Source organism: Heteronotia binoei, chromosome 2 (genome assembly GCF_032191835.1).
Source record: "Heteronotia binoei isolate CCM8104 ecotype False Entrance Well chromosome 2, APGP_CSIRO_Hbin_v1, whole genome shotgun sequence".
Taxonomy (NCBI): domain Eukaryota; kingdom Metazoa; phylum Chordata; class Lepidosauria; order Squamata; family Gekkonidae; genus Heteronotia; species Heteronotia binoei.
Window position 1 is genome coordinate 50,640,300 of NC_083224.1, and position 60,948 is coordinate 50,701,247.

Consider the following 60,948-nt stretch of genomic DNA (forward strand, 5'->3'; position numbering starts at 1 on the left):
GTTCAGGTAGCTGGCTCCAGGTTGACTTAGCCTTCCATCCTTCCGAGGTCGATAAAATGAGTACCCAGCTTGCTGGGAGAAAAGTGTAGATGACTTGGGAAGGCAATGGCAAACCACCCCGTAAAAAGTCTGCTCTGAAAACGTTGTGAAAGCAACGTCACCCCAGAGTCGAAAACGACTGGTGCTTGCACAGGGGACTACCTTTACCTTTTAATGTAGACCAATTAGATCTACTCTTGCCCTCTGGACACCAGAGCATTTATCTCATTGCTGAAAAGCATTCACAGCAAGAGGCAGCTTCTACAGCAAAACAGGCTTTACAGATTACCAGAGAAAGAGAGTGCCCAATGTCCCCAAATTCCTGCAGCACTGTAACAGTTTCCCACCCAATAGTGACCCAAGTGTACACATCCTAAGGCTGAATAAAAACACAAGACAGCATAGACTATAGAGAGACTTACTCCTTGTTTTCTCTTCTGCTTCTCTGGCTTCGCGTCATCTTCTATGATCAGCTCAATGCCAGCCTCACTCCGCAGTACCTCTTTCAAATCCTCTTCCAGGCTAGGTGTAGGCGGCTGGGATTAGGAAAGCAAAAGAGGAGAAACCAAAGGACATAAGGCAGTCAGTGGCACAGCAGCATCTAATTCAATTTTTGAAGTATATCAGCTTGGTGTAGTGGTTAAGAGTGGCAGACTCTAATCTGGAGAATTGGGCTTGATTCCCCATTCCTGCTGGGTGACCTCAGGCCAGTCAGAGCTCTCTCAGCCCCCCCACCCCCCATCTCACAGGGGAGAGGAACCACTTTGAGACTTCCCTTAATGTAGAGAAAGGAGAGATATAAAAGCCTACTTTTTCTATAAAGCAGCACACTTCCCACAAAGCACTAATCTCCATCTGTACAAATGCATCAGATTTATTCTGTTAAATTTCAGGCAGTATATTGTTTAGAGTGTGTTTTTCTTAAGCTTGCAATTCAGTTTCATTGCATCCTTTGTTATTTGTATAATTTTGCCTTTATTTGCATTGTATTTTGGTATCCCCCTTGAGTCTTTTGTATCTTGATATCACCACTGAGAAACAGCCCATAAAGGAAAAAAAATAATTATTTCATGCTTCCCCACTGCTAGCTGCTCTGTAGACAGTATCTTTCCTTCATCTGCTTCAGCAAGAAAATGGGGGTGGAAAGAGAAAAACCTCTCAGAGATGTTGGGGATCTTGAAGGTAGAAAGTGAAGGCCAATTTAGGCAAAACGTCTTTCATGGGGATCCTACCCCATGTACCAAAAAAGAATGGTGCTCAAACAGCAGTTGCGATGGCTCATGAGCAGTGTTCCCTCTAAGTTGAGTTAGCATGACCTAGCTCACAGATTTTTAACCTCCAACTCATACTTTTTGTCTTCGCTCAGGAAGGATGACCCCAGAGCACACTAATTTATGCACTAGCTCACAACTTTTATGCCAGTAGCTCATAAAGTAGAATTTTTGCTCAAAAGACTCCGCAGCTTAGAGGGAACATTGCTCATGAGCACTCCATGGAGGGGCCGTGGCTCAGTGCTAGAGCATCTGCTTTGCATGCAAAAGGTCCCAGGTTCAATCCCCAGCATCCCCAGTTGAAAGGACCAGGTAGTAGGCCATGTGAAAGACCTTTCCCTGAGACCCTGGAGAGCTGCTGCCAGTCTGATTAGATAATACTGAGCTTGATGGACCAATGGTCTAATTCAATATAAGGCAATTTCATGTGTTCATATAAATCTGTGTAAAGGGCAAGCTAATCACAGAGCTGTGTGGATAACCACAACAGGTAAGGCATCTTAAATGATGCTGCACACAGCCTGTTTAAACCAGCCCCTAGCAAGCTGAATTTGGGGTAAAAGATTCGCTGAGCCCCCAGTTACTACATGTTTCTCCAAACAGCTCAGATAATTGGGGAGGGCGAGGGTGGGGAAAGAGCTACCTCATGACCTCGATGAAAGTGTTACTTTAAAAAAAAACCAAGCAAACAAAAATGGTGCTGTGGGAGTATTAACCACCTCAGAATAGTTACTGTATCAAAGGCAAAAAGGCAGAAAAATAAAGTCTACATAAATTTGTTTCATTGGCTAACAGTGTCAGCAGACTTCAGGGGAAAATATGTCTGAACTGAGAAACCAGATTATTTCTTAGCATGGGGAAAAGCAAATAAAATGTCTGGGTCTGGTTTTAGTTACTTTGTTTGTTGAGAGGGTCACAAAGGAACTAAAAAGCAAGGTAACTGAGCCATCCATTTTGTTATTAGATAAAACTGTTTAGACAGCCAGAGTACCATTAGACCGAACAAATGTAAACCAGTATTAGTAGCCCAGTAGACAGCCCAGTATACCAGCCTACTCTAAAGCCTTCTGTTTTTTTTCCTACCAAGCTTAATTCTGCTGAATGTGAAAATATTTCTACATACTGTATTTTTGAGCCATTCCTTGAGGAATTTCTAGTGTGATCACAACATGAAAAGTAGAACATAACATTCTGTAGGAAGGATTCACAAGACAGCCACATGCATACCAAAGGCCTCAGTGGACCATATTTCTCCAGAGCATTCTTGAAAGGCGTAGGCGTATGAGGTGTGTTGTCTGCTACATATTTCTGATCAGGTGTCACAAACCTGAAAATGCAAAAGGAAGGGGGGGGGGTTAGAATTCTGAATTTTCAGTCCATGAGAGGACTCAAATGGAGGTAACAAGTGAAGATGTGAAGCTGCCACTGGATGATTTGACTTTGCATGGGGATTGTCAGCATGAGACTAATCAAGAGGTGTCACAAAAGGCAATCTCTTTCTGGAATGCCTCCAAAACATAGGACAAGACAGAAAGTAGTTTTAACTGTGGATCCCACCCAAGATGGCTCTTGAGAGTGTCAGCGTGAACAGTTTTCATGCCAGAAACATGAACAAAACCACACTGTGGAGGTTTTGCTATCTCAGTGTACTGGCTCCACAGCAATTCAGTGGATTTTCCTCATCCTTTCTCCAGTTTCTAACAAATGAAATAACAAAACTTCACAAATCACTTCAGGACCTTCAGAGGACATATACACACTCTGAATCCCCACAGTTGTTTGCCTGGCATCAAACTTTAGAGAATTATAGCGCTGCCCTGGGATGGATAGTGAAAGCCAACATTGTGGGATGGGGTGGAGCTGTTGGTTGATGTTAATTGATGTTAGCCGCCCTGAGTCCATCAGGGAAGGGTGGGACATAAACGTAATAAAATAAAATACCACAGTATTGTATCAGCTGCTGATAACACAGCACTGTTGATAGCACAGTACTGCAGCTCAGTGTGGCTTGTGTGGGGTGCACAGTGATGTCCATCTAGAACCATACCAGCTGAGCTTAATTACTCCTGGAGAAACAGTGGGCCTAGTGATAACACAGTTGGTCAAACTAAGACATGCCTGCACGCAGGACGTAAATTAGGGAGAGAATGATAAGACAATGACTTACGCAGAATTTTTTTGGAGTAATGGTGTCTTGTCTCTGTGTAATGGAGTGGTCACTATTACTTTCTGGCTGCACACAGGTGTGGAGGTTAACGAGGGGTTCTCGAGATCCAGAGTGTCTTGTTTGGTCCAGAAATTTAAGAACTGCCAAATAAACATTCACCACAAATAAGCTGGAAAAGTTTACAGCAAGGGAGCCTAATGTGAAGGGGGGGGGAATTAAACCATAAGCATTTTTGAGACAATGTGACAATACAGGAAGACTACAGTGACTTTCCAAATTGACACCATTCAACAAAAGCGCAATCATAATTTTCTTTAATGTCAAACAGTCCCATATTCATAGAACCGTATCTTACAGAACTCTCTACCTTTCCTTGTAGTTACTAACAAGCTGCCTTCCACACCACCCTCAGCTACACTCTACACCTTCCCATCTTCTTTGTCAAAACATTCTGAATGCCAAGTACTTTGCAGTTACAAAATATGCTTGCAAAATCCCTTACAAGCAACAAAGATGACATTTCTATGTCAAATTAAATTGCATTTTAAGGGACAAAAAGCATATCCAGTCCTAATCTGACATTATGAAGTATACAACGGTCAACAACAGGCAGTTTGAAATAAGGCATTAACTTCAAGCTTCCGTGTAAATTTGTCCAGGGTGCATGCCCAAATCTTCTGAGATAATGTCTCACTGACATGCACATTCTGCTATCTCCAGCAAGCGTATCATGGCCTTCCAGAGAGCTAGGAGTGCAGTTTTACAGCAGAAAGCATCCAGGAAAAATCTAATACCTTTTTTGAAGAAGTGTGCATGCACCTGAAAAATCATACCTTGAATAAAATTTTGTTGGTCTTAAAGGTGCCACTGGACTCTTATCCTATTGCTTCAGACCAACACAGCTACCCATTGGATCTACTTTTTCCCAGCATTTGCATAAACATGATACCTGGTTTCATTTTACCTTTGAATTACAACTCATACTAGCGCCAAAGACAACTCAAACCTATACCACGTAGATCAGTAGCTCCCATTTCACAGGAAGCATAGAAAAACAAAGCCAAGAATATGCCTGGCAGGTGTGTATTAGAATGAGAGGAAAAATCTCAAAATTATCTTGATCTACCAATACTCGCAGTCTTTGTTAGAGACTATACAGACTCCACATTCTAGAAATCTTCAGCAGTAAATTACTACCAATTAAAGCAAAAAACATATGAACATATGAAGCTGCCTTATACTGAATCAGACCCTCGATCCATCAAAGTCAGTATTATCTACTCAGACTGGCAGCAGCTCTCCAGGGTCTCAAGCTGAGGTTTCCACGCCTATTTGCCTGGACCCTTTTTAGTTGGAGATGCCAGGGATTGAACCTATGAACTTCTGCTTACCAAGCAGATGCTCTACCACTGAGCCACCATCCCTCCCCCAAAACAGATCAAGTTAAAATAAAAAAAGAAAGAACTGCCTAAGGCCAGTAGACCGTTTAATGAAATAATGCAACAAAGGGCAACTTCACATGTTACATTTAAGACCCAGAAAGACTCCTATGTCCAGAAACCTAAAATGGTAAACCCTTATGTTAGCGGTCAGACCTGTCCCACAGATGGGTAGGTTGGTTTCCAGAGGGAAAAGAAGCCTAACCACCAATCACATATTACTCCAAATATCGTAAGTACAACAAACTGCCTGGGCTAGAAATGACCCCAAAAGAGGATGCCAGTCAGAAGACCAGCCTGGGAAACTATTTAGAAGTGGATTTCTCAGGAAAACAGTGCCTCAGCTTGGATTGAATTAACCTCTTTCATCTCCATCCTGCCTTTGGCACATTTTCCCTTGTTAGCATATCAATAACACCTGGAAGCATCTCCTATCCTGCACTTCCAGTCCAAATCTGACATTATGAATTCACAGGTCATCAGTTAATATTAATATCCACATCCTATCCCCAGGAGAGCCATCAGACTCCATTCAATTACAACTTTCTCCATAGACCTTTGATCTCCTAGACTGGTAAATATCCTTGAAACTCCTTCCCTTTTTCCCACTCACCCATTTTCCTCTTAGCTAGCTTGTGTGTGTTTCCCTATGTGCTTTGTGTGTATGTTTTATACTTTTATCATTTCTCAATTTAAAAAAAACTTACGAGTTGAACACCTGACTGGTTTATCCTGAGAGTTCTCTGAGGGAATACACAGGTGGGGATCCCCGATCCCCTCTAGTTTTGTCTCTTTTAAGCTAACTTCCGTAATTAAATAGGAGCCTACCAATCTGGGTAACATTTATTTCACTGGCATTCATAAAGTTCAAAGCCTAATCTGTGTCATGCAAATCAGCCTGAAACAAGCAATGCTGAGGACTCTTAAAGAGAACGGACTCCTCAGGTGCAGAGGAGCCTCATGTAGTCAGCCCCAGCTGAGGAATTACAGACTAATCAAGGCTCACAGCCAGCAGGTGACCCAGAGCCACCGCACCTAGCCCTGATGAAGCAGGTGAGACCCAGTTAAGTAAGATCCGTCCACTAGGCCTCCTCCATCTTTTGAGCACAGGAGACAGAAGCTTAGAAGGGAGCTACAAGCAAGGAGACAGTGCACATCTCCTGGCCCATCGTCTGCTGTTTGCTGATGACAGCCTAGAATAGCCACAGCAGTACTCCCAAGCAGCTGGCTGTTAACAAGGGTTTGTTAGGAAGTGCTTATAAAAGTCTGTAATTCCTCAGCTGGGGCTGACTACATGAAGCTCTTCTACACCTGAGGAATCTGTTCTCTTTAAGAGTCCTCAGGGAAAGGAGGAAGAAAGAGGGAGGTGCCAGTGATGATGACAGGCAGCCAGCAGCCATACCAATGCTGAGGTTCCTCTAATGGGACAGTGATGCTGGTGTGTTGCTGAGCTGAGAGAGAAGGAATGGTTGCCTTCCTCTCACACAATCTGAGGCCCTCCCAGTGATCTTCCTCATTTGGGGTGCAATTCTGGCTCGCCTCCTTGTGGTGCACCCTGGGTAACGCAAAAGAGCCTGGACCAGCCAACCATCCATCACTTAAGGTAAATCAAAATGCTTCTTGCTTTGTGTCAGATACAGAATGATGTGGAGCTAGGTGTGGTGGTCCACCACTTCTCTTGTTTGAGAGTTGTGTTGTTTGGGGCAGGGCTAGAGAGCTGGCATCTGTAGATTGTGTGTTCTGTGGCAGGGAAGCTGGCACCTGGGTGAGAGACCCAGAGCCAGCATGCTTGTTGTACTTGGCCAGCTCTCCCCGTGTTGTTTGGGGCAGGGCTGGAGAGCTGGCATCTGCAGATTGTGTATTCTGTGGCAGGGAAGCTGGCACCTGGGCGAGAGACCCAGAGCCAGCATGCTTGTTGTGCTTGGCCAGCTCTCCCTGTATTGTTTGGGGCTGGAGAGCTGGCATCTGGGTTTGCTGCAGTCAGGTCTGTAGAGCAGACCTTGAGCAGATTGTGTTTTGTGTGGCAGCAATGTTGGCAACTGGGTTTATATTGGTTCCAGGCCTGCAGGGTTCAGAGTAGATAGAGGGATGTAGTACATTTGGGTCCTATAGAGATTCTCTGGTGAAGTTAGGTTTGGCTTTAGAGTCACTTTTCCCACGACAATTACAGTGAGGAAGTGGCTCTAATTGTTTTTTTCTCATCATTGGGAGCAGTGTTCCTTTTGGGGTGCCCACTGATGGGTGCAGTCTATTTGGGCCAGGGAGGTTTCATGCTAAGGAGTCCCCTGAAGCTGCCCTGCAGTTTTGGGGCCTCTCCCTCAAACTCCCCTCTGGCCAGAGCCACTTTTCCCACAGCAATTATAGTGGAGGAAGCGGCTAATTGGGCTTTCCCCATCATTGTTGGCAATGGGCCTTTTGGGGAGCCCAAAGACAGGGACCCCCTGGCCCAATCTTTTTGGGACTTGGGGGTTTTGTAGGAGAGAGTCCCCTGCAGTTTTTGGGGCTCTCCCTCAAACCCCCTGCACCCCAGTAGCCTCTAATTATGCCCTATGTTGCCATTAATTTCAATGGCCCATAGGGTATAATGGTGGAATAGGGGCACCCTCTTTGGATGCCCCTGGAATGGGACCCCCTGGCCCAAACTTTTTGGGGCTTGGGGGGTTTGTAGGAGAGTCGCCTGCAAATTTGGGGGCTCTCCCTCAAACCCCCTCCCCTCCAGGCGGCTTCAAATATACCCTATTTGCCATTGATTTCAATGGCCCATAGGGTATAATAGGGCCGTATATTCGAAAATAGCCGCGCATCTACCGTATATGCGGCTATTCCAACTACAGCATTCAGAAATATACGGGATTCCGTATATTTTCCCCCCGTATACTTCTGAATCTGCGTACTTCTGAATTTTTTTTTTTGCACATCCCTAGTTTCAGTCACAATAGCAGCCATTTTGCAACAGCACCCATTCCCTGCCCTCAGAATTCCAGAAGTCCCCACAAAATTTGGCATTTCTGTTCTAAGTATTTGGTCGCTGCATCCAAATCCAACCATGTCTAGAATATAAACAGCAGTTTGGCAGCAGCTGCTGAATCATCCCTGGTGCCTGCACACCAGTTATTTTACACCTACACACCTGAGAAGGGGAAAATGGCAGTGTCTTGACAGGGGTGCTCTTGACAGGCGTGCTTTTGGGAGTCATGCTGTTGCAGGAGTCCAGGAAGGAGAGGCTAGTAGCAGTCCCACCCTCTGTGACTGGTGAGAGGGTGACTCTTCTCTTCTTCTGCCGCTTAAGTACAGAGGGTGGCGTGCCGAAAGTCATGTCGGTGCGTGGGGAGATAGGGATGAGCTCACCCTTGCTGCCTTTGCTCAGATCTGAAATGGTGTGGCCATCCAAACGGTATGCAGTCACATTTGGCAAGGAAGAGTAAGGCCTGACAGAGGTTTGGTTATCTGGGCTGTTGCTTGCAGAGGGATCCTCTGGCAGGTCAAACTGAGTAAGATCACACCAGCCATCTGGGTCCTGAGCCAAGAAAAGAAGAGCTTTCAGAACAAAAAAGGGTAATATGGCAGAAAATTTCCATGAACGGTCCACCTTTAATGGCTCCCTCATGCTGATCCTAGAGGTCCCCTACCCTGAAGAAGCTGGTTGCAAGAGGAGATGAAAGGTAAGGAAGTCCCACTTGGCTTATGGCAATCCGGCCTGGCTAGATAATCAAGACAAGATTCTCTGATGTGAACTTATTTTTCTTTTTTCCTTTACTTTATAGTATAAAATTTGTTTTTATAGAATTTTCAAATTTAGTAAAATTTAACAAAAAGAATATATTATAAAATGTAAAATGGAATTGGTGCAGTTGTGATAAAATAGAGGATAAGCTATGATAAAAAGTTAATGTAGAATTATAAGTTTAGAAAGAATTTCTAGTTAAAATAATGGAATGTATGGTGTCTTTTATCTCTAAAATCCCAATCCCCTACCCCTATCTTGTCTTTCTTTCTGAAACTAATAAAACTTTTTGAAAATGGAAATCCTTTCAATTGGTAGAGATATCCCCCAGGATCACATGAAGCTGCCTTATACTGAATCAGACCCTTAATCCATCAAGGTGAGCACCGTCTACTCAGACTGGCAGCAGCTCTCCAGGGTTTCAGGTGGAGGTCTTTCACATCACTACCATTTTCACCCTTTTAGCTGGAGATGGCAGGGACTGGAACTGGGACCTTCTACATGCCAACCACAAGCTCTACCAGTGAGCCCCACCCCTCCCAACCGAAAGACTTATGCAACAAAAAGGAAGAGGAAGGGGTAGAAAAGACCACTGTCATTAGCATTGAATTGCCTTGTTATATACTGAGTGTCCATACTTAGATATGGAATCTTCACATATCTATAGCCCCAGTAATATTGTTAGACCTCACTCTCCAGTAACTCTTCTCTGCCCAGAGCACAGCATTCAGTACAAGGTTTCATTTGCCCATCATGTATATACACAATAGTTTCCTTAGGACTAAATATCACAATGAATATGCATCATGAAATTTTAAAAATCTGCAACTAATTATATCTACATCAACACACGCTCTGCATGAAGTTTACTGGCTCCAACAACCATACAGAAACTTTCATGGATATGTTGCAGTGAGCAGACTCTTTAATGCACAAGTCACAACACAATCCTAAGTGAGTTACACCCTTCTAAATCCACTAAAGTCAACGGGCTTAGAAGGGTGTAACTCTGCTTAGGACTGTGCTTCAACTTACAGTCTACTGCTTGGAGCACATCCTGCAGCAGTGAAGTGTTTTTGGCCTAGTTTAGATTCCTTTCCATGTATACTGGCAATACTCAAATTATGTAAACTAAAACCTCAGGTTTGGAGGGTTGAGGAAAATAATTCCAAAAGTTATGATCAACTGCAAAAAAAAGTTTACAGAAAGTTCAGCATAACCCCAAATGTAAGTCCCACAAGTGCAGTGTCTTATGGCAATAAACAATATTCCACTTCTTACAGATTCAATCATATCCAGAGCTTCTGTAATAGATGGAACAGCAGGACACAGATAGCTGCCAGCTTCTACCACCCACGTGTATGGAGAATCTTCCCCCAAAGCATCATGGGGTGCTGTGTTTTCTGTAACTTCCTTGGCATCGTCCTGCTCCAAGCCCACAGCTGGTTGCTCAGAAGGCAGCTGATGGAAGCCAATTGGTTCTTCAGTATTGGCTTCCTCCTCTTTGATTTCCAAGGCATTCACTGGCCAGTTGGCTAAAAATGCTGGCTGTGGGAAACCAAAAGAGAATTCTGTTGTTGCATGTAATAATGTAAGTAATCAGCTGCAGTAAAAGAACATCAAGGTTGCCAAGTCAAGTAGTAAAATCATGAGGCAATGGCCAAAACTGTACTGGACAGAGCCAGATGAAGCTTCATTGGTACTTCACACAGAAGATGCATCAAAACGACACAATGCTTTTGAAGCCAGCCATACGTGAACCAGATTCTCAGTTCAACACTATTCCTTTTGGCTAGACTTTTGTGTGCCTTACACTGGTTATAATTACATTTAAATGGATACTTTATTCCACATTCTAAATCATTGTTTAGAATTATAATACCTATAATTAATTATAATACCTAGGTCTCTTGTTTGGGTTGCTGGGTTTATTTTGGTTTGAGTGATTTTGCCAAAGTAACAAAAAAAAAACCCAGACACACATAGCTTTGCTTCTATTTTTGTTTCCATCAATTAAGTCTTACAACTCTCAAACCTCTCCCCCGCCCCTTTCTCAGCTACAGGAGTTAGATGCTATTAAATTACTAGACACATGAAGCTGCCTTATTATACTGCTTCAGATCATTTGGTCCATTAAGGTCTGTATTGCCTACTCAGACTGGCAATGACTCTCCAGTGTCTTGGGCAGAGATTTTTCACATCACCTGCTGTCTGGTCCTTTTAACTGGAGATGTTGGGGACTGAACCTGGAACCTTCTGCTTGCAAATCACAGGCTCTGCCACTGATCCACAGCCTCTCTCCAAAGACAAAGTCAAGCCTCAAACTAAAAATTAGCTGAGCTATTACACTCTGACTTATTTCCAACCATTATCAGATTTGCCTATGGAACTAAGTATGGTCTTGCAAAATACTGCACAAACAAAACTGATATTTGCAACCTTATCCATACCTCAACAAAGGGAAATGACTGCACTGAATATTGAGACAATTCACACACTCAAAGTCTGCCACACTAAGGTAATGCAAAGAGGGGAAAGAGACAAAAGTCTGCAACACCTGGCTTGAAGCTTCCTGCGCATTTTGACTTTCTGTGCCTTCTGCCTCCACCAGGAGATAGAGGGGCTTAGATTCTTTAGTTTCATTAAGAAAACCTCCTGTGTCCACTTTCCTTTTGATAGTGGAATTCCAGTGGTTCTTCACAGCATTGTCAGTCCTGTAAAAAGAGACTTCACAGGTAGTAAGTGGAATCATTGTAAGGAGAAACAGCCTAGCATTTTCCTGGTCAGTTCAATCACCCCTTTCCAGATCAGAATGACCCAAAGTCCTTCAGATTCAGTACCTACCTCCCTGGAAGTAGCTTAGCAATCTCAGCCCATCGGTTTCCCAGAACCTTGTGAGCCTCACAGATTATGCGGTCTTCTTCCTCTGTCCAGGATGACTTCTTCACTTCGGGGTTCAGGTGGTTGTGCCATCGTTCTCGACACTGTTTTCCTAGCCTGCCTTTCAAGTGTTTGGCTATGAGTGTCCACTGCTTTGTGCCATATTTTTTCACCAACTCTATCACCTTATTCAGGGAAAACAAAAGGAACAGTTATATGGTGTGAGCTTGCCTATAGGCTGTTGTTCTTTGCAAACCAGCAGCTCTAACAAGGAACCACAGATAAGCAAAACAAATGTGCTTCCCTAAGCAATCTGGACAGGTGCTGAGGAGATTTTGTGCAAGTATTTGTCTTTTCCTTTCTCATCAACCCCCCTCTTCATCTTCTCTTTTCTCCCCCACCCTCACTCCAGTGGAAAAATTAGGACAGTATGAGGCTCTGCGCATTTCTAAAGGTGTTACAGTCTTTCTTTAACTTCTACCCCATAACAATGGAAGAACACACAGAGATTCTGCTGCCACTCCAATCTACAAAGGCATTTTACCTGCAAAGATAAGTGAACATTAAAACAAAGACTAATATTTTGGCTTTGGGCTATGAAAGTCAACACTAAGAAAGAAGTTACCTTCTGGTCTTCCTGTTTGGTCCATGGACCTTTAACCAAGACTGGATTTAACACCCTTAGCCAGCGGTACTGACACTGCTGTTCAGTGCGGTTCTGAAAAAAGCCAATTCCAAGAGGTACAAGTTAGAGGAAAGATTGTTGGGGAAGCAAAAAGAGAAGTCAAAATTATCAGAGAGAATTCTCCGATAGTCAAGTAGAACTTTGTTTCTGGTAACTGTGCTCTCTTCTTCACCTCTGAAAAGAGCTCTTTGCAAAATACCACAAAGAACACTTGTTGCTTTGCTGAAGAACTCCACTTACAGGAAAATGACTTGCTAGGAACTTCCAGTCATGTCCATACTTTGTCACCAGAGAATTCAATAGCTCGTCCTGTAAAGAATTAAGTGGTCAGCCATTCATATACATGCCTACCAAAACATTTTGGTTTTATTTATTTAAACGTGTTACCGTCATGTGTTATGGAAGCCCACCAACATAAGTGTGCCCTACCCACACAAAATGGTGACTATCAGCAGGAACTGATTTGCATATTAGGCCACACCTTGATACCAAGCCAGCTGGAACTGTGTTGCTGCTCAAAAAATGCCCTGATTATAAATATCAGGAACTTCTCAGGTAGCACACATTTCCATCAGTGGGTTCCAATATTGTAATGTAATGTCTGAAAAGGGTTATTCTTATATTCAAAAGGAAAATTTCAGGGCAATATGTCGGCAGACTGGAGGTTTGGAGACAGGTGGCAGCATAGGTCACAGCATGCCAAAGCAGGACTTTGTACTACTAACAACATGTGTTTTGTTAGTAGCAAAATCTTGACTCCTCTGCCTCATCTGTCAGGGACAGGATGCCCATTTAGGTGTTACTCTTCTGCTCAAGCTGCAATCAAGTTGACAACATAAGCTCAGACATGAGCCACAGATTACAATGTTTTTACCTCAGAAAGATTAATTCACAAGTGCACTGGTTTCTTTTATTATAATTTGACAAAGTCTGGGCAACAAAGGCTATTTCTATGTACTTCAAGTGTCTGGAATGTCACGCCTTAAGTGAAGAATCTTGCATGCTGATAATATCAAGGCTTGTTTGCATTTAAAAGCCAAGTTCCTAGCCCTCATAACAGTGGAGAATAATGCTTAAGGAGGTTTTTAAAAGGCAAAGCTATTCCTGCCATTCCTCTAAGGAAGGAGTGGCAGACAGAGGGGATTTATGAGCACAAGCTCATGTTCCAAGGAGCCTTCCCATACCTGACTTCCAGCCAAGCCTACTCCTGCTTTAGCAACCCCTGCCCATTCTCCATACCTCTTCACGTGTCCACTTCACTTTGCACCGGTTATCCCGCCGTTCTGGTACATCCGAGTCCTGGTAAAGCAATTCATCTTGCTCTTCACTTCTACAAACAAGACAGTGCATGTGTGTGTGTGAGAGAGAAAGTATTACTCTGGATTTTCAAATCTCTCCATCACTTTATTCACAGGCAGATCACAGTCCCACTTCACGCCATTTTATTTAGGGAAAACAATTTGGGTCAGATTTTCATCATCCGCCCCATTTTGCAACCACCAGTACAGATTAGCGCAATCATCATTAAAACGTATACTTAGAAAGGGTGAAGATAAACAATACTTCAAGCAACTTGAATATGAGACCAGAAGTATCATGAAGATACTTCCAGGATATTTGCTCTTGAATACACATGGTCCAGTGTGATGTTATGTATGTTTATTCATATCTAAACAGGACTTATTCCCTCATGTGTGTTAGGATAACACCCTTTGCTGGAAAGTCAACATTAGAAACAAAATATTCAAATGGGGAGACAGAAAAGGGGAACACTACATGTTGTCACAGAACTACTAATTCTAGTCACCACATCAGACCTCAGTGGAATGGAGGTCACAGTGGCTGCCCCTGAGCTTTGAAATGCTCTTCCCTTGGAAGCTCACTGAAGCCCAAGCATGCTGTAATCCTAAATGAGCTCAAACAGGCCCATTTCAAGCATTCAAGCAGCTATATGCTCATGGATATTCATTTACGTTAACCTGGATGGATGCAAGTTCACAGAAGCCGTTAAACAACCATTAAAAAAACCCCTTCCCTCCCCCATACTACACCCGAAGCCTGCCCCAATAGATTTTTATTGGGACAGCGTTACACATTGCACTCTTTCCCAGTATTTCTGTATTTATACATCCTGCAGTTCACTGACACCAAGAAGCCTCAAACAAGATGGGGTGAGAAGCAGCTACATGAAGTTCACCATATTTCGACAGTGGGCCACGTTTCCGTGGTGAAGCTTCCCTCCCTTATCAAAGCGTCATCTAGCTAATGAAAACAAATTGAGCGCGGGGGGAAGGGAGCAAAATTGCAGCTGTTTGCCTCTCCCCACCACCCGCCCTTCTGTTCCACGCAGGCCATTTTAATCACCTTAAAGAGAGTCCCAGCCCAGCCTGCTGAAGATGACTGATAGCTGCTTCCACTCCCCACCGAGCAATGAAAAGCCTGCGCCAGTCATTGTTTTTATTATAATACTTTTCGAACTCGCCTTGTCTTGAAATACTGAACTGATTACATATCTTATTTCCCATGCATGATCCACTATAATGGGAGACTGGTAAAAAAAAATTATTATCGCAGAAAATGTTACTCCAGTGGGATTGGAGAAGCTGCCAAAAAGGAGCGGGGAAGGTCCCCTTCCCAAATACTCTAAAGACATGTTCCCTCCAGATCAGGCGCCTTGCCCCCAAATGCATGAGATTCAACTCACCCGCGAGACATCTTGCCCTTTACCGCCTTCAAACCGATCAAATAAACTTTCCAAAGAACCGCGAAGCTGCTGGATCTTGCAAACACCTCTTGTTAGGGAGAGCCCCCCATGAATAGCGCGCGCAGCTGAACCGGCGGAGCTGCAAGCTTCCCCGCGCCCGCCGGAGACCAAAAAGCACTTTCCTATCTCCCGCCAACTCCGCCCCAACCAGCTACCTTTTCCGGCGACTTGACGCTGAGCGTGCGCGCGGGAGACGACAAACACAGTATTAGGAAGGAAAAGGAGGAGGAAGGAAGGAAGAAGAAAAAGAGGCGCGCGCGGGCTAGTTGCGACTAAAGAGCTGTATAATTAGCTATACGTGTAATTCTAAGTGAATAGAGTATACGTAAAACAGCTGCGAAGATTTTGGGTAGCTTAGTTCTTCCTGATCTAATTACTGGTAAGCCTTCTAAAGATCGCTTGGTATTGCCGAAATGGAAAAGGGTAAAAGTCGGATCTACACGGATCTTCATGAATTCATATGATTTTTACATTGAAATGAAATCAAACCACCGGATTCAACTGTTATTTTTATTCAAAAGGGAGTGGAGGAAATTTAAAGGATATATGGAGGAAGAGTGGAAAGTAAAAAGATATTGGACAATTTTTTAGTAGTAAGAATATATATATTGAATTTTGATCAGTTAGTAGTACCTTTAGTATTGAACTTGAATTTATAACCTACCTCGGGGAAGTCATCATTGGAGGGAGGGGGGATAGAAATGTCACATGGGTTAATACTGAAATAGTGAAGAAATTAAGTTGTGTAACCATATGCTATCAATAAATTGTTAAAACACGAAATGAAATCAAACCACTGTAATTCTATAGATCCTGTCTTAGACTATAGGCAGGACCACAAAAAATCATGCCTCCACGAATTCGTGGCGCTTAACCAGTGCAAAAACAGGGTTCCAAAGCAGGGATCCTCATGAATTCATATGATTTTTACGGTGAAATGAAATCAAACCACCATCACACTGTAGATCCTGTATTAGATTATATGCAGCACCAGAAAAAAAATGCCTCCGCGAATCTGTGGTGCCACAGCAGTGGAAAAACATGTTTCCAAACCACGGATCCTCATGGATCCTAATGATTTTTGGTTTGGATCCCCCTAAACTCACCATCAGTTCTTATATCATGTCCATGGGCACAGTTTGCACCAGAGAAATCATGGATCCATGGCTTAGTGGCAGCACCATGGACCAAAAACTTGATTTTGAACCACGGATCTTCAGGAATTCTCATGATTTTTGCTTTGGATACCCCCAAGTCCACCACCCAGTCACATATCATGTCCATGGACAGAGTTTGCACCACAGATATCATGAATCAACGACTTTGTGGCAGCGCCAGGGACCAAAAATTTGGTTTTGGACCACAGATCCTCATGGATCCACATGATTTTTGCTTTGGATCCCCCTAGCCTCACCATCTATTATATCATGTCCATGAGCAGAGTTTGCACCACAGAAATCATGGATCCATGGCTTCGTGGCAGTGCCAGGGACCAAACTTGGTTTTGGACCACAGATCCTCATGGATCCACATGATTTTTGCTTTGGATCCCCCCAGCCTCACCATCTATTCTTTTATTATGTCCATGGGCAGAGTTTGCACCACAGAAATCGTGGATCCACGGCTTCGTGGCAGCGCCAGGGACCAAAAACTTGGTTTTGGACCACGGATCCTCTTGGATCCACAAGATTTTTGCCTTGGATTCCCCCAAGATCATCATCCAGTCACATATCTTGTCCATGGGCAGAGTTTGCACCACAAAAATCGTGGATCCATGGCTTTATGGCAGTACCAAGGACAAAAAACTTGTTTTTGGACCACAGATCCTGCTGGTTCCTCATGATTTCTGCTTTGAGTCCAGCCAAATTCACAACCAAATCAGATATAATGTCCATGGGTAGAGCTCACACAACAGAAATCATAGATCCATGTGGCAAAACCACAGAGCAAAACCAAGGTTCTGAACCATGGATCCTCATGATATTTGCTTTGGGTCACCCTAGCATCACCATCAAATCACAGATCCTGTTTATGGGCAGAGTTTGCACCACAGAGATCATGGATCCACAACTTCATGGCAGCACCATGGCCCCCCAAAATGGTTCCAGACCATGGATCCTAATGATTTTTGCTCTGGGCCACTACAACTTGCACTACAGAAATAACAGATGGATGCCTTTGTGGCAACACCAGTGAGCCAAACCATGGTTTTGATGCATGTTTTCTCACGGATCCTCATGATTTTTGCTTTGCATCACCCCAAGCTCACCATCCAGTCAAATATTATGTCCATGGGCAGGGTTTGCATCATAGATTCATGGATCCACAGCTTCTTGTCAACATCATGGAGCCAAATATGGTTTTGAAACATGGATCCCTACGGATCCTCTGGGGTTTTACTTGGAGTCACCACAACATCACCATCAAATCTCGTATCATATCCATGGCACAACTTGCACCACAGAAATCATACATCCACACTTTCTTTGAGAAACCATGCTGTAAAAACATGTTTTACCATGGATTCTCATTGAACTTTGGAGTTTTTGCATTGGATGACCCCAGTACCCCCATCATATCACATATGATGATGGTCATGATTTACATCAGAAATGTCTTGATCCATGAGTTCATGATGACACCATTTTGCCAAAAGATGGTACTGAAGCACAGATCCTCTTGGATCCTCAAAGTCTTTGCATTCAGTCACCCAAACATTCCTATGAGAAGAAAAAAGATTGGAGGCAAGCAAATGTTGTCTCCACCTTCAAGAAGAGGAAATAGGAGGATCCGGGTACCTACCGACCCGTCAGCTTGATGTCTATACCTGGAAAGGTTTTAGAACAAATCATCAGTAAGTCCTGGAACATTAAGAAAGGATGGCTGTGATTACGAAGAGCCAGTATGAGTTTCTCAAGAACAAGTCATGTCAGACTAACCTGATCTCCTTTGTTGAGAAAGTGACTACCTTGCTGGATCAGGGGAATGCTGTAGACATCGTTTATCTTGATTTCAGTAAGACTTTTGATAAGGTTCCACATACTATCTTTGTGGACAAGTTGGTAAAATGTGGTTTGGATCCTGTTACCATTAGGTGGATCTGTAACTGGTTGACAGATCACACCCAAAGAGTGCTTGTGAATGGTTCCTCATCCTCTTGGAGAGGAGTGACAAATGGAGTGCCTCAAGGATCTGTCCTGGGACCTGTTTTGTTCAACATCTTTATCAATGATTTGAATGAAGGAATAGAGGGAATGCTTATTAAATTTGCAGATGATACTAAATTGAGAGGGGTTGCATGCATATTGAGAACATCATGTAAAGTGCCAGCTCTGGACTGGGGATTCCAGTTATCCAGGGCAGAAGGAGGTATAGCGGTGGGAGAAGGTCTTGGCATGGAAGGAAACAGAGATCTGGACATGCTCGGTCCCCTTCCAACCTTCGTCACATCCCTCGAAACTTTGGTGGGAGGGCACAGATTATATACTCCCCTTTAACACTGATGCTATGCAATGCCACGTCTATCAATAAGAAGACCAAAACTCTATAAGACTACCTTGTAACTCAGTAAGTAGACCTGGCTTGTGTGATCGAGACCTGGGTTCAGGAAGGGGGAACAGTCGCCCTGAAAGAGCTTGCCCCACCAGGTTTTTGGGTCTTGCATCAGTCTCAAACACAGGGGGCAGGTGGCTTTGCTCATCCATGAGGTTTTTTCCTTCCAACCACTCCCCATCCCGAAAATCACTGGAAATGAATGTGCTGGCCTGGTGTGGGAGTCAGAGGTGATTCTGGCCATCTGTGTGGTGTACCAATTGCCTAGCTCACCAGTGGATGGCCTTCTGAGCTTGCTGGAGATGGTGGCCGGGTGGGCCTTGGAGTTTCCACGGCTATTGATCTTGGGAGACTTCAATGTCCATGCAGACAAGCCTGCCACTTCTGTTCAGGCTACGGAACTAATGTCTTCCATGGCAGTACTGGGACTCAAAAAAATCATCTCAGGCCACACACATCAGGCATGCCACACATTGGATTTGATCTTTAGCATGAAGTTCAATGTGGACCTAGTCTCAAAGGAAGATGTGCCATGGTCAGACTATTTGGTTTTGAAGGCCTGGCTGGACATTTCCGCTCTTCCCTGTCTGGGTGATGAGCTGGTTTTTGCTTGCCTGCGGAGACTTATGGACCCTGTTGAGTTCCAGAACACTCTGCAGGATCCACAGCCCTCCTGCACCTCCTTAAATGAGCTGGTAGGAAACTGGAATTCCCATCTCACTGAAGCCATCAAGCCATCGAAGAGATTGCACCCCGATGTTCTCTGTGCTCCTGTGCAAAATCCTCCTCCTGGTATACAGAGGAAATCCAGGGGATGAAACAGGAGCACCGACAACTAGAGCGAGTTTGACAGCGTACTTGTGACGAGACGGCTTGAACAACTCAGGATGTTGGTGAAGTCCTATTAGATGGCAGTTAAGGCTGTGAAGAGGGAGTTCTATTCAGTCTCCATTGCATCCACTCCGCTGCTGGCAGTGATATCATTGTGCCGGGGGCGTTGCTCTGGGGATGCTCTAGGAGTTGTGCTAAAACTCTATGGTACCATAGAGCAAGTTGAAAGAGTCACAGCCAGAAACCAGAAAGTCACACTGAAAACGCTCTAGAATTTGCGGTAAAACACTATGGTGCTATAGTTTTTGCTGTGACTTCTAGAGCGTCCCTAGCGCAATGTCCCCGCATGATGACATAATTTCTGGGTGATGTCATCATGCCAGGGACAGCACATGATGACAGGGCTCTTTGGGTGCAGGGATCCCTCCAGCAACCTGCTTCCTGTGGCCGAGTTGGGGCCTTCCAGGCTGGGGGATCCCTTGCTCTCCATGGGAGCTTTGCAGGCCTACTCACACCAAGCTCAAATGTTTAAAATAATTTGGTCACTAAGATCCCTCACAACTAGAGGCTCAAACAGAGGAAATAATTTGGCTATTAGTTCTGAGGCATTCATGAGCTTTTTCACGGATAAAGTCTTGTTGCTCCGCAATGACCTACCTGCCAATTTCGATACAGTGAACGAACTGGAGGCCCCTTGACCATTTTTGGGTTCAGTATGTGATTCTTTCAACTTGCTCTCTTCTGACGATGTTGACAGGGTCCTGGGAGCTGTTAGACCTACCACTTGCTTACTAGACACACGTCCCTTGTGGTTGGTTAGGGCTGGTGATATGAGGATCCAGGGCCATGAAGGAAATTATCAACCTGTCCCTAGAAACTATGATGTTTCCAGAGGGCCTAAAGGAAGCAGTGGTTATACCACTCTTAAAGAAGCCATCGTTAGATCCTGTGGATCTGGCCACTTACCGCTCAGTATCAAATCTATCATTTCTGGGAAAGGTAATTGAGAGAGCAGTAGCTGAGCAGTTCCAGGGCTTCCTGGATGACACATCGGTGCTAGATCCATTCCAGTTGGGTTTCCACCCTGGTCACAGGACTGAGATTGTTCTGGTTGCTCTAATCAGATGACCTCTGAATGCAGCTGGATCAAGGTGGGTTGGCACTGCTGTTATTATTGGATCTCACAGCAGCGTTTGATACAGCCGACTATGAACTCTTGACTCACCGCCTTGATGACATGGGAATACGTGGCTTGGCCTTACAATGGCTCTCCTCTTTTCTCCACGGACAAGGACAAAGGGTGGTGCAAGGAGAGGATGTGTCCTCATGACACCCCCTGGTTTGTTGGGTTCCTCAAGGGGCACTCCTCTCCCTTTGCCCAGCTGGTATGGAGTTTTGGGCTAGGGTGTCATCACTATGCAGATGACACTCAGCTGTATTTGCTGCTCGGTGACCGATCGGCCTCAATCCCGTCATCCTTGGCTGTGGGTTTGGAGGCCGTGGTGGGCTCACTGAAGCAGAGTAGGTTGAAACTGAACCACTCAAAGATGGAGGTTCTGTGGCAGGGGGGACCGGGGTTGGAGCTGGAGTGTAGGCTTCCTGCTCTTGAAGGGGCACCCTCAACACTGGCACCAACAGTCAAGAGCTTGGGAGTGACCTTGGATGCCTCTCTTCCAGTGAAGGCCCAGGTCACACATATTGCTAAAACTGCATTCTTCCACCTATGCCAAGTCAGGCAACTAGCTTGCCTCCTGCCTCATTCAGACCTAGCCACGGTAATCCATGCAGTGGTCACTTCCAGGCTAGATTACTGTAATTCACTCTACGCTGGCCTACACTTTAACCTGTAAACTAGGGTAGCCGATCCCCCTGTTTGGAGGTCCTTCCCCCACTTCAGGGTCATCAGAAAGCAGGGGTGGGGAGAGGGTGGTGTCTGCTGGACACTCCATTATTCCCTAAAGAGACCGATTCCCATAGGGTAAAATGGAAAATTCATCCACAGCTATCTGGGGCTCTGCGGAGGCTGTGTTTTGGGGTAGAGACATCCAGTGCCTCTCCCCAAAATACCCACCAAGTTTCAAAAGGATTAGACTAGGGGGTCCAATTCTGAGCCTCAAAAGAAGGTGCCCTAATCCTTCACCATTTCTAATGAATGGAGGGCATTTGAAACATGTGCAGTCCCTTTAAATGTGATGGCCAGAACTCCCTTTGGAGTTCAATCATGCTTGTCACACCCTTGGTCCTGGCTCCACCCCCAATGTCTTCTGACTCCACCCCCAAAGTCCCCAGATATTTCTTGAATTCGACTTGGCAACCCTAATTAATCCTGTTATAAGACGACCAAAGAAAACCTGTATTATAGCATTGCAAAAAAAAAAGGGTGAAAGAAGACTGTGAAACACAAGATTGTTGCAGAGATTTTTTCAGCAGAATGGGAGCTGTGGGCTCTGTGTTGAGAAATCACCATAGGGGCCAACTTTGGATTGGTAACACCATGAAAAGGGAGAATGAGCTTCATCCTTCTCCCGTACCCCTTTTTTGAGCCCAAAGAGCCACAGCCAGCAGAACTCGCAGAATTGGGTGGGTTGAGTATTCACTGACATGCTACATGATGACCCATGTTTCTACCAAAGTTTCTTTATAAAGTTGGGTGTCACAAAATGGTGTTTTTTTGTGCCATAGTTTGTGGACCCTGCCGTGAAATGTGATTCGATGTTGCATTTCAGAGGGTCCAATCATAAGTATGAATCTATGAGAGATCTGTACTTTAGATATCTGATTTTGTAACATGGTGGTGTGGAAATGATTGAGTAAATTCCCGTGCCATAAACAGTGGCCAGCAATGTGATAAGCGAGTAGATATTGTGTTTGTGGTGCTCACACACAAAGTTTCAAAAATTCATTCTTTGACATTCTGAGGATCCATGAGGATCTATGGTCTGCAACTCTGTTCTTGCTCCATGGGGTTGCCACGAACCCATGGACCCATAACTTCTGTGGTGCAGACTCTACCCATGGACATGATACGTGGTTTGATGTTGATGTTCGGGTGACCCTGAGCAAAAACCATGGGGATCCATGTGGTTCCATGGTGCAGAACCGAGGACCTGCCTACCTGGGGGACCGTCTCTCCCCATATGAGCCCCAGAGAGGGCTGAGGTCAGCAGGGAAGAACCAGCTGAATATCCCCAGGCCAAGGGAGGCCAGATTGAAGACCACCCGGGATCGGGCCTTCTCAATTGCAGCCCCACTATTATGGAATCAATTCCCGGAGGAGGTGCGGGCCCTGCGATGCGTAGATCAATTCCGCAGGGCCTGTAAGACCTACATCTTCCAAATAGCCTTCACCTAATGCTGAGCTAAGAAAGTGTTGCTGGATATGTTTTTAGCCACAGAATGTATTAAAGATCTAAGAGGATCCGTGGTTCAAAACCAAGTTTTTGGACTCTGGTGCTGCCACGAAGCCGTGGATCCACGATTTCTGGGGTGCAAACTCTGCTCATGGACATATGTGACTGGATGGAGTGCTTGGGAGGATCCAAAGCAAAAATCATGTGGATCCATGAAGATCCGTGGTCCAAAGCCAAGTTTTTGGTTTCTGCACTACAACGAAGCCATGGATCCATGATTTCTGGGGTGCAAACTCTGCCCACGGACAAGATATGTGATTGAATGGAGGGCTTGGGGGGATCCAAAGCAGAAATCACGTGGATTCATGGGGATCCGTGATTTAAAACCAAGTTTTTTGTTTCTGGCGCTGCCATGAAGCCGTGGATCCATGATTTCTGTGGTGCAAACTCTGCCCATGGACATGATATTTGACTGGATGGAATGCTTGGGGGGATCCAAAGCAGAAATCACGTGGATTCATGGGGATCCGTGATTCAAAACCAAGTTTTTGGTTTCTGGCGCTGCCATGAAGCCGTGGATCCATGATTTCTGTGGTGCAAACTCTGCCCATGGACATGATATCTGGCTGGATGGAAGGCTTGGGGGGATCCAAAGCAGAAATCATGTGGATTCATGAGGATCCGTGGTCCAAAGCCAAAGTTTTTGTTTCTGCACTACCACGAAGCCGTGGATCCATGATTTCTGGGGTGCAAACTCTGCCCATGGACAAGATATGTGATTGGATGAAGGGCTTGGGGGGGATCCAAAGCAAAAATCATGTGGACCCATGAGGATCCATGGTCCAAAACCAAGTTTTTGGTCCCTGGAGCTGCCACAAAGCCATGGATCCACGATTTCTGTGGTGCAAACTCTGCCCATGGACAAGATATGTGATTGGATGGAGGGCTTGGGGGGATCCAAAGCAGAAATCACGTGGATTCATGAAGATCCGTGGTTCAAAACCAAGTTTTTGGTTTTTGGCGCTGCCACAAAGCCATAGATCTACACTTTCTGTGGTGCAAACTCTGCCCATGGATATGATATGTGACTAGATGGAGGGCTTGGGGGGATCCAAAGCAAAAAGCATGTGAATCCATGAGGATCCGTGGTCCAAAACCAAGTTTTTGGTCCCTGGTGCTGCCATGAAGCCGTGGATCCATGATTTATGTGGTGCAAAATCTGCCCATGGACATATGTGATTGGCTGGTGATCTTGGGTTGGCCCAAAGCAAAAATCATGAGGATCCATGAGGATCCGTGGTTTGGGAACATGTTTTTTCAGTGCTGTGGTGCCACAAATTCATGGAGGCATGATTTTTTCTGGTGCTGCCTATAGTCTAAGACAGGATCTACAGAATAATACTAGTTTTATTTCATTTCAATGTAAAAATCATATGAATTCATGAAGATCCGTGTAGATCCGACTTTTACCCTTTTCCCTGGATACATTCCAGCTATTAAAACACGGGGAGTGGAATCCTGTACTTGTGAACCAAGGCTCGTTCCAAACCCAAAACGACTCTAGGAAAGCCAGGAAAGGATATTTCAGGGGTTCCCCCACCACCATGAAGGTAAAATTTGTACTGGTGTTACATTTTGGGGCAGACTGGAGAAAGTGGGGTTTAACATATTTCTCTTGTGCTGTTTTATCAATAAAACTGCTCCTCTCCCACCCCACCCAGCCCATCCCCAGCTGGGACTAGATGGCATCCTCTCATCACAACAAAGTTAGTAGAGAAACACTTTACCAATGTTATAAATTCGTTTTTCCAAGACCGATAGATGGCGCTGTTGCTTTTCAGAAACTCACATTTTCTGATCTGCAGAAATCTGTTTCATTGAAACACATACATTGAAGAATAGTTACGTAGCAGCTGAGAAAGGGATGTTACCTTTAAAACAGTTAACTTTAGAGGATACTGGCCTTTTGGAATGTGTAGAAACTGCAGCACACACCAGTACAGACTGGGCAAGCCATGATATGGCTGCCTGTTAAGTGTCAGAATAAGGAGCTGCTTGTCTTTTCCTAAGCTATTTCCTCACAATTCAACACATCCTCAAGGAATTTAATGGGAGACTGGAGATTTCAGCTTAAAGCAGTAAACTCAGTGGGACTTGTTCTGAATAGAATTGGGCTGTGTGCAGGAGCGGAATGGCCGTGCAAAATTTCCAGGTGGGCCCCTGCTATAGAGGGCTGCTCTTGGCCAAGGGTGGGGGTGGGGGGGACAGAGCTAAACACCAGCAACTCTGTACCATCCTCAGGGGCTGCTTGGCTCAGCAATGGCAGTTGGTGTCAGCTGTATAACTGCCATTTTCTGCACTGCTTCCTCTTTGGGGGATGATGAGCGAGCTAATGCCCATTTTAAGACTAAGGGTGCAGTCACACAAGGAATCTTGCATGGCAGTATCTCAGCTTTGAAAAAGCCAGTATTCTTTGATGCATGCAGGGGCATTCACACAGCCCCCACCCTGTTGCCAGGAGAGGCACTGGCCACATACACATACAGGGAGCATTCAAACTGCTCATGTGCATGTGGGGCGGGTGCATTGCATGCCTGGTCATTCAGATGGCCAGGAAACATGCCCTACATACAGTTTAGAGATTTAATCCAGTTCCAGCCCATCCTAAAATGAGGTAGGTACTGGCACAACTCAGGTGGCAGGTGTGTGTATGTGTGATTGTGCACATTAGATCCAGATGGGAGGTGTGGCTAGGTCAGACCAAATCTCTTGTGTAATCACACCCTAAGCTAAGTTCGGGTTCAGTAACACCTTAGAGACAAAGAAGATTTTGGGGGATTTTGAGAGTCAAAGTTCCCTTCCCTAGTATCTGATGGAGCATTGATTCTGAAAACCTTATACCCCCTAAATCTTGTTTTGTCTCTAAAGTGCTGCTAGACTTGAACCTAGGTGTTCTACTGCAGACCAATTCAGCTACCCCATGAAACTATCTGATGTAAGTAATGGATCAAAAGAATTATGGTTTGCCTTCACAGATAGGATACTAATAATTGTATTATTCCTGTGCCCTGGTGGTCCTATAGAATCATAGAGTTAGAAGACCTCCAGGGTCATCTAATCCAACCCCATGCACAATGTAGGAAACTCACAAATACTTCCCCCTAAATTCACAGGATCTTCATTGCTGTCAGATGGCCATCTAGCCTCTGCTTAAAAAATTCCAATGAAGGAGAGCCCACCACCTCCTGAGGAAGACTGTTTCACTGAGGAACCACTCTAATGATCAAGTTCTTCCTAATGTTGAGCTGGAAACTCTTTTAATTTCAACCCATTGGTTCTGGTCCTACCTTCTGGGGCCCCAGAAGGTAAGACCAGAATCAATTAAGGCTGGCTCTGCCTTAGAGAACAAAATAGTTCCATCTCCCTTTTATCTTTAGCTATGGGTGACAGAGATCAGTTCACCTGGAGAAAATGGCTGCTTATAAGGTTCTGTGTCATTATACCCATTGAAATCCCTCCCCAAGTCCTGCGCTTTTTAAACTTCACCTGCAAAATCTCCATGTATTTCCCAAACTTGAGCTTGCAACCTTAATTACCAAGGACCCTCTTTGTCCCTAGATGTATACTATTGGCCCTTGGCAGTTATGTCGGGGAGCTAGCAATACCTCGCTTTGGTGAAGGCTCTCCTCAGGCTATGCCAATGAGTGGCGAAAACTTTGTCTAGGAGACTGATTCACTGATGGAACATCTGCATGCCTACTCACTGCCACAGGGGCTTGCAAAGTCAGGTACCCACCTTGGTCTATCAAGGTAATTTCATCAGCAAATGCAGGTCCTCCTGAGTGCAAAATCTAATTACTATCACGCTGCCTGGTGAGATATTTCTGAATGTTTCCTAGCTTACCAGTCCGCTCCAGGCAAGGGGAAAACCTGCATCCTGCCAGCTGTTTTGTCCACCCTGCCGGGATGCAATCCAGGGTCATAGCCAGCTGGGGGGCACAGGGTGATGCCCCCTATAGAATCTGCAGCACCCCCACCCAATCTTCCCTAACCTTCCTCTTCAGTGAAAGGGAAGATTGGGTAGGGTGGGGACACAGGGCCACCACTCCTATGCCCCAGCACTAGCTAATGCCCTGATGCAATCTGCTTTTGTCACCTTTCTGGGAAGCCCCTCCCACCATGTACTTAAGTCAGATCCAGGACATCCATAGGTTCTCATCCTGGACTCACTCTGAATTCCCAGAGCTTATTTATTTGAAATTTTGTGTTGACTATTATAACTATGGCTGCTCTGCCAGCCAAAACCATTCAGCCTCTCCACTTGCACAGAGGCTGCCAACTCTGCTTTCTTTCTTTGGGACATCTACTTGCCACATAGGAGCACCCCTGTAGTGCCTTACTTTATCCCCCCCTTAGGTTCTAAGTTCTACCTAAGGATCATCAAAACAGACAACATTCTGGATGTTAAAGTGATTTTGGTATCCTGGGACTTGCAGTTTTAGAGAAAAAATGGAAGAAACAGAAATATTTCTCTCTTTAGCCTTTGTTTTTTTGGCTCTGTGCATCTATGCTTGGGGGAGAGAGGAGGGAAAGCTAGTTCCTCATATAAGGGAAGTGAGGCAATTCTCCTGTCTTGGACCATATCTCCACCAAACAAATGCTCCCACATTTTCAGCCAGGGTATCTGAGAAGCCAGCATTTAGTGTGGATCGTGATGCATTTGGAGATTCATACTGAGTACCAGTGTTCCCTCTAAGGTTAAGCTGCAGAGTCTTGTGAGCAAAAATTCTACTTTGTGAGCTGCTGCATAAATCAGTGTGCTCTGGGGTCATCCTTCCTGAGCTAAGACAAAAATATGTAAGCTGGAGGCTAAAAATCTGTGAGCTAGCTCATGCTAACTCAGCTTAGAGGAAAAACTGCTGAGTACCCACTATGTGAGCAGTGTAATTGTTAGAACTGGGGAGATCTGATTGAGGATTAGGGGAGACTACAATTGGTCTAAGATTGGCGAGACCAGAATTCAGATTTCCACTTAGTCACAAAGCACACTATGTGACCTTGGGCCATTACACAGTCAGCCTAAGATGTGAGGAAAAGGTGGGGGGGGGGAGAGAAAGTACATACACAAATTAAATATTTACTCCTTTTATCTCAGTGAGGTTTTGTTACATCCAGTTTGGTGTAGTGGTTAAGTGTGCGGACTCTTATCTGGGAGAACCAGGTTTGATTCCCCACTCCTCCACTTGCACCTGCTAGTATGGCCTTGGGTCAGCCATAGCCCTGGCAGAGGTTGTCCTTGAAAGGGCAGCTGCTGTGAGAGCCCTCTCCAGCCCCACCCACCTCGCAATGTGTCTGTTGTGGGGGAGGAAGGTAAAGGAGATTGTGAGCCGCTCTGAGACTCTTCGGAGTGGAGGGCGGGATATAAATCCAATATCTTCTTCTTCTTCCCTCTCCTCTTACAGAGGCCTCTTTCTTTGAGAGTCAGATTATTACAAGTGAAAATAACTATTTTTAAAATCACATGATTTTTTAAAAAATATATAAATAATTCCATATTTAATATAGATTACTTACTATGGATCAGAGTTGCATGGCACAGAGTTGTAAAGCTGCAGTATTGCAGTCCAAGCTCTGCTCACAGCCTGAGTTCAATCCTGGCAGAAGCTGGGTTCAGGTAGCTGGCTCAAGGTTGACTCAGCCCCCCATCCTTCCAAGGTTGGTAAAATGAGTACCCAGCTTGAAACCCGTAAAAAGTCTGCCATGAAAACATTGTGCTGCAATGTCACCCAAGAGTCAGAAACGACTGGTGCTTGTACAGGGGACTACCCTTTTACCTTTACTTAGTATGGGCCTGCACTAGGTTCAACCCCATGCCTTCCCTCCCACCCATGAAACTGAGAAGTCTGTGCCCCTGTAGAAGGGTGGTGAATCAGGTTGGCTATAAACAGAGTGCCAGCATGATGTAGTAGATAGGGTGCTAGACTAGAATCTGGGAGACCCAAGTTTGAGTCCCCAGTCATGCCATGGAAGCTTGCTGGGTGAATTTGGGCCAGTCACACACTCTCAGCCTAACCTACCTCACGGGGCTGTGGTGATGATTAAGCAGAGGGGGGAATAATGTACACTGTCCCAAGCTCCTTGGTGGAAGGCTGGACTCAAAATGTACTAAATAAATAAATTTTTAGGAGTCAGTTCAGGCTTCTGCAAATAATTAGTCTCGAGGACTTGGCTAGCTACAAGGAATACAGTTGCAGTATCCCAGTCACTACTGTTTTGAGACCTAAATAATCTGTGAAAACTTACTAAGCAGCCCCACACCTGATGGATCCCACCCCCCCCTTCTATATTTAAAGGTGGTTTCCAATAATGGGAAGGGGGGAATTGATCCCTAAAACACACATTTTGCATAAAAGTGTGTGTATATATTTCACTGTTGCAATGGAAGTTGAGCTGTATGCAGCAAAACCTTACTACTTGTTACTACTACAGTTACTACTTGACTTGAGGCTATTCTCTCTGATTTTGAAGGCTGCTTGCTTCCATGCTATTCCATTAATCAATGCTGTTGTTATTGACACAATACACAGGGTTATGTAGCATTACATAACTAAAGGGAAGAGGGAATATTTTGAAGATGCATGAAATCAAAAACATTGGTAACAGCAGAAACTTCATGCACATCATTTTTGGTCTGGCAAGTTTAATAATATCAGCTGCAAATCCCTTTACAGAGCTGAGAGATTAGATTTCCTGATAATCAGGTTCAGGTGATGTCTCTTCAGGATCCATGCTGTCCTTCCAAACAAGATTAATTAGACAATTAGGAAAGTACTTCAAAGTATATGACAGAGATTTATAAGAGAACAGCAGAGACGGGGTTTTATTTCTTTTAATACAGAATAAAGTAAGAAAAGGTGAGTAATAGCTGATTTTGTGGGTGGTTTGAGGAAGCTTTTTCTCTCTTTTCTGTGTGCTTGTCTGCAGTCTTAAGGGTATAGAAAGTAATGTTAGGCCTACGCAAGTGACACTTTATTGTGTGGCTGGCAATGAGATCTTGCTCTTGTATTGCAGTATAGCTTTGGAGACTGTGTACTAATTGTATATATCTTGATATAATCATGCCCTGTGGATAGGGGTGTTTCATTCTTGAGAGAAAACTATTGGGATGTAATTAAAATCTTCCCACTTCTACTGGCATCTTAAAGAGCTGTAGTTCTTACTTCTTTTCTTTCTATTCTTTGTCCCCCATGGTAATCTGTATTTTAAATTTAATAAACTAGTAGAGGGCCTTTTGGCAACTGCCAAAGAAATAGGTCGTTCCCCTGAAGGTATAAGCAGGTGTGCCCTGCTTTCTCCGAAGCCTGGATTGCTGTTGTAATTTCAGCCAACTTGTATCTCTTGAGCAGTGCCCTGACTTTTAGGAGAGAAAAATAAAAACAAAACAAAAGCAATGCAAAGTAGCAAGTCCCAGAGGTGATCTACTTTTTATATACACAATTCAGAGTTGCAACTGGCTTCAAGAGTACATGTTCTAGAAGCAGATAAAGGAAGAACATAATTAATTTAGCTGATCTGAATATTGGAATGAACCTCAGTAGGGATTCTGCATTTGTGCCTTTTCAAAGTTTAGAGCTGAACAGAAATTGAGATGAGTTACAGAGACAGACATTTCCTAAGTGCCGTGTTTGCCCATGCATCAGGGAGAAGCTTCTTGGGGGTTCATGTTTGTGGCTTTCAGCGCAGGGCCAGGGCAGCAGGGCTTCCATGTGTCAGGGTTTTCCTGCATTCCCCCCACCCCCACGTGCTACTGGGGCTTTTTCAGGGTTGTTTTGTTTTTAATGGTATTTGAATGTTTTAATGATCTGTGTATCAAGTTCTCCAGATTCACAATAAAAGGAGCTAGAGATTCAGTTGTTGCACAACAGCCATTCCAGCTTTGCTGCAGTGCTTCCCCAAATTTTTTGATAGAGCAGGTTTGGAAAAGCCAGGAAAAACCTCAGGAGTTGCACATGATGCCATGAGGAGGCAGCATCCCAACTTCATCATCAGCTTCCCCACAGCATTAAACTTGAGGCAAATAATCTGTGTGGAAAACATCTGCATATAATGCTGAAGTTTCTGCTTGGAACACTGGGTGTGTAATCCAGTCTTAAAGCTGCATGGGAAATTAAAATGGATCAGGAAAGGGAGATGATCAATTCTCCTCCTCCCCCACCCCTGTGCCATTTTTCTGACTGGGGAAAAAAGTCTCTTCGTAACTGAATTGTGCCTGTGCATTTTCCTCACAAAATAGGACAGAAGCTGTTGTGGTAGCTTTGAAGAAAAGGAAAAACATGCATTGGAGGAGAAGCCCCAGGGTGACTACCTGCCTATCCATGCATTAGCGTAGAAACATAGAATCAAAGAGGTGAAAAGGACCTAAAGGGTCATCTAGTCAAATCCCCTGCACAATCCAGGAAATTTATGAATACCTCTCCCCCCCACATACCCGTGACCCCTGCTCCTTGCCCATAAGATGACAAAAAAAATCACACACACACACACACCCAGATTCCTGGCCAAACTGGTCTGGTGAAAATAGCTTCATGACCCCAAAGTGGCGATCAGCATTTCCCTGAACATGTAAGAAAGGGCCACGAGAACTAAGCTCTGATCCAACCCTTCCTACCCTCCTTCTCATAATCTGTTGAAGTTCACAGAATCAGCATTGCTGTCAGATGGCCATCTAAGCCCTCTGTTTGAAAACCTCCAAAGGATAACCCACTACCTCCCAAGGAAGCCTGTTCCACTGAGAAACCACTCTGTCAGAAAGTTCCTAATGTTTAGCCGAAAACTCTTTTAATTTCAACCTGTTGGTTCTGGTCCAACCTTCTGGGGAAACTGTAAACAACTCTGCACCATCCTTTTTATGACAGCCCTTCAAGTACTTGAAGATAGTGATGTCACCTCTCAGCCACTTCCTCTCCAGTCTAAACATACGCAGCTCCTTCCTTTCTCCAGACCCCTCACCATCTTCCTTGCCCTCCTCAAACACGTTCCAGTTTGTGTGCATCCTTATTAAATTGTGGTGCCCAAAACGGAACACAGTACTCTAGGGTGAGGTCTAACTAGAGCAAAGCATAAACTTATATACCAATTGGGTTACATAGTTCTGACATTAAAAACAAACAGGAAATTGGCTTGTTGGTGGTTCCCAGAAAGCATAAGTTGGTTTGTGCTTCCTCCCTTTCCTGATCCATTTTAATTTCCCATGCAGCTTTAAGATTGGATTACACACCCAGTGTTCTAAGCAGAAACTTCAGCATTATATGCAGATGTTTTCCACACAGATTATTTGCTTTATTCCTGTCCTTGGTCATCTTAGGAGTGCTGATGCAGGTTGCCTTGAAACAGCTGGCCAGTGTGGTGTAGTGGACTACAGTCTAGAAATGTCCCCTCTGGATCCCCATTGGGGAGAAAGAGATGGACATAAACTAAACAATAAAAGATGGACTTGTTTTGAGAAAATCTTTATCAAAGTTTTGTTGTAGGGGGGATTGGCAAGAGATTAAGCTTTCTCTCTCCCTTACCAGGATTCTAAAAATTGATCTATGTGCTTGGAAACCAAAGATGTCTTCCACTCAGAAAAGCTATTCCAGCCTTCTATCAGTAGATGACATCATGGAAAATGGGTTTCTGATGAGTTCTTCCAGCTACTCTCCAAGTAACAGCTGTTTCCTGGAAATGAACAGCATCTCCAGATCTGACAGTACAAGCAACACAGAGAATGTGAAAGGCAGTTTGGTGGCTCTAAAGACTTCTGAAACTTCTCTGAACAATGGAAAGTGTGACTTGCAGGTTTCCTGTGATGGTGTTGGATTTTTCTGCAAAACTCCAGTCCAGCCATGTACCTTTGACTTGTCTAACTTGAGCTCTGCAAATAACAGCACAGCCAGTTCTATGGCAGATGCATTCTGTGACACCAAATCTTCTACTCCATGCAAAGAGGAGAAACTCTCTAAACAAGCTGAGAATGCGTTGTTAAGGAGCTCTGATATGAATGATCTTTCAGTCTTCAAGAAGCCACTGCCACCACCAGTATTAGAGATCTCTGGAATACAAGCCAATCTGGACAACACACTTTCTTTAGAAGCAAGCTTGGAAGAACTTGGATCCCTGGCTGCTGTGAAACCTGATACACTGTCTTTGGAGGCATCCCGTACAGCTATACCTCTGGCTAGTAGTGGTGTAGCTGCTGCAAAGCCTCCTGTTCTTCCTGTATGATCCAGAATCTCAGGATGGGTTTAGATCATAAAGTTACTTAACTTTTTTTCCTTGCAGTAGCCTTGCCTGCTGGCATGAACCAAAAATACAAATGAGAAACTGGTGACAAAGCACTGAATTATGTTGATGGAGCTGGGTTTCAGCTTTTCTGAAAAGACTGGCACTTTAGGAACCCCACCATTCCTTTGTGTTGATAGTGACTCCATTTACAGCTTGCTGTAGATCTTATTGTACCCACTACTTTGGGGTTGGAAAAATATGTTGTTAATCTGTGTTAGGCTCTATTTATACCTTGATATGCTCTCATAATGCAAATAAATTTAACTCTCTTGGATAGAATTATCCTTAGCCTGCTCACCAAATGTGGTGGTGGAGGAAAATGCCAGCTGACTTACAGTGATCCTGAAGGTTTTGCAAGGCAAGAGATGTTCAGAGGTGTTTTGCCATTGCCTGCCTCTGCATTATAGACCTGGTATTCTTTAGAAGTTTCCCATCCAAATATCCTGGGCAATCTGGATCAGGGCCTCCATCAGATGTAGTGATAATTCCCTTTGTTATGTGACCAGACAAGTAGAACCATATATAACAATCCTGTGCAGAAACTTTATAAGAAAAAGCCTTAAACAAAACAAGCCAGAGACAATGACTTGAAGATGTACAAAATGGTATCTTTACTTAAAAAAAATATAAACTGGTTGAATATGGAATGCTTCATACATAAAAACTTATCAAAATTATTGCTGCCTATATGGCAATCACAAATTTTGGCATTGCATGTTTAGACTATCTACATACATACAAGATATTACTGGGCACAGAAAATGGCAGGAAATAATCCACCAGTCTACTGAGCAAACATACAATGGAAGAAAGTGGGCTATGACACCCCCCCCGCCAGCCAAGTCATATACTTCAGTCAGCAAAAAGACAGGGGTCAGAAACCACTCTGGAATCCGGTTTCACTTGTATCAACATCATGTTCCTTTAAGGAAAAAAAAGAAAGATATTTAACAAGTCATACAAGTCACATAAGAAGCTCCTTTATTTCTATGCATTTGCAAATTTTAAATATGAGAAAAGTGTTGATATTTCTGCAGTGTGATATTTAATGATGCAATAATGATCAAACCTTTAGTGTTCTTTGCTAAGTAAGAGTTTTTAGTGCTTTACTGCAGTTGCATACAGATCATTCAATCATCATGTAACTGTCCCCTAGTACTCCAGTTATACTTCATTGTGTTTAGTTGAAAATGCTAAATGTTAAACACTTGACATTTTCTTCCTCACCTCCAAATGGAGAGCATGTGCTGCTTATGGGTACTCTCTAGAGAAGAAGGGAGAGGCATTGACATTCTCATGAGAGAAGCTCAACAGGATGCTTCCTGAACAACTTAAGGAAACACAGGCCTCAAGGGATTAGAAACAGTACTTAAAGTGCAATCCTAAAAGCACTTTCATGGGAGCAAGCCCCATTGAATATACCTTAGTAGAATTCAGAGACCTGCTTAGGATTGCTCTGTAAATGTGTGTGCCTCTTAAGAAGTGAAATTAGGTCATTTCTGAAATTCTTCAAGACAAAGTGCCTAATTTATGCTTCATTTCAACTCCCCAACTCCTAATCCACTGTTAGGAAACCAGGAGCTGCCAGAGGGCTTTCTATTCTTCCCCCTTTTCTCCAATAACATTAATTCTAAATTATTAACTTCAAAACAAAGTTTGCAATGATAGAGTCGGTTTGAAAACCTGTTTTTAGCTAATTTGTGGCACAGTTTGGACATCACAAGAAACACTGAGACTGATTATCTAATGCAGACCACTCCACTCATTATGGCTAGCTAGGATCTATAAAAGGATCTGAATTTGGTTTATTAATGACACATTGTCATCCTAAACAGAGTTACGCCTGCCTAAGCAAATTGAAGTCATTGAGCTTAGAAGACTACAATTCTGCTAGGAAGCACTATAAGTTGTAACCACGGTTTAGTGTAATTTGAAATTCATACATCCTGGCTTGTTCACTGGTAATGCCCTCCTCAGCCTACAGACAGAAAGAAGTTAAACCAGCATTTGTAACAGGATTTCAGTGACTTTAAGCTGAATCTTGGGTCCGCAAGTAACTATGGTTAAAAATGAAAGAGCTCACATGGTTTAACAGAGCCATTACCACTTATGCAGGCATAATACTACATCAGAATAAACTTACAAAAGGGAAGGGTGGGGGTGACAGCCAGTGTGGTGTAGTGGTTAAGAGTTTAGGACTAGGATCTGGGAGACCCAGGTTCAAATGTGCACTCTGCCATGGAACCTTGTTGGGGTGATCTTGGGCCAATTACACACACTCAGCTTAACCTGCTTCATAAAGTTGCTATGAGGATAAAATGGAGAAGAACAATGTAAAGTGCATAAATTAAGTAAATCAATGAGAGAGAAGAAAAAACATCCATCCTTGCAGGATGTTCCCCTTCTTATAACCATGGATAGAAGATTGGAAACATATGTACATCACAACTATTCGTGAACATGACAAAAGTATTTTTAAATACTGCTTTGCATTTTGAATTTGAGAAATTTTAGAGCTCGCTGAAACAGAGTACTTTATTGAGTTTAATAACTAACCACAGTGAACATTCCTAGTTTCTAATTAATATTAATGCATTGTCTTCATAGTAGCTAACCAAACTGAAGGAGTAGTTAGTTGGCTTCCCCAGAACTAACCAAACTGAAGGAGTAGTTGGCTTCCCCAGAACTAACCTTCATATTTCTGTCTTTGAATCAACACAAACACAAGAAAATGTCTGACAGCTCACCTGATTTAGTTTCTTGAACTCCACTACTTGGAAGAAAATGTGCTCCAGTATATGTTTGGCATCCTGCTGTTCCTTTGGGAGTTTATTTGTTACTCCTAGAATATCACCACATTTTCTGACATAGAATTCCAGGTCATCATCAGTGCCTAACATCACCGCACAAATTAAATAACTAATGTTACAATTCAAGTTCCTTAAGTATTAAGCCTCTCAAGTATGGATACATGCTTGGATGTATCAGTTCTTAATAAATTCTCCCCAAATATCTGAATTTCTCCTTGTGATATTCAGGGTTCTTGACAATAATGGCATCGAAGTCCTAAATATTTCTAAAAATATCTGTGAATTTTGAAGATTCTAGATCTAGTTTCTCCCCACCACCACCATTTTACAGGTCTCCTGGGCAACAGGATGGAGGGTGTGTGTGGAGGTAGCTGTCCCAGGCAAATGGGATCATGCATTATGGATGATTCTATCTGCCCAATCATCATCATTCCCTAAAGTCATAGCTTTCACATAACAGGCAAGGAAGATAAAAGCAGGCCTGGCTGCAGCATGATTCTATTTCAGGGTGAGAGATTTTGGAGTGCTGCTAACCTACCTCACAGGATTGTTGTGAGGATAAAATGGATGACAAAAGCATTATGTACGCTACTCTGGGTACCCACTGAACAGAAAGGTGAGGTGTAGATGAACAAACAAACAATAAGTACAGCTGAAGATGGACAACACAGAAAGGTAGGTTGGTGGGTGGATATGTGGGAAGGCGAGAAGGAAGCAGGGAAAATGAAAGTATGAGGGTTGCCAGGAGGAAAGAGGAAATTGTGTAGTAAGGGGGACAGAGGGGGAAATAAGGTGTTCCCCACAAGTTTTTACAGGTCCCATGCTGCTTGTTATAAAAATTCTACATATGGGAATACTATGTAAGTTTACACCAGACAAACCCCAATGATTTAAATGAGCTCAGCATACAGGAAAGCTAGCATTGAGACACAGCCTTAGAATACAGAACTGCAACCCTATACACACTTTCCCCCCACTGAATATGGTAGGACTAACTTTGGTGTAAAAATGCATAGCATAGAAAATGTCTTTCAATTATGTATATAGTAGCAGGGTAGAAAGTTATGGACCTAATTTTTTTCCCCCCTCTAGTCTGAAACTGTAACTCAGCTGAGCAGAACTTGGGTATACCTAAAGCTCAAAGATTTCTAATGCACCCTGGAAAATCCATTTTATGGTACCATCATATTTCTTTGGAAGGAATTTATTTATTTTTTGAGCAAATTAGTATTAGCTTAGCATACTTGAATGTTTGTCCTACTTACATTTGTTCGTTATTTGGGCAAGACGAGCTTTCTCGGAAGAGAAAGTTTCATCCAAATCAAACAGGTCCAGACTGGGAGGAGGTAGTTCTCTGAAGGTAGGCGGAAAAACCTAGTAAAAGAAGGATATGAGCTGTCAAGCCTAATCATGCCTTTGATAGTACAAAGCCAAAAGTTTAATTAGGGCCTGTACCAATTGTCAAAGTCCACCAATTTCTAGAAAAGCAATGAAATAGTGCCTAGGCTGGGAATGCTTAATCCATGAGCTGAAATTAAGGAAATTAATTTAACTGTAAGGACTTGACATATGAAACATTTAGGCTGGGAGAAATGAACACACAACAATAGATGAAGCTGCCTTGTACTATTTTGGTCTACCACGGTCAGTGTTATTTACTCTGACTAGCCACAGCTCTCCAAGGTTTCATATAAAGGTCTTTCACATCACCCAATACATTTAACCAGAGATGCCTTAAGTTGAACATGGGACTTCCTATATTCAAAGCAGATACTCTATCCCTGAGCAACAGCCCCACTGGATACACTTCTGACTTGATGAATGAGGACGGAACACTTTGTTTACGTCAACTGTTCCTTCAAATTTTACTTCCCCAGAAAAAGAGCAGTTAACTACAAAGCCCTTCATAGGTCCGCATCTAACATCTCTGCTCTTATTTCTTCTTGCCCAAAACCTAAACTTGTATTCCAGCTGCCTAGATGTCCTGCTTACATCCTCCTTTTATACCCTACAAACTTTGAATTTCTTCCCCAAACACCTGTATCATGTTGCTTGCCCTTTTGTTGAAGACCATTTTAATGCCTATTTCACGTACCGCTAGGTCAATACTTCACAAAATGAATCTTGCATTCTTACTGCTTCCAAAACCTTGTTTGCGCCTGTCTTATCCAATGCCTGGATTAGAAATACATTTATTCTCCTTACATATTCATGGAGTGGAGTAATGGCAACAAATGACAGTATTACTCACTGCTGGTTGGAGTGCAGGTAGTGGAGTTTCAAAGCGAGGCTGTATTAGCTGAAGTGGTTCATATTTCACATTCAGCTGTTCGTAAGACCTACAGTAAAATCAGATTAGCAACATTTTTCAAAAGATGGTTGCAACATGCTTATGTCTAACTTCAGGCACTTCACACAATACCATCCTATTGACAAGTGCAATTAATAAATGTGTGTACGGTTTTATTCAGCGCAAAACCTGTTCACAATAACTTAAATTATCATTGAAGCAATCAAGCTGCTAATATAGCAAAATGATTATTTATATTATTGTGCAATTCTTATGTTTCTATTACTGTATAGTTTGTGCTACGGTATTCCCCATGACTATATATGGCTGTGATAATTTGAGAGTGAAGAAAGCAGACAGAAAGAAAGCTGATTCATTTGAAATGTGATGTTAGAGGTGAGCTTTACAGATACTGTGGACTACCAAAACAACAAGTAGGTTCTAGATCAAATCTAGTCTTGAAGCTAAAATTACTAAACTGAGGCTACTGTGCTTTGGTTACATTATGAAAAAACAAGAGTCATTAGAAAAGACAATGCTAAGAATAACTGGTGGCAGCAGGTAAAGAGACCCAATGTGAGATGGATTGGTTCAATCAAGGAAGCCTTGGCCCTCAGTTTGCAAGACATTGTGCAAGGCTGTTAACAACAGAATGTTTGGAAGGTCATTGATTCTTAGGGCTGCCATATGTTGGAGGCAACTTGATGGTACTTAACATATATACACAATTCTCAGATGGACTACATAATGAATATTTCTTGAACAGAACTATCAGAAATATCAGGAAGACCATACAAAGATTCCCACCTGCCCAAGCACATATCTGTGGTCTGCTTTCTATTCTCTGAAGCAGGATTAATCCACAGTTTGGAGGGAACAGAAAGAAAAATATATAGTTTGTTCTGGCTTGTCTATATCAAAATAGTTCCTCATGAAAGTGAGAATGAATAATTTCAAACTCTATGTGAAGGGGACAGGCTATCCAAGGCTCATTCCATAACAAATCCTAGTTTGTTGCTTTATGTGAATCATGCCATTATTTAGCCAAGGAGGAAAGACAGGATGCAAATTCTGCAAATAAATAAGCAATCTGAATTTAAAAACATATGCAGCTGATGACAGCAGACGACTGAACTAACTTGATTATTTTGGGAAGCGCTGTAGTATCCATCTGGTAAGTGGACATGTCAAAAAGTGTTGTGAAGTCTCGTGGGTTTTCATCTCCCTCCTGCAGGCAGACTCTCAGCCGCTCTGACAGTCTGCCTATATCTGGAAGCATTGTATAATCAGATATCTGAAAAAAATCACAGAGTATGTAGAATTTGCTAGAGCTAATAACAGACCATTCCTAGTACGATAAGGAATCATCTGCTAAAATCAGACCATTTCTCAAAGTAATACTTTGCAGCTTGGCTGCTCTCGTGGAAATAGAGCAATTCCACCAGCATTTTTACAAACTGTTACGTACATCATTTGATTCACAAAACAGATTTTTACTTGTTTAGTTGAAGTTCACTTACACTGGTAAAAAAGGCAATTTGGGAATAACCAGGGCTTTTTTTGTAGCAGAAACTCCTTTGCATATATGGCCACATACCCCTGATGTAGCCAATCCTCCTGGAGCTTGCAGTAGGCCCTGTACTAAGAGCCCTGTAAGCTCTTGGGAGGACTGGCTACATCAAGGGTATGTGGCCTAATATGCAAAAGAGTTCCTGTTACAAAAAAAGCCCTGGGAATAACACAAGCTGCATAGATAAAAGCCAGGTGGGACAAGGACTGTAGTAAGGAGGGGAACTGGGTGAGATTGAGCAAAAACGCTGGCTCCACCCAAGCCAACTTCAATATATTTTTCAAGATTTACATTAATTTTGATAGTGTTCTGTTTGTTATGGCAAAACTGATAACTGAGTTACACCCTGGGCAACACTTATACATTCTTTGTAATATGAAGTGGAAAAGAAAGTTAACTGAGCTTACAAAATGTTGCAAGTACCAAAATTAACAGTGAAACTTCTTTATTCAAGATTACCAAAGCTTCCTTGGTAAGTAGTGTTACAAGAGATAAAGAAATTCAGTAAGCTTATTAGAGATAAGACAAAAGTTAAACCCATTAAACTAGATTCTCTTACCTCTGGATCTTCTGCATCGATCTGATTTAAATGGATATCATTTGTTGTAAGCCACTGGAAAAGTACCTCCTAAAAATCACAGAGTTTGGTAAGTTTGTGGTTTTATCATGATGATTTATATTAAAATTTCATGATAACAGTTGAAGTTCCTCACAGTATACAACTAATATAAATTACTGGCAAGGAAGGCATATATGTGAATAAAATGGAAACCAGAACAAAATATATTTATAGCAGACAATCCCTGGTATTAATTTCAAAGTTAAATGCACAACTAGAAGTACTGATCATGCTGAGGAAGGGACAAGGATGTCATTAATTAATTGAAATAAATTGGTATGACAAAAAGGTAAACATTCCTTAATAATATATATAGGATGACTGCACCTATATTCTCTGTTACAATTTTATTGTATTGATGTACTGTCTTCAGTGCAGGGGAGAAGAATTGGGTGTATTGTTTTGTATTTTGACTATTAATTAAACTACTGGGGATCCCGGTGCTCCTGAGGAGGGGAAAGTATAGCAGTGGGAACAGGCATTTATATAAGGGAAGGAGGCCGAGATGCATGAATGCTCGACCTCCTTCCAGCCTGTGTCCCATCCCAACGGTTGCAAGCAGTGGGACCAAGTTAAAGCATCCGCCTCCATCATTGGTGCTGTGCAATGCCAGGTCTATTAATAATAAGACTTCTGTCCTGCGAGAATACCTGCAGGAGCAGAATATATACTTTGCTTGCGTGACTGAGACCTGGGTGCGAGAGGGGGAGACAGTTGCTCTCTCCCAAGTAGCTCCTCCTGGGTTCTCAGTCCTCCATCAATCACAGACTAGCGGATGCGGGGGGAGGATGTTCATTTGGGAGGCTTACTCCTTCCAGGCACTTCCCGCCCCAAGGATCACTGGTGTTGAATGTGCCGGCATGTTGGTTGAGGTGCAAGAGAGTTTGGCTATTTGGCTGGTGTACCAACCCCCCTCTGGACTGGCCAATGCCCTGCTGGCCCTTGTGGAGGCTATAGCAGGCTGGGCGTTGGAGCACCCTAGACCTCTGGTCCTAGGTGAATTCAATGTCCCTGCCATGGGCTGCACATTGGTGTCGGACCTGGTGTCATCCATGGTGGCGCTAGGACTCTCACAATATGTAACAACTCCCACCAATCAAGCTGGTCACATCCTGGATTTGATCTTTGTGGCAGGAATGACAGTGGATCGAATTACTGCAGATGCAGTGCCATGGTCAGACCACTATGCCCTGAAGGCCCGTCTGAATGTCCCACTCCAACCCTGCTTAGGCGGTGAGCGTATTTTCGATGGCCCGTGGAGCCAAATGGACCCTATGCAGTTTCAGATGGCTCTTCGGGATCCTTGGCCCACTGGCAATTCCCTAGATGAGCTAGTGGAGACTTGGCAAAACAGGCTCACCACGGTCATCGATGAAATCGCTTCCAGGCGCCCTCTGCGCCCCCGTGCAAAGACGGCGCCCTGGTATATGCCGGGGCTACAGCAAATGAAACGGAGGCTCAAACGACTAGAAAGGCAGTGGCGACGAGCCCGTGACAAAGTGACAAGAGCAGCTTAAGAAGGTAAGAACATAAGAGAAGCCATGTTGGATCAGGCCAGTGGCCCATCCAGTCCAACACTCTGTGTCACACAGTGGCCAATATATGTGTGTGTGTGTGTGTGTGTGTGTATGCACACACACACACACACACACACTCATACATATACACACATATACACACACATATATATACTGTGACTAATAGCCACTGATGGACCTCTGCTCCATATTTTTATCCACTCCCCTCTTAAAGCTGGCTATGCTTGTAGCCGCCACCACCTCCTGTGGCAGTGAATTCCACATGTTAATCACCCTTTGGGTGAAGAAGTACTTCCTTTTATCCGTTTTAACCTGACTGCTCAGCAATTTCATTGAATGCCCACGAGTTCTTGTATTGTGAGAAAGGGAGAAAAGTACTTTTTTCTCTTTCTCCATCCCATGCATAATCTTGTAAACCTCTGTCATGTCACTCCGCAGTCGATGTTTCTCCAAGCAAAAGAGCCCCAAGCGTTTCAACCTTTCTTCATAGGGAAAGTGTTCCAAACCTTTAATCATTCTAGTTGCCCTTTTCTGGACCTTTTCCAATGCTATAATATCCTTTTTGAGGTGCGGTGACCAGAATTGTACACAGTATTCCAAATGAGACCGCACCATCTATTTATACAGGGGCATTATGATACTGGCTGACTTGTTTTCAGTTCCCTTCCTAATAATTCTCAGCATGGCGTTGGCCTTTTTTATTGCAATCGCACACTGTCTTGACATTTTCAGTGAGTTATCTACCACGACCCCAAGATCTTTCTCTTGGTCAGTCTCTGCCAGTTCACACCCCATCAACTTGTAGTTGTAGCTGGGATTTTTGGCCTCAATGTGCATTACTTTGCACTTGGCCACACTGAACCTCATCTGCCATGTTGACGCCCACTCACCCAGCCTCAACAGATCCCTTTGGAGTGCCTCACAATCCTCTCTGGTTCTCACCACCCTGAACAATTTAGTGTCATCTGCAAACTTGGCCACTTTAATTATTTAGAGTTGGGAGTAAGCAGTGAAGTGGCCAAGTTTGCAGATGACGCTAAATGAATGAATTAAAGAGCATGGGACCTAGTACTGAGCCCTGCGGCACCCCACTGCTTACTGTCCTCCACTGCAAAGATTGCCCATTTATACTCACTCTCTGCTTCCTATTAATTAGCCAGTTTTTGATCCACAAGAGGACCTGTCGTTTTACTCCATGACTCTTACTAAGGAACCTTTGATGAGGAACTTTATCAAAAGCTTTCTGGAAATCAAGGTAAATAACATCTATTGGGTCCCCTTTGTCCATGTGTTTCTTCATCCCCTCAAAGAACTGTAACAGGTTATTGAGGTAAGATCCTCCCTTACAGAACCCATGCTGAGTCTTCCTCAATAACTTGTGTTCATCAATGTGCCTACTCATTCTGTCCTTGATAATGGTTTCTACCAACTTTCCCAGTATTGAAGTCAGACTGACTGGCCTGTAATTTCCCAGATCTCCTCTGGAACCCTTTTTAAAGATGGGGGTGACATTTGCTACCTTCCAGTCCTCAGGAACGGAGGCAGATTTCAATGAAAGATTACATATTTTTGTCAGGAGATCCAGAAGTTCACCTTTGAGTTCTTTCAGAACTCTTGGATGTATGCCATCCGGACCTGGTGACTTATTAGTTTTTAATTCGTCTATCAGTTGTAGGACCTCCTCTCTTGTCACCTCAATCTGACTCAGGTCCTTCAAAACCCCTTCCAAAATTAGTGGTTCTGGAGCGGGCAAACACTTCTCATCTTCCACAGTGAAGACGGAGGCAAAAAATGCATTCAGCTTCTCAGCCATTTCCCTATCCTCCTTCAGTAATTCTTTTACTTCTTGGTCATCCAAGGGCCCAACTGTCTCCCTGGCTGGTTTCCTGCTTCTAATATATTTGAAGAAATTTTTATTGTTGGTCTTTATGTTTTTTGCAATATGCTCCTCATAGTCCCTTTTTGCCTGCCTGATCACAGTCTTGCATTTGATTTGCTACAGCCTGTGTTCCCTTTAACTAATCTCACTTGGACTAGTTTTCCACCGCTTAAAGGAGTTTTTCTTAACTTTTACAGCTTCCATTACTTTGTTTGTTAACCATGCAGACCTTTTCTTATACCTGTTTGTGCCTTTCCTAACTTGTGGTATATATTTTATCTGAGCTTCTAGGATTGTAGTTTTAAATAGCTAACCCATATATGTACTATATCTACTACCTACTAACCCATATATGTAATCACTAAACTCAGCCACTGTACCAGAAGATTGAAGAGTAGCAAACGTGACACCAATTTTTTAAAAGGGGATCCAGAGAGGAACTGGGTGAGTGGCTGACAATGTGGCAAATGTTCACAGTTGGTAAAACACTGGTAAGTCTAAGGTGATGCACACTGGGACAAAGAATCCCAGCTAATGGGCTCTGAATTTGCTGAGATGGGAAAAGCTCTTGGGGATATAGTGCATAGCTCAATGGAAGTGTCAAGCCAGTGTGCTGCCACAAGTAGTATGCGCAGGGTTGTAGCGTCTGGAAGGGGTCCTCCCACTGGGATAGCGCTGCGCCAAGGGCCACAGTGGCGGCGTCAGTCTCTACTGTGAACGGCAGCTGAGGGTCTGGGTAATGCAGGAGCGGCTCAGTGGTGAAGCAGGTTTTCAGGGTGGTGAAGTCATGGTCTGCCTTTGGAGTCCAGTGAAATGGCTCTTTGGGCCGGAGGAGATGGGTCAGAAGCATAGTTACGTTGGCATAGGCAGGGATGAACTGGCGGTAATAATTGGAAAAGCCTAGGAACTGCTGTACGTCCTTGCGGTTCTGTGGCGTCTGCCAGGTCAGGACCACCTTGACTTTGTTCAGGTCCATCCAAGTCCCATGGGGTGAGATGATGTGGCCAAGGAACTTGACTGCTGTTAAGTCGAAGGCATAGCTTGGCATAGAGACCATGCTCACGCAGGCATTGCAGGACCTGGCGGACGTGCCCTGCATGCTGGGCGGGGCTTTGGGAATAAATTAAAATGTCATCTAAATAAATGATCATAAAGCGGTCGAGCAGGTCGCAGAAGATGTCGTTCATCAGCCTTTGGAAGACAGCGGGGGGTTGGTCAGGCTGAAGGGCATCATGAGATACTCGTACTGGCCATAGCGAGTCCTGAAAGCCATCTTCCATTCGTCTCCTGCGTGGATCCACACCAAGTTGTACGCGCCCCAGAGGTCCAGCTTGGTATAGACCTGAGCCCCCTTAAGGCGATCCAGTAGTTCTGGGATCAGTGGCAAAGGGTAGCAGTCCCGGGCGGTGATTTTGTTAAGGGCCCGGTAGTCATTGCAGGGCCGCAGCTCGCCGCCTTTCTTCTTGACAAAGAGAACCGAGGTGGATAGCGAGGATGTGGATGGCTGGACGAAACCCCGTTCCAGGTTTTTGGCAAGGAAGTCCCACAAGGCTGCTAGCTCCGGTTCGGACATGGGGTAGAGCCGCCCCATAGGCAGGGGTACCCCTGGTACCAAATTGATGGCGCAGTCATAAGGCCAGTGCGGGGGGAGCTGGTCTGCCCCCTTTTCCTCAAAGACATTGGCAAAGTCTGTGTAGGCCGAGGGAAGTAGAGGACCAGCAGCCAAGGCAGCAGCAGCCAGGGTGACCGAATGGGCCTGGTGAGAACAAGGGTCCTTGAAGCTCAGCTTTCCCTGTGCCCAGTCTACGAGGGGGTTGTGCTTTACGAGCCAGGAGAGTCCCAGAATGAGGGGAAAGCGGAGCATGCGAGCAACATTGAATTGTACTTACTCGTGATGGTGTTGGATCTGTAGCGTGACCAGATGGGTCTCCTGGGTCACCGGACCGGAGGAAGTGCCCATCGATGGCTTCGGCCAGGCTTGGGGTGTCTTTGTCCTGTACTGGGATCTGTGTTGCTTCACAAAGGCCACATCGACAAAGCAGCGGGCAGCCCTGGAGTCGACCATGGTGTAGACGAACAGCCAGCGTCCATCCGGCAAGCCGAGTGTGACCGGTACGAGGAACGGGCCCTGGCTGCTAACGTAGGGTTCAGGGGACCTGGCTAGGTTCCCCAAGTCAGGGGGTCCATTCAGGCTTGGGGTTGGTCTTTTACTGGTGGCAGTAGCATGGTACTGGGCTGGGTGCGCTTGGTGAGGAAGTCAGAGAAGTGCCCCGCCCCTCCACAGTAGAAGCAGAGATTATGTGAGCGGCGCCGTGCTTTTTCCTCGGGGGTGAGCCGCGGCCATGCAGCCCCGAGTTGCATGGGCTCGGGGTCATCAGTCTCAGGACCGGTGTGCATTGGGGTTGTCACCGTCGCTAGGTGGGGGGGCAGCTGAGAGGACGGGCACTGCTTCGCGCTTGGCAGAGGCTTTTCAGGCGGCCATCGATGTGGAGACACAGCATGATTGGGCCTTGAAGAGTGGCCGGTCAGTCTACTCATGCCAGCTCATCAAGGACTTCGTCAGCCAGCCCCTCCATATACTAGTCCCTGAGGGCAGCCTCATTCCAGGTCAGGTCTTGGGCCAGAAGCATGAACTCGGTGGAGTACTGGGAAACCTAGTCCCTACCCTGCTTCAGGGTCTGGATCTTCCGATTGGTGGTGGCTGCTTGCTGGGGGTTAGCAAAGGCTACCGCCATATAATCCAGAAAGCCCTGGTAGTGAGTCAGCAGGGGCGATGGGGTTAGAAGCAAAGGGGTAGCCCATTTAGCTGCCTGCCCCTTTAAGAGGCTGACAACAAAGCATACCTCGGTCTTGTTGTTGGGAAAGTCTCTGGCACGTAATTCAATATATAGTTTGCACTGTGCCAGGAATGCAGGAAACTCCTCCACCTTCCCTGAGAACTTCTCTGTGGGAAGCACCGGGCACTTGGGTGGGGCAGCGACAGCGGCTTGCTGCTGCTGTTGCAGGTGAACCACCATTTGAGTGAGGTGCTGTTCCTGAGTGAGCAAGGCTGCTAGCTGCCCAGAGCCTCCACTTGCCTCCTCATCCATCTTGTGGAGTGAGTGTGTAGGTGGAAGCAATCTGTCACGTTCTCAGGGTGCAGGCAGGCAGGAGTCCAAACCCAGTCCAAGGTCAAAGTCCAGGACATCAAGCAGGAGTCAAGTCACCAATGCAGAATCACAAACCGGAATCAGAAGTCAATGTCCAAAAGCCAAAAGTTCACTAAGTCTCTGAATCCGAGAGCCAGGGGGTAGCATCAGAAAGCCTCAGCCACTATGCCCTGTTGTTGACCATTCAAAATAACAGGTTGACCGCCATGTGAGACAGGATGCTGGACTAAATGGACTATTGGTCTGATCCAGCAGGGTTCTTATGTATGAAGCTTCATTAGTAATCTTCAAAGGAGGTTCTCCCCAAAGAGTGGAGTTCTTATTAATATTTACATTGTTGTCAGTAATTCATCTTTGCCGTAACTTGATTGATGTCCTTACCAATTACTGATTTATGTCCAGCAGTACATATCAATGTCCACCAATGTCCTTAACTGATTAATGGCCAGCAATAGTTTCCAGCACTTTGTTGGCCTAATATTGCTATTTCAAGGGCTAGAACATCTAAAAATAATCCTACATATACATATGAACTAAGAAAATGTTTCTCAGACAACAGTAGTTTAAACTTTCAAACAACAGTAGTTTAAACTAAGCTCAGATAATTCAATTTTGTAACAGTTCTGGTATCTATGATTTAAGAAAAGCTGATTAAGTGAACATGAGACCACATGATATTAAAAAGACTAGTAACAAAATGTATTTGCAACAAAGACTCACCATTATTTTGCTGTTCTCTTCCTTTTCCAAATATTGGTCACTGAACATATGGCAAGATCCTAGCACAGCTAACTTTCCACCTTGATTCTGCCAAACAAAAAATTAATAGAAAATGCTTCATGAGTCATTTTCTGGGGACCATCAGTGATATTGCACCAAGCATAAATCAGTGCATTCCATTATCGGGTATAATTTTCACAAAATACTCCATTAAATCTTTTCATTATATTAGTGGTACCACTGTACAAACTGTTGGTCTAGCTAGAGATCTGAGCATTTGTTCTCCTATTATTAAAGCTTGGAAAGACTGATGTATGGTTCCCACTGATACATGACTATACATAGTCAAATATTTTCATTTGGTTTCTCAGCTCTTATTTTTCCTGTTTACTTAATGAGAAGTATCGGTGATCTATAACTGTTTTCCTACCTCCTTTTTTTCTCCAACAGATTACAGATTTTCCTTATAATAATTTTCTCTGGCCTGACAAGACATTCTACTATTTCCTTGTACTTTGTCCTGCAGCATTTTGTCTATCATCCCCTCCGGCATGACAAGGGAAAGCAAACTGTGTAGTTAGAGACTGATTCTCCTGCTCAGTGCCTCACTCCATTCAGTTTATCCAAACATAATAAAAAGGAAAAACTAGGGCTGAGAAGTAAGGTAGAAATCATAGCTAGGCTCAAAAGATTTCCAAACTGAGCTCTCGCCTGTGCTCAGGTTTCTGCACCTCAGCCCCTTCCTACTGAAGCCCCTCAATCACCATGGAAATCTACTTCACAAAGTTGGACAGGTTGTAAAGCTACACGAGCAGCTGCTGACAGAAAGCCAAATTGGTAAAATCTATGCACAGGACTCTTTAGATCCTTGTCTGTATTCTCTGATACCACTGTAGGAAAAGTCAGACACTCTGCCCAAAACAGAAATCCCAGTGTTCAAAACACCATGCAGTCATTTGTGAATATTTATCTGCACCTCAAAAATTAATCACACAAAGGATAAGCACATATATGCAGAAGCACTTGAGGAAGAAAGCAAATGCTGCATGTCATTTTCATGTGGAATGGCTTTGGGGATAAAATGTTTCTGCGGTTTTCAAATTATGCCCAATAAAGTCCATTTCAGTTTATTTTGTACATTGCTACATTGTTGCTCATTCCAAATCTTAGAGATATACTAAAATTTTAACTAAAATCAAATGCCTGGCTTCAAGATACCAAAAATTACACTACTCTTTTAAAAGAATCAAACTATCATTTCAGGATCTAAATCTAAGTCAATTCATTTCAAAAATTTAAAATCCTTAAAAGACAGTAAAGTGTTAGATTGTATTTATTTATTTCTGTTAATTTGTACCCTGCTCCTCCTGAAAAACATATTAAGACTAGGGCAGGGCCTAGGGAAGAGCCCCGTGGCACAAAGTGATAAAGCTACAGTACTGCAATCCAAGCTCTCTGAGTTTGATCCTGGCGGAAGCTAGGTTCAGGTAGGCGGCTGAAGGCTGACTCAGCCTTCCATTCTTCCAAAGTTGGTAAAATGAGTACCCAGCTTGCTGGGGTAAAGTGTAGATGACTGGGGAAGGCAATCGCAAACCACCCCATAAAAAAAAGTCTGCTGTGAACACATCGTGATGTGACATCACCTCAGAGTCAGAAACAACTGGTGCTTGCACAGGGGACTATCTTTACTTTTAGGGCCTATTTACTATACCATGTTTAGTCTTGAAAGGAATTTTAAAATCTTATATATTATCATTATGATTGGCACACACTTGACAATTTTAGAGAAAACTGGAGTAATCATCCAATGTAAATCATTTGCTAAAAATATCATAGGTCTCAATTCTGTTCGCTCTTACTGTTACTTTTAGCAAAAAGTAGCTAGCCTGGGATACTTTTTGATAAAGTTGCACAAAAATACAAATAACAGAATTATGTATGAAGCTATACAATGAAAAGAAGCACTTTTTCATGCAGTAAGGTACCTTATAATGATAAAATGCCAAGATGGGTCTATTAAGAGGAAAACAGACAGATCCTGTGGACAGAACAGCAACTGCTGGTTTCATCACATTCAGCGTGGCACCAAATGGATATACAAAAGTAAGAGCCCTACAAAAATATATATGTCTATCATAAACATTGTGAACACTATTTTATAAGATGTCCTACTTCTTAACAATATTCCTGTAATATACGTTTAACACTATATTGCTAGAATGGATTTTAGATTTACCAATGAGCTACGCCCAAAGTCTTCCAGGCTCTTTATATATATCATATGGGAGAATGCAATTGTTTGAAATGCCATAGCCCCAAGCCATTCAGGTCCTTAAAGATAAAATCCAAGAGTCTGAATTGCGCCCGGAAATAGGTGTACACCCATTGCAGATATTTAGAACCAGAGTGATGATCCCTGTATTTGACTACTGGCAGCAGCCTGGCTGCCACATTTTGGATCAACTGAAGTTTCTGGATGATTTTCAAAAGCAGCCCTGAGTATAGCAAATTATAACAATCTAACTTGGATGTGATCAAAGCACGGATTACTGCGGTCAGATCATGCTGAGGAACAGCTGTAGCTGGCATATCAGCAGAAGCTGATAAACAAGTACTATGCACCACCAAACACAGGCTAGGATCCAGTAGAACTCCCCCGCTCCTTTAGGGAAGTAAAACCTTCTCCAGGATAGGCTGAATCCTCAATCTTCAAGCCACAGTCATTGACCAACAGTACCTTAGTCTTGCTTGATCTGATCGTTAGCTTACTCGCCCTCATCTGTCCCATTATCTTCTCTAAGCACCACCCAACACAGGTGTTAAGAAGAAACAGAGATGGGTGTCATCCACATATTGGTGCTCACACACTCCAAATCCCCTTTCCCTTGAGGCTTGCTGGCAGTCATTTCTTTTTCTCTGGATTTTAATTTAAAGTTTGATCATTTAAAACTGTTTTTACAGTCTCCTTCAGGCCTGAAGGCTGTCTTTGGGGATTCATTTTAAGATGCTAAACGTTTTACCCTGTTTTATGCTGAGTTTTAAATAGTTTGTTAACTACCAACAATTTCATGCTCTTTTAAAATTCTTATCATGTTTTATTTTTTAAACCACATCAAGGAGGCTACAGGTGGCACAGACATTTTCTAAATAAATATGAACAAGTCAGTAAACCGCAAGGAGAAGCACTGACTTTTACATTAAAAGTTAAACATGCTTACAAATACATGGCAAGATTTGGGAAGTGTTTCTAGCTTGGAAAGAAATTCCACTGAATTTAATGAGATTATTGCCAAGCAAATGAACACAGGATCCAGTTTTAATATCTTAAGTTATGCTAAACCTGAGAATAGTACTGGTGCAATTAACTATCAGCTAAACCTGTAATATGCAGTCTAACGTTCCCAGCCCGGTCATGATATTATGTGAATCTGTGTAAGGGCAGAATCCTGCTAACAGTCAATGGTAATCTCACTGAAACACCTTATGCCAGGTTTGAAGGAAAGCTCTGTAGTGGCAGAAATGCCTCTAAAGAGGAATATGTCCATACTGCACAAAGATGTCCCACACACCTTTTTTCATCCCATTTGTGTACCACATAGAAGTTTTGTGAGATGCTGCTCCTTTTAAGTATTGAGACTTATACCTCAGCTCAAGACATTAAGATCACATGCTTCTGCTCAAATGATCCTCCTAGGATGTTAAATGATCTACAGAGGATGTTCTGCTCAAAATCTCATTGGTCAAGGCAATAAGAACAGCTGCAGGATGGTGTATGGCCTCTTCCATAGTGTTCCTGAAGTTATTGAATTTACTACTAACAGAGGTCCTAAATGCATTTTTTTGTTGTCAGGACAAAGCGTAATGTTTATGTTCCCAAAGACCTCCAAGCTACATTGCTATTACTTTGCCAGGCCCATTATAATAGTTATTTGTTTTCATCAGGATGGACATTTTGCACGCTATCACAGCTTATATTCCCTGTAAGACACTTCAAGACAGAAGGACTCACATTTTTAAAATTAATAAAATAAACACAGATCAGCACCTTATTTTAGCATCGTAAATACTGCCGTTTACCCAACATAGAAGCTGTTTCTGATCATTTTGAGTTATTTTGTTCACACTCTTTTGCTCTTCCTTTTTTTAACAGATAATTCTCTTGTGTTGGAACTAGACTACATTTTCCCCTCACAGAAGGCCCTTCTGTTAGTGGAACAGAACACTCCCCCCCACCCCCAGAAATGCTGCTTCTGGAGGAAAGAGCATGCTCAGGAGCAGTACAAGAGGCAAATCAGGGATTTGCAGCACGAAGGCACACTCCTTCTATTAGCTGAAAATTTAGTCTGGATCCAACCCACCGTTTCTTTCAATTCTTTAAAGTTATAATGTCTTTGATTCTTTTTTCTTTCTCCCCACCATACACACCTGATAAAATTTACCTGTAATTTTTAAACTTATCTTGCTCTGTCTCACAAAAGCATATCCTACCATAAATTCAATAGCATAACAAGACTTCTTGTCATATAATCAAAGTAGAACCATACTTTAGAATGTATTAAGACCCTATTTTGCTTCTTTTCTGCACAGATTATTAGCTGCATTTAACCAGCTTTTCTGCAGGTAAAAGAAAAAAGAAGACCCCCTTCGGCCACCCAAAATGAATAAAAGACATGGGGGATGGAGTTGTAGTACAGAGGATAAGGCAAGAGCGAGCAAAAAAATCTGGCTATATCCAACTCTCAATTTCAGAAAAAAATGTGTATCTCTCTTACAGTAAATAGAAACAAATATTCCACAAGTATATAAAGCTCTGAAATTTTCTGGATTTTCATAGGATAAATTCCCCTTACAACAATGCAAAACTGAAGATGCAACACAATAAAGTGAGTAAAGGGAACCTGATCAGAGGAAGTAAACTTCTGAATACCACTTCCAGGAGGCAACATCAGGGGAGGGCCTCAGCCTCTATGCCCTGTTGTTGGATTTTCATGGGAACTGGTTGGCTACTATGTGAGACAGGATGCTGGACTAGACAGACCACTAGTATGATCCAGCAGGGATCTTCATATGTTCTTATACAGAATCTGAGACATTCTATAGAATACTTTAAAATGTTAATAGTATTTTCCTCCACGTACGAACTTCTTCCGAAAATATTAAAGATTCATGGCAACTGTAAAGGTTTTAGGACAAAAAAAGATACTTACTGAGCATCATTTCCACTGTTATCATCATCTATCATTCCAGACACTGTTTTTCCTGCAGCTCTGCTGATTTCACTTTTTGGTGGAAACACAGATAGGAAGATTTTTGAAACTATTATATAACTGCTTTACAAATTAAAATTTGCATTCATACTTAGAATGATTACATACCCTCTGCCATCAAAGACCTACCGATTTAGAACTCCATTGGAGACCAAGGCTTCTTTGGGATGGAAGTATTTATAATACACATTTCTCACCACAGCATCTAAAATAAAGGGGCAGGGAGAGATAGGGACTATTTTTCCTTCTATAGCATCATTCTGAAAATGTAAGATATGAATCAGATGCATTAGGTCAAGCAATTTAAGAATAAGAACTGGGCAGATAACCCATAATAAAAATGCAAGTAAAACTGCCACAATGAAAATACAGGCTGTAATCTTGCACACAAAGAGAGCAGGGTAAAAAGCTGTGCTACTGTGCCCAGAAGAGCTATGGCTTTCAGGTTGTCCTCTTTAAACTAAAGCTCTACCCATTAAGCAAAGATGGCCAAGGGTCAGGTCTCTCAGGTGGACTGCAGAACCACAATTGCTGCGTCTTTTTTTTTTTTTTTTGCTGCTGCTGCTGCGCTTTGGAAGAACCTGCTGATAATATGCATGTGTAGAGCACAAGAATGTCTTGTTTCCTGTACTTCACTGCATACAAACTGAGAGGAGTAACAGGATGACAAAGCAAGGTCACTCACTGATGGACGGGATTCCTGTGTAGCACAAGTATGTTCAAAGTCTAACACCATTCTTCCCAGCAGTTCTCTGCACCAATGTAACAGACTGAAACCCTGCTACCCTCATCCATTGGTACTCTACCTCTCATGCACTGAGTTTCCAATTCTCTATGCAAATATTTACAGCCCAGAGCCTCCCTCCTCAGGAAAGCTCTTCCCTGCCTCCCCTTCTCTCCTGCCTGCCACAACTACTACCCACCCTCACCAGTCAGACCTACAATGCTCCACAAATGTTTGCTGTGAAAAGCCTGCTCTCATTGAGAAAGCTAATCTTTTTTTTTTTTTTTTTTGGGGGGGGGGGGGATGCTGCGATGCCACACATGCAGGTGAGAAACACTGGACAGGGGATATGTGATGGGTAGGCCAAACAGCAAGAGAAAGAAAAAGCAGGTTAGGGCTTTTGTGGAAGAGGGGCTCCACACCACAATCCAGCACAGACTACTCAATTCAGGTATTACCATTATTGACCATGATGCCATATTCTTCCAATAAGAAGTTGATGTTGGTATCATATCGGGATTCACCACCTTCTCCCAGCATCACCAAGATATCCCCACCACTTTCTAAATATTTCTTCAGAACCTCAAACTGAGAAAGAAAAAAAGAACTCATGATTAGAAGAGCTAATCCAACATTTCTAAAAAGAAGAATTCACCCTTGAAACTTAAGATACTCAGGTTTACAAGCATCCATGTAGTATACAAGCACCAACACCTTTTTGATTAAAAAAACCCATCCTATTTTTCTTAGAAGATGACTGGTGAATTAATTCTGAAAACTGTCTTCATCTATAGCAGCACAAGCAAGGATTTATGCTGCTGTGCTTAATGCATGATCTGCCTGGAGTACAAAAGAAATGGGCTGTCTTCAGTTTTGCACAGCCTCCCCCTGCCCACACCAGAATAAATCCTCATGCATTTTAAATTGAGAATGCTAGAATGCATCCTCAGCCTATGTAAACAGCTAAATTTATCTGGGTTAAATGAATTTTGAGTATGTATTCTTGCTAAGCAACATAAAATGAACCTTGCAGGATTGAGAAAAGTTATCCCACAACCACCACAAATTTTCCAGCAACCAGCAGGTGGCTTACCAATAACTGACTAGGAGTCCACTTGAAAACTACAATCTGCTTTTTACCTACGCCTGCCATGTAACATGATTTTGAGGGACTTCCCAGTGTTACTGTAGTGTTTGGAATGCCCAACAGACATTTGAACTAACCTGCTCTTCTCCTATGAATCTAAGAGGCAAAAATACAAAACAATAATTGAATCCCAACAGCAGCTACACAAGTAACGAGGTTATAGTATCAATCCACTACAACAAGGGTCCCCAATGTGGTGCCTATGGGCACCATGGCACCTGCCCACACCTTTCCTGGTGTCCGCCAAGTGTTTTTAAAAAGTGGGCATAGATCAGGTGGGGCTTTTGCTTAACAAGGGTTCTGACTGAAGAGTGTAATATAGCAGCAAAAAAAGGTAATGTAGTTTTGGGGTGTATCAAGAGGCCCAACATCCAAATCACAAAACGTCATAATCCCACTGTACACCACATTGTCCAGGCTGCATGTAGTATACTGTGTGCAGTTCTGGAGGCCTCGCTTCAAAAGGGATGTGGACAGAACAGAGCAACAAAGATGATCAGGGGCCTGGAGACCAAGTTCTACCAGGAAAGGCTAAAAGACTTGGGAATGTTCAGTCTGCAGGATGTGGAGAGAGACATTATTGCTTTCTGTAAGTATTTGAAAGGCTGTTACTTAGAGAAGGGCAGGGAGCTATTCCTGTTGGCAGGAAAGAATAGGACTCATAATGATGGGTTTAAATTATGAGTGGAAAGCTACCAGATGAATATTACGATTTTTTTTTTTTACAATAAGAGTAGCTCAGCCTAGGGAGGTAGTGAGCTCCCCCTAACTGGCAGTCTTCAAGCAATGGCTGGAATGAACACTTGTCAAAAATATCCTGGCAGGGAGTTCATGTCCTGCACTGCCCCTTTTAACTCTATGAATTTATAACTGGTCACTGGAAAGTTGATTAGCTTTGAGATTTTTAAAAACTTTGCTTCGAAAGCCACCACAACATAAGGATCTTCACTGAGTGCCTGAAGCTAAACTGCAGCAGCCATTTTCTGATCTGTGCCTCCTACACTGTGTCAGAATTACAAAGGTGCCTGCAGACTCAGAAAGGTTGAAAACCCCTACACCAGAAAAATGCCTTGGGTCCCAGGTTGCCTGGGAGAAAGGCAAGTATATACATTTTTAATAAATAAATATATAAACCAAGAAGATAAGTAAATACTTAAGCAGTTTTAGAGATACTTATGATTGCAACATACTTCAGCAGCTGTAAACTTTTCTCTGGGTCCTGCTGTAATCCATAGTTTTACCCCAGGCAACTTCTCCGAAGTGATTTCATCTTTCAAACTAGGGACAAATAAATGAGAACATATTACCCTGCATTCACAAAGTCAAGAGATCTTGAACTACAGACTGTGATTTTAATTTTTAAAAAATCAATGAATCAACATGAATCAATGTTTATTAAATTTCTGTTAAAGACATAGGTACAGGCATCATTTGAAAATTTGGAATCCTCAGGTGGGCGAAGACTAACAAAATCTGTGGTAGGCATAAGCTTTCGTGAATCACTGCTCACTTCTTCATAGTGCCCACAATCTTTAAGGTGCTCCTGGACTCTTACACTTTTCTGTCCTGAAAGTTCACACAAACTTTATTTCCAGCATTTAATGGCAATATTATATGTTTGTTTTTAACTTTCTTTTTCCCCTGTATAAGGAGTGGAAGTTGTAATTACAATATGTTATAAATGTACATACCAACTTTCATTGTGAATTCTCAGTGCTCAAGAAATATATCACATTACAGTGGTTTGGGGTTTTTTACATCTTTCCTGGCCCCCTTGAAAATAGGTACTGGGGTCGAGATGGGGTTCAAATCTGAAATGCAGAATTGTGTTCTGAACACGCACACCAAATTTCTTTTCAATTTCTCAGTCTTCAAGGCAGATGTCAATACATTTTACATCTTTTGCACCACACCCATTTGAACATGAATGCAGAGGATTAATCATATACATATATATAAACTAGTTCTGAAAATGTGTGTGTTTGTGTGTGTAAAGTGTAATCAATTTGCAGCTGTCTTATGGCAACAGCATTTTCAAGGAACGAGACATTCAGAGGTGGTTTGGCATTCCCTGCCTCTGTATAGCAACCCTGGACTTTCTTGGTGGTCTCTTATCCAAGTACTAATCAGGGCTCACCTTACTTAGCTTCTTAGATCTGACAAGATCAGGCTAGCCTGGCCCATCCAGGTCAGGGCTGAGAACTTCTGCTAAACCAAAGGTATCATTTACTTCCTCCATTATCCCTATACTGTAGTTAAGGGACTGCTACTGAGTAAATGGTGATTTGCCAATTAATAAATTCATGGTTGAGATGAAAACTGAATGCAGGACTGGCAAGTTTACTTGTTGCAGGGAAAAACCCTGACATGGGGGGAGGGGTTATTCTGCCATAAACAGTTCCATCTATTGTTTGTTTAATGTTTTATTTATTTACTTCATTTATACTCCACTTTTCTCCCCAATGGACATTGTCCTGTCCTCCTCTTTATCCTTATAACAACCCTGTGTTAAATGTTAGGCCAAGAGTGTTCAAGTAGCCCAGCATCATCCAGTCTGCTTCCAAGGCAGAATGAGGATTCAAACCTGGGCTGCCCAGGTCATAGTCCAGCACTGTAACCACTACATCACACTGTCTGTCAAAAAAAATGTAGATTTTTTTTCTGTCTATGACATAGGTGAGGCAAGATGTTAAGAGGGGAAGACACAATCCTCAATGCTGCCATACATATTTAATACCTTCCTTGAACTTCAACCCTGATCTAGAAACAGGAGATGACATGCTCTTGATCATGCCTCACATTCACACTCCAAATAACAGTAGATAATCCCATGTAACTGTCAAAAATCTGAAAAGATAAACACAAATAACTCAACTTACCTCTGTATTTTCCAGTTACTGCGAAGTCTTTTCTGTAGAACCTTATAACCACTGTTGATAGTAAAAATCTCTTTTTTGGAAGCGTTGAAAAGAATTATATTCCTAAGATCTCCCTCCATAGTTACCTCAAAGAAGAACAGAGTAATATAGACAAGGGTAAAACCAAACAGAATAACAGAATTTAAGAAGAGGAGAAGGAGACTGGAGTTATACCCCACCCCCTTCACTACCCAAAGAATTCTCAGAGCAGCTTACAATCTCCTTTCCTCCCCACAGACAGACACCCTGTGAAGTACGTGGAGCTGAAAGAGCTCTCCCCGAAGTGCTCTTGAGCTGAACAGTTCTGTGAGAACCTGTGACTGAGTTAAGGTCACATCAACAGGTGCATGTAGAGAAGTGGGGAATCAAACCTGGTTCTTCCAGATAAAAGTCCGCACACTTAACCACGACACCAAACTGGCTACCTTTTTCTTTTTAAAAGAAGATATCTATACTTAACTATGAAAAGCATCAGGACAACACTTTACACATATCTGTACTAACCAAATCAAATCATGAGAATTTTATTCTGGCAAATAGGTCACGACTTCAAAATAGCAAGCTCAGCTCAAGGTTTCCCCCCCCCCCCCCTGTTTATAGAGTTTTGCTTACAGTTTGAATAGATTATTTAGAATAACTATATTTTTAGACAACAATAAATTATATACAACAAAATTCAAGTTCAGTGGCACCTTTAAGACCAACAAAGCTTTATTTAAAGTAAAAGCTTTTGTGTGCATGAACACTCCTTCAGATACACTGAAATGGAAGTTACCAATCCAAACATACTGGTAGAGGATGAGCAGCAAATTAGCATACACCGTAATGAAGATACAAGGATGTTAATACTGGTGGTGGTGGAAAGTGACATTATCACAGCTCATTTAGGGTGACCCCATAGGGTTTTCAAGGCAACAGACTTTACAGTTCTGAAACTCTATCTGCCTTGGCAGAGATAACCATGTTGCATCAGAGCATTATTGGCATTATAGACTTATCATAGTCTATAACTGCGATTTTCTCACCCCAGAATACTCTGGAAATTACAGCACTGTGATAGATCTTTACAGTACCCTTATAATTAAGGGAAAGCAGTCTTGAAAATTAAACTTATATAGAGTAAGCATGGCGTAGTGAGGAGACACAGGGTCAAATCTCGACTCACCATGAAACTCACTGAGTGACTTTGGTGCAGTCATTTTCTTCCTTGCAGGGTTGTTGCGAGGACAAACCGGGGAGAACCCTGAAAGCGTGGGCCAAAACCCAATGCAACATTACATTGTCATAAGTGTTGAGGAGGGAAGAACCCAACCAAGTAAGTTACGCCTAGCTTTAAAAGCTTTGCAGGGAGAAAATAACAATCCTGCTACAGCGATGAACGGGCACGCTCTTCTCCAAGTGGCCAGGGATATGTGAGCAGCCAGGGTCCACTTTGTGAGGGAGGGGGGAGCTTAATATAGATGTTTGCTAAGGCGCTCTCCCTCGTTTCCAATGCCCCCCGGGGGGGGGGTGTTCCCTCAAGAACAGAGGTCTTTCCCGTGGAGGCAAAAGTCACACAGGGAAGGTCCCGAGGAAATCTATTTACCTGAGGAATCGCTACCATCTTCTCGCGGCCCCGCCAGCCGACCAGCAGAGAACCGTAACCAAGGGCCTCTCCCTCCCTAGCAACGAAACGCAACGCCTCGTCTGTTGCGCATGCGTCTAAAGAGGCACCGATTCTGGAGCGAAGACGCCGATCGAGGAGGGAGAAAATAGAGCTTGAGACGGAGGTGACGTATCTGCAGCGTAATGGCGTTAGGGTCCGACTTCTGTTAGTTTTTTGTTTGCTTGCTTGCTTTTACGCGCTGAATGCATTAATAGATTTTGTTTAGGTTTATAAATTGACTCTGCCAACCAATATCAGGGACTTCAGGCAGTTCCTTGCAAAAAATGTTTTATTCTGGAACGCACATTAGACTGGCGAGATAGAATTTTATTGAGCCTCCCCCTTGTAAAGCTGCGTCCTCTTAAATTTATTTGCTCCATGTGTACTGTTTTTCTTTGTAGTGGTGAGCTACAGGTGGTGTCTCTGTGGCAAATCTCCAGGTATTTCCCAGCTCGGACTGGCAATTGCAGTGGTGACTCAAAGTGCTTTATGTGGTTCTCCGTTTTATCCTTACAATAACCCTGTGAGGTAAGGGTGCATTATTCAAACCTGGGACCCCAGATTCCAATGTGACACTCTGACCCCTACACCACATTGCAACTAAAGAATCTGGTCTTGTTATTGCTATATCTTGTTTGCATAAAACTATTCACTGGAAAAGAAGGTACTTCAGATGAGACTGGGGCATCACCTCTGTATATTTATTTATTTACTTTAGATTTTTATCCCGCCCTCTCCAAGCGGACTCAGGGCGGCTGTGTACAGGGAACATCCAACTGCTTCCCTCATAGGTGCATCCTGGGCCCTGCCTACCAACACCTAACAGGTTCAACCTTAGATTCACCACGTTAGTTCTTTGTTCCTAAACTCCTTTTTTGTTTCTTCTTTGTAAGGAATATACCAAAAGCTTAATGTAGGCAACTGCTGCAGGATACCTCCCTATCCATCTTAGATTTTGTTTCCAAAGGTTCCTTCCTGATCCTTTCTCTCCCACTACATCTTGGATCTTTGCCCAGCTCAGCCCTGCTTCCCTCCCTCCCTTACACATGCACACATATGCATACTTTTCTATCTCCTACTGTGATGGTTGTGAAGAAGTGTGGTATCTGTTGTTGTAGAAAGAGCATAAGCTTACGTTCTGAATAAAACTTAGTTGGTCTTAAGGGTGCAACTTGGCTACTGCTTTGTGATATCTGTTGCCTCTTTAGTACAAATGAAATACAGAGTGGAATCGGGACTTCTGACTGAATTAAACAACAGCTCATGTGAACCAATCCATTTTTTCCAGTACAAAGAACAAACAAAATTCCCATTGCATCTTTGGACATTATAACCATTTATTTAACATTTCAGCTTTTAAAAAATTAAATGCTCGTAAGCTTTTAAGAATGGATGCTTTTAAAATGAAAACTGTGCATATTTTTTAAAAGTAGGTATTTAAGAAAACGGAAAGGTTCCATCAGAGCTGGTATTTCTGAAGCACACATTTCTTAACACAATCCAGTTCTCAAGTACATGTTACTCATCACTTTAAAGTTCACATTTGTGCTCTGATCTACACTAGCAGCCTATTCTAATGAGTCCCCTCTTGTTTTCCCAACATAGTTTATCTGCAGGATGGATGTGTTTTGACTTTAATTGGTAATG

The 60,948-nt window shown here is 43.2% G+C and overlaps 3 protein-coding genes across 5 annotated transcripts in view; 1 reads left to right on the forward strand and 2 right to left on the reverse strand.

The window, feature by feature from the left end:
* Window positions 1-15,182, reverse strand: part of MYBL2 (MYB proto-oncogene like 2) — a 23,307-nt gene extending 8,125 nt beyond the window's left edge. Inside the window, exons 1-11 of one of the 2 annotated variants that reach the window (XM_060230939.1) lie at window positions 14,910-15,182; window positions 13,445-13,535; window positions 12,446-12,514; window positions 12,146-12,238; window positions 11,485-11,705; window positions 11,198-11,354; window positions 9,922-10,188; window positions 8,047-8,433; window positions 3,478-3,617; window positions 2,538-2,637; window positions 462-575 (exon numbers count right to left, since the gene is read on the reverse strand). In XM_060230939.1, the coding sequence (XP_060086922.1) occupies window positions 462-575; window positions 2,538-2,637; window positions 3,478-3,617; window positions 8,047-8,433; window positions 9,922-10,188; window positions 11,198-11,354; window positions 11,485-11,705; window positions 12,146-12,238; window positions 12,446-12,514; window positions 13,445-13,535; window positions 14,910-14,920 (1,650 nt within the window). In that variant the 5' untranslated portion in view covers window positions 14,921-15,182. The remainder of the gene's footprint in view (window positions 1-461; window positions 576-2,537; window positions 2,638-3,477; window positions 3,618-8,046; window positions 8,434-9,921; window positions 10,189-11,197; window positions 11,355-11,484; window positions 11,706-12,145; window positions 12,239-12,445; window positions 12,515-13,444; window positions 13,536-14,909) is intronic. The other variant, XM_060230940.1, reaches the window with a different exon arrangement.
* A 14,249-nt stretch (window positions 15,183-29,431) lies between these two features.
* Window positions 29,432-33,304, forward strand: LOC132566179 (uncharacterized). The gene is made up of 2 exons (XM_060230943.1): window positions 29,432-29,616; window positions 32,275-33,304. Exon 2 carries the CDS (start codon window positions 32,312-32,314, stop codon window positions 32,963-32,965), a length of 654 nt encoding a protein of 217 aa, XP_060086926.1. The 5' UTR covers window positions 29,432-29,616; window positions 32,275-32,311; the 3' UTR covers window positions 32,966-33,304.
* Window positions 33,305-33,612: 308 nt separating this feature from the next.
* On the reverse strand, window positions 33,613-59,435 carry IFT52 (intraflagellar transport 52). Of its 2 annotated transcripts, XM_060230941.1 has the most exons (14): window positions 59,242-59,435; window positions 57,618-57,742; window positions 55,929-56,016; window positions 54,050-54,179; window positions 52,997-53,072; window positions 52,808-52,879; window positions 49,586-49,712; window positions 47,601-47,687; window positions 40,255-40,323; window positions 39,265-39,419; window positions 38,087-38,174; window positions 37,101-37,209; window positions 35,773-35,918; window positions 33,613-33,947 (listed from the first exon to the last, which is right to left on the reverse strand). In XM_060230941.1, the coding sequence occupies exons 1-14, from the start codon at window positions 59,257-59,259 to the stop codon at window positions 33,900-33,902; spliced, it is 1,338 nt and encodes a 445-aa protein (XP_060086924.1). In that variant the 5' UTR covers window positions 59,260-59,435; the 3' UTR covers window positions 33,613-33,899. The 2 variants fall into 2 exon arrangements, with proteins under 2 accessions (XP_060086924.1, XP_060086925.1); XM_060230942.1 differs by lacking the exons at window positions 57,618-57,742; window positions 59,242-59,435 and having other exon boundaries at window positions 55,912-56,016.
* Window positions 59,436-60,948: the final 1,513 nt, after the last annotated feature.

What these genes read in the sequence shown, in the direction of transcription:
- IFT52 (XM_060230941.1), bottom strand. An exon ending in AAGAGAACAGCAAAATAATG is followed by an intron (nt 40,324 to 47,600) that starts GTGAGTCTTTGT and finishes TGTGATTTTTAG; the next exon opens with GAGGTACTTTTCCAGTGGCT. An exon ending in TGCCCAAATAACGAACAAAT is followed by an intron (nt 35,919 to 37,100) that starts GTAAGTAGGACA and finishes CGGTGATGTTAG; the next exon opens with GCACTGATGATGACCTGGAA.
- LOC132566179 (XM_060230943.1), top strand. Translation starts at nt 32,312, where the DNA reads ATGTCTTCCACTCAGAAAAGCTATTCCAGCCTTCTATCAGTAGATGAC.